This window comes from Oncorhynchus tshawytscha, linkage group LG20, assembly GCF_018296145.1.
Source record: "Oncorhynchus tshawytscha isolate Ot180627B linkage group LG20, Otsh_v2.0, whole genome shotgun sequence".
Lineage (NCBI taxonomy): Eukaryota > Metazoa > Chordata > Actinopteri > Salmoniformes > Salmonidae > Oncorhynchus > Oncorhynchus tshawytscha.
Window position 1 is genome coordinate 148,806 of NC_056448.1, and position 55,968 is coordinate 204,773.

The 55,968-nt window shown below is 43.4% G+C and overlaps 2 protein-coding genes and 1 long non-coding RNA gene across 4 annotated transcripts in view; 1 reads left to right on the plus strand and 2 right to left on the minus strand.

Moving 5' to 3' along the window:
• Positions 1-17,075: 17,075 nt before the first annotated feature.
• Positions 17,076-20,739, minus strand: pdcl (phosducin-like). 2 transcript variants are annotated; one of them, XM_024381199.2, is made up of 4 exons: positions 20,583-20,739; positions 18,357-18,541; positions 17,947-18,128; positions 17,076-17,780 (listed from the first exon to the last, which is right to left on the minus strand). In XM_024381199.2, exons 2-4 carry the CDS (start codon positions 18,529-18,531, stop codon positions 17,229-17,231), a joined length of 909 nt encoding a protein of 302 aa, XP_024236967.1. In that variant the 5' UTR covers positions 18,532-18,541; positions 20,583-20,739; the 3' UTR covers positions 17,076-17,228. The 2 variants fall into 2 exon arrangements, with proteins under 2 accessions (XP_024236967.1, XP_024236966.1); XM_024381198.2 differs by having other exon boundaries at positions 18,357-18,545; positions 20,583-20,730.
• Positions 20,707-23,266, plus strand: LOC121840172. Its single transcript, XR_006079431.1, has 3 exons — positions 20,707-20,997; positions 21,119-21,193; positions 23,126-23,266. It is a non-coding gene; the product is annotated as an uncharacterized LOC121840172 (long non-coding RNA).
• Positions 23,267-54,025: 30,759 nt separating this feature from the next.
• pdxp (pyridoxal (pyridoxine, vitamin B6) phosphatase) overlaps positions 54,026-55,968 on the minus strand; it is a 5,975-nt gene continuing 4,032 nt past the window's right edge. The window contains exon 2 of the mRNA XM_024381200.2: positions 54,026-55,968. This exon is cut by the window's right edge and continues 253 nt beyond it. Within this exon, the coding sequence (XP_024236968.1) occupies positions 55,887-55,968 (82 nt within the window). The 3' untranslated portion in view covers positions 54,026-55,886.

The following is a 55,968-nucleotide window of genomic DNA, read 5'->3' on the forward strand; positions in this document are numbered from 1 at the left end:
ATACCATGAGGAATAAGCGTGATCAGAAAATGGCTGACTGCCAGACACCTGATAGATTCTGCTCTCATTCACTCCCACAACACCGTATAAGTCTCATTCAAATTTCTATGGATGGTTGACATCTAGTGGAACCCTTAGGCAGTACAACATCATTAATATCTCAAGGGCATTTCATTGGGGACTCTGGTGAATACATACAAAGCTCAGATTTCTCACTTCCTGTTTTGAGTTCTCCTCAGGATTCTGCCTGCCAAAATGTCTGTTATACTCACAGACATCATTCAAACAGTTTTAGAAACTTTAGAGTGTTTTCTATCCAATACTAATCATAATATGCATATATTAGCAACTGAGACTGAGGAGCAGGCCGTTTACTTTGGGCAACTTATTCATCCAAGCTACTCAATACTGCCCCCCAGCCATAAGAAGTTAATCAATCCTCAGATTGTTTTTAGTCATAATAATCAATAATATTTCAACCGGACAATAGCTTCGTCAATATAAAAGGAAAACAAGAAAGACGCCCTCTCAGTCGTGCGCAGGAAACAGCTCTGGGACACTGCAGGGTCCACTCATTTAGAGTGGTCTTACTCTCTCATTTTTCAGAATACAAGCCTGAAACCATTTCTAAAGACAGTTGACATCTAGTGGAAGCCATAGGAAGTGCAATTTGAGTCCTAAGTCATTGGAATCTGTATAGGCAGTTAATGGAAAACTACAAACATTTAAAAAATCCCACTTCCTGGATGGATTTTTCTCAGGTTTTTGCCTGCTATATCAGTTATGTTATACTCACAGACATTATTTTAACAGTTTTGGAAACTTTAGAGTGTTTTCTATCCAAATATACCATTATTATATGCATTATATGCATATCCTAGCTTCTGGGCCTGAGAAACCGGCAGTTTACTTTGGGCATGCTTTTCATCCGGAGGTGAAAATAGTGCCCCCTACCCTAATGAGGTTAACAAAACTACTGACCACTACTGACTAAGCCTACTCACCATAACATCACATCTACTGACCACACAACTACTGACCACAATACGACAAATACAGACCACAACCACACATCTACTGACCACCAAACTACTGAACCACAATTATTGACCACAACCACATAACTAACCACACAACGTCTTCCCTTACCACAAACATACTTGTATTCTTGCCTGTCTGTCTCTTCACAGTCCCCACTGTTCCATATGGTGTGTCTTTATCTGATTTTTAAGTCTGATTTTACTGCTTGCATGAGTTACTTGATGTGGAATAGAGTTCAATGTAGTCATGGCTGTATGTAGTACTGTGTGCCTCACATAGTCTGTTCTGGACTTGGGGACTGTGAAGAGACCTCTTGTGTCATGTCTTGTGGGGTATGCATGGATCTGTCTGAGCTGTGTGCTAGTAGTTTAAACAGACAGCTCGGTACATTTAACATGTCAATACTCCTCACAAATACAAGTAGTGATGAAGTCAATCTCTCTTCTACTTTGAGCCAGGAGAGATTGACATGCATATTACTAATATTAGCTCTCTGTGTACATTTAGGGCCAGCCATGCTGCACTGTTCTGGGCCAATTGTAATTTTCCTAAGTCCCTCTTTGTGGCACCTAACTACACAACTGGACAGTAGTCCAGGTGTGACAAAACTAGGGCCTGTAGGACCTGCCTTGTTGATAGAGTTGTTAAGAAGGCAGAGAAGCACTTTATTATGGACAGACCTCTGCCCGTCTTAGCTACTGTTGCATTAATATGTTTTGAACATGACAGTTTATAGTCCAGGGTTACACCAATCAGTTTAGTGTACTCAACTTGCTCAATGTTCATATTATTCATTACAAGATTTAGTTGAGATTTAAGGTTTAGTGAATGATTTGTCCCAAATACAATGCTTTTAGTGTTTGAATTATTTAGGAATAACTTATTTCTTGCCACCCGTTCTGAAACTGACTGCAGCTCTTTGTTAAGTGTTGCAGTTTTTTTTAACTTGCTGTGGTAGTTGACGTGTATAATGTTGAGTCATCAGCATACACAGACACACAGGCTATACTCAGAGCCAGTCGCAGGTCACTAGTAAAGATTTTTTAAAGTAAGGAGCCTAGACAGCTGCGCTGGGCAATGCCTGACTCTACCTGGATTATGTTGGAGAGGCTTCCATTAAAGAACACCCTCTGTGTTCTGTTAGACAGGTAACTCTCTATCCACAATATAGCAGGGGATGTAAAGCCATAACACCGTACGGACTCGGGAGAGGCAAAGGTCGAGAGCCATGCGTCCTCCGAAACACAGTCCAACCAAGCCGCACTGCTTCTTGACACAACACACGTCCAACCCGGAAGCCAGCCGCACCAATGTGTCAGATGAAACAAAACACCATACACCTAGCGACCTGGTCAGCGTGCACTTTGCCCGGCCCGCCACAGGAGTCGCTAGTGCACGATGAGACAAGGATATCCCTGCCGGCCAAACCCTCCCTAACCCGGACGACGCTGGGCCAATTGTGCGTCGTAGCTGGCTGCGGCAGAGCCTGGGTTCGAACCCAGAATCTCTGGTGGCACAGCTAGCACTGCGATGCAGTGCCTTAGACCACTGTGCCACCCGGGAGGCCCAATTGTGCTATTTTGTGTTTTCTCCCATTGTTTGGAACTTATTTTGTACATAATGTTGATGCTACCATCTCTTATGACCGAAAAGAGCTTCTGGATATCGGAACAGCGATAACTGACCTCGAACTGTACAAAGATGTATTATTTATTTAATGACTAAGACGCGAAGGATATAATGTTGCTCCCAGACATGTCCCAAATCTATTGAACGCCGTATTGGTCTAAAAACGTCTTATGGCTGCAGGGGCAGTATTGAGTAGCTTGGATGAAAAGGTGCCCAAAGTAAACTGCCTGCTCCTCAGTCCCAGTTGCTAATATATGCATATTATTATTAGTATTGGATAGAAAACACTCTGACATTTCTAAAACTGTTCGAATGATGTCGGTGAGTATAACAGAACTCATATGGCAGGCAAAAACCTGAGAAGAAATCCAAACAGGAAGTGGGAAATCTTAGGTTGGTCGATTTTCAACTCAGCCCCTATTGAATAAACAGTGGGATATTGGTTATGTTGCACTTCCTAAGGCTTCCACTATATGTCAACCATCTTTAGAAAAGTTTGAGGATTCTACTGTGAAGGGGGAGAGAATGAGAGAAGATTGAGTCAGAGGTCTGCCAGCAGTCACGCGCTGGTCACGCGCATTTCACATGGGAGGTAGCTCGCGCTCCTTTGCTTTTCTGAAGACAAAGGAATTCTCCGGTTGGAATATTATTGAAGTTTTATGTTAAAAACATCCTAAAGATTGATTCCATATATTGTTTGACATGTTTCTACGGACAGTAACGGAACTTTTTGACATTTCATCTGCAACTAGTGAACGCACTTTGTGACTTTGGATTTGTTTACCAAACACGCTAACAAAAGTAGCTATTTGGACATAAATGATGGACATTATCGAACAAATCAAACATTTCATTTGGAACTGGGATTCCTGGGAGTGCATTCTGATGAAGATCATCAAAGGTAAGTGAATATTTATAATGTTATTTCTGATTTCGGTTGACTCCAACATGGTGAACATATCTATTTGTTTTCTGAGCGCCATTTTCAGATTATTGCATGGTTTGCTTTTTCCGTAAAGCTTTTTTGAAATCTGACACAGCGGTTGCATTAAGGAGACGTTTATCTATATTTCCATGTCTAACACTTGTATTTTCATCAACATTTATAATGAGTATTGATGTGGCTCTCTGCAATATCACCGGATGTTTTTGGAACTAGTGAACATAACGCGCCAATGTATACTGAGATTTTTTTATATAAATATGCACTTTATCGAACAAAACATACATGTATTGTGTAACATGAAGTCCTATGAGTGTCATCTGTTGAAGATCATCAAAGGTTAGTGATTCATTTTATCTCCATTTGTGCTTTTTGTGACTCCTCTTTGGCTGGAAAAATGGCTGAAATTTTCTGTGACTTGGCAGTGACCTAACATAATCATTTGTGGTGCTTTCGCTGTAAAACCTATTTGAAATCGGACACTTTGGTGGGATTAACAACAAGATTACGTTTAAAATGGTATAAAATACATGTATATTTCAAGAATTTTAACTATGAGATTTCTGTTGTTTGAATTTGGCGCTCTGCACTTTCACTGGCTGTCATATCAAGCCCGTTAACGGGATTGCAGCCCTAAAAGGTTTTAAAGCACGTGGTCAAAACGCAATCTTTTTAATGCTATGTGTGTGAAGTAAACAGGTGCAGGCATTAAATTAACATCTTCACACGCTAAATTAACACCTACACGTGTCAAATAAGCATGTGCAAATGTGTTTGCAGGCGGTCAACATGTGCTAAATAAATGTCTGCAAGCGGTCCTGCACATGTCAAGTTAATGCCTACAGCAGCTAAATATACACCTACACATGCTAATTTAACACATTCTTTAATATTCTAATTTTACTAGCCAATTTCCCTAGCTCCTCCTTTCAACCAGATTTCATAGTTTGAAGGAACTTCCTTTTCCACTGACCTTTACAAGGTAATGGTTTTGTCTTTGAAATTTGTTGTTACTGAATCGTAAAGTTTATCAGCTAGTTTACAGTGGAAGGATCTGTTTCTCATCACTGGCTTTAAAATGCAGCTAACATTAATCTAGCACCAGGATCAGCAGTGGTTAGCATAAGCTAAGTCAGACACTTGCTAGCTAATTTAGCTAACGTCGGTAGCCTCGAACCCCAGCCATATTATATCATATAGTTAGCCTCAAACTTTTCCCGGTCATACTGCTAGGCGCAGTGAACGGCACCGTCTTGTGTTTTATTTAAAGCCCTGCTGAAAAAACATGTAAACTATAACAGCCACGGAAACACATTGGACTGTGTTAATACTATCAAGGTAAACTCCATACTAGCAAGATTGTTGCTTGAATACAGGACCAGGCATACATAGATTAGACAACGGAGATGCTCAAAATCCTGGTACAGTGCCTTGCGAAAGTATTCGGCCCCCTTGAACTTTGCGACCTTTTGCCACATTTCAGGCTGATGGACAATCCTGTTGGAAACATTATTAATATCAATTCTTTTGGGACGCATCACCAATTAACATTGGCTGCATTATTCCGAATTTACTAGTTAGTCATGCAATAAACATTTAGGATAATTCCCCTTACAATTGGATTTGATTTAAATAATTTTATGTGTCACATGCGCCAAATACAACAGTGAAATGCTTATTTACAAACCCTTAACCAACAATGCAGTTTTTTTTTTAACTACAAAAAAAAGTACATAATTAAAGAGCATCAGTAAAATAACAATAGTGAGGCTATATACTGTACAGGTATACCGGTACAGAGAATGTGCGGGGGCACCGGTTAGTCAAGTTAATATATACATGTAGGTAGAGAGAGAGTGACTATGCATAGATAGTAGCAGCAAATAGTGTGGGTAGCCATTTGATTAGATGATCAGTAGTCTTATGGCTTGGGGGTAGAATCTGTTTAGAAGCCTCTTGGACCTAGACTTGGCACTCCAGTACCGCTTGCCATGCGGTAGCAGAGAGAACTGTAGCTGTGGCTCCACTGACAATCCCAGCCTAGGAATGCTGAAGCCCTTGAAGTGAAAATGAAAACCTTCTCCATGGTTAAAGGGTATGTGTTCCCCGTGAAAAAAGGGAAGGGGGGGACATTAAAGTCTATAAGTAACACTTGTTGGAGAACTGTCACGCCCTGACTTTAGAGATCCTTTTTATGTCTCTATTTTGGTTTGGTCAGGGTGTGAGCATTCTATGTTTTGTGTTCTATGTTTTCTATTTCTTTGTGTTTGGCCGGGTGTGGTTCTCAATCAGAGGCAGCTGTCTATCGTTGTCTCTGATTGAGAAACATACTTAGGTAGCCTTTTCCCACCTGTGTTTTGTGGGTATTTGTTTTCTGTTCTTTTGTGTGTCTGCACCAGACAGAACTGTTTCGTTTGTGCCGCTTTGTTATTTTTTGTTCTAGTGTTCAGTTTTATTAAATATCATGAACACGTACCACGCTGCACCTTGGTCCAGTCATTCACAGGAAAATGTGTCCAAACTTTTGACTGGTGCTGTGTGTGTGTATATATATATATATATATATATTGTCTCCAACAATGATTCAAAATCCTGACCAGCTAATTGGTGCTCCATCTATATTTTGACTAAAAGTGTGCCACTTTGGTATTTCAAAACGTTGGGTGGTGATAAATACAAACAATTCAACTGTTCTCCATTTTTATGTAGCTACTACAGTGTTCGAGGGAGGAATGCTTTCTAACTTCCTTTTGATGACGTTTGATTTTTTGGCTTCTTCTGTGAGGGTTTAAGAGTTGCCGCCACCTACTGTAGGTAGTGTGAATTTCTCTTTTGGCAGGTTGTAGGAGCGTATGAAAAATAAACTGCTACAGTCTATTTTATCTAATACAAATAACATTACTTGCCGAAAAGGGGGTAGTTCAAAAGGCTGACATCTCCCCCCCCCCCAATTAAATTACTATGGGTCATGAAGTTTAGCAGTGCATGCTATTCATTGAGATTTACATTGCTAGTTGCAACAGTAGCTGTGGCTTCGATTTGAACATAGTTTGAAGTAATAAACAGGCCATGGAATGAAATTTACATTGGAACGTAGGCTGTGTATTAATGGCCTCAATACAATAGACTAAAATTGGCTTCATGATAATTTCACCCTTAATGACACCGATCAACACTTTTATCAGGGAACAAGGTGAGACCCTGATGCAGATGGTTAGAGTCCAAGATTATTAACAATCCAAAAGGGATAGGCAAAAGGTCAAAACCAGTTCAGAGTTCCAGAGGTACAGAATGGCAGGCAGGCTCGAGGTCAGGGTAGGCAGAATGGTCAGGCAGGCGGGAATGGAGTCCAGAAATACAGGCAAAGGTCAAAACCGGGAGGACTAGTAAAAGAGAATAGAAAAGCAGGAGCACAGGAAAAACACACTGGTTGACTTGAACATACAAGACGAACTGGCAGAGAGACAGGAAACACAGGGATAAATACACCAGGGAAGATACGCAACACTTGGAGGGGGTGGAGACAATCACAAGGACAGGTGTAACAGATCAGGCCGTGACAACTTTGTGTGAAGCGGTTTAGGGAGTGGCATCTCATTAACAAAGCAACTGGAATGGTTGCTAGGAACTGTTGGTATTGCCTCCAAAATATAGCCTAGTATACAGTATAAAACAAATGAAACAAATTATGGCTATAAATAGTAAACTATTAGGTGCATCACTTTTGTGTCATCCTCCCAAAAAATGATGCATTGTGTCCTTCTGTGTGGTTGTTTTGTTTAAAAATGTGCAAATAAATCCAACTAAATTGAAATCACAAAAAATATAGGCTAAGCTTTATAGAGCACAACAAAAACATCTTGCAGCCTGTGGCTTGCTGTGGTTAGCTGGAAGGTGGAAGGCCGAATTTGAGATTAGAGAAATTCATGACTATTGTCCTTCAAATGAACTCTTGGCTAGATGGCTTGCCTAGAGCGTATAGCTGTCCTCTGAGTGGGGGCTACCCGCCAGAGATGCAAATCACGTCTTGAGTGGCAAACTCCACTCGCCCGCTGGAGGTAGGAGTTTACAGCCTTTACAGGAGTTTACAGGAAATGGCATGTGAGGAGACATTTTTTGCTATCTGGGTATAAGTGTGCTGAAAGTTCGTTGTCAATTTGTTTACTGTAAAATAGCATTGTATCTGGTCAAACACTATTTCTTCTGAAAGTTTAATAAGGGTTGGTAACAGGCTGATTGGTTAGCTATTTGAGCCAGTAAAGGGGGCTTTACTATTCATGGGTAGCAGAATGACTTTTGCTTCCCTCCAGGCATGAGGGCACACACTTTATTGTAGGCTTAGATTGAAGATAGGGCAAACAGGAGTGGCAATATCGTCTTATATTATCCTCAGTAATTTTCAAATCCAGACACACAGACAAATCCAGGTGGCTTGTCATTATTAATAGACAACAATGTTTTTTTTTAACCTCTTCCACACTCACTGAGTTTGCCTTTTTGCCCAAAATTTCATTTAACGTGCTCCAAAAGCTTTTTACTATTATGCTTTATATAATTAACCTTTGTTTCATAGAATAGTTTATTCTGCTTTTTATTCAGTTTAGTCACAGGACTTCTCAATTTGCAGGACGTTTGCCAATCGGTTGTTCAGCCAGACTTATGTGCCATTCCTTTTGCCTCATCCCTCCCAACCATACATTTTTCAATTCATCATCAATCCACGGGGATTTAACAGTTTTTACAGTAATTGACTTTATGGGTTGATGCTTATTAGTAACTGGAATAAGCATTTTCATAAATGTGTCAAGTGCAGTGTCTGGTTGCTCCTCATTACACACCACAGACCAGCAAATATTCTTTGCATCCTCAACAAAGGAAAACCAAACTTTGGTACTTTGGTTTTCCTAGATATGGCTACTATATTGTGATCACTACATCTGATAGATTTGGATACTGCTTTAAAGCATTACTAAATATGTGATCAATACATGTTGATGATTTCATTCCTGTGCTGTTTGTAACTACCCTGGTAGGTTGACTGATAACCTAAACCAGGTTCCAGGCACTGTTTAGTTTGAAGCTTTCTCTTGATTGTGCAGCTTGACGAAAGCCAGTCAATATTAAGGTCACCCAGAAAATATACCTCTCTGTTGATATCACATACATTATCAAGAATTTCATACATATTATCCAAATACTGACTGTTAGCACTTGGTCTATAGCAGCTTCCCACAAGAATAGGCTTCAGGTGAGGCAGGTGAACCTGTAGCCATATTACTTCAACAGCATTTAACATGAGATCCGCTCTAACCCTAACCCTAACCCTCTAACCCTAACCCTAACCCTAACTCTAACCCTAACCCTAACCCTCTAACACTAACCCTAACCCTAACCCTCTAACCCTAACCCTAACCCTCTAACACTAACCCTAACCCTTTACAGGAATGTGCCTCTGGATACACGTCATGTAAAGCATATTACTGTACAGCCACTGTGCTGCAATTAAGGTGTTTATCAGTGCCCAAATCTGGCATTTTCAACCCGTATATGGGTATGAATGTAAAGGGTGACATTTCAGTCATGGGATTCTTTGCTTTATCCCATGGAGCTATAACAACACTGTACAGCATGTGTTTGATGGGGTTCCTAGAAACACTTTTATTTTATCCTAATGGTGCTGATTAGACTGGCATCTGGTGGGTGTAATTGGTTTGTTTGGGCTGACCTAATTTAAATGGAGCTGTGCAACATCCCCTGTTCTGGAGAAGCTTGTGTTTCTGATTCATTCCATCTGGTTCAAACCCACAGCCCAGGTCCTGTCCCTTGACTCGAACGGCTGCTGTTCACCAGAGCATGTAACCAAATGGGTTGCACCTAATTAAAAATCAAATTGTGGCCATCCCCATGTGTATTGCTATTGATTACCTATAGTCCCATGCAAATAAATATGTTTTGACACTCCTATGATGTAAATCTTGCTTTTCATGAACAGGACGTCTGACTTGATTGGTAGCATGTGAAGGAGGTTAAAATGTAACATTGTTTGCAGTTTGGCGTTTCCTTTCCTAATGGAGAGCAGCAGAGCCCAGTTGTTGGAAACTCAGGCACTGCTGTCACTAGCTCTAATCAACAGCGTGGAAACATTGGATTGATTTATTTGAAAGTAGTTCAGCTGAGTTTCCACCTCCGGCTTTGTGAAAAAAAGTTTTGTCACCTCCCCTCGCTATAAGATAAAAGTATCCAAAGTTAAAGGATGTTTCAGTGGTGAAGTGAGATACATAGCTTCTATGGGATTTGGATGTTACAGAATGTTACATTTTTGCTGAGGATGAAGCTCCAATGGTTTGTGTGTATTGGGGAAATAACTGTGTGGTCGGTATGAGGATGAGGGGACCCAGGCTAGTGCTGTTTCTGCCCCTGGCACTACTGATCCTGCAGGGCCGGGGCTTTGAGCTGCAGGACACCATCCATGCTCTCATCGAGGAGAACATCCATCTCCACGACCAGCTGGAGAACCTCACTCAGGCCCTCAGAGAGCTCAAACAGCTGCTGTGGCACCATTCCAACGGTCAGCTCTCTCCTTTACACAATGCCGTTTCTAGCTCTACCTCCTTCTCTTTCCGGTTGCCTCAGTTTTCTCATATTTTGTGTTCCATGCCTATTTTCCTCTTACTCTGTACTTATTTAACCTCATGTTACATTTTTGGTTCAGGTGTTCATCTCCTTTTCTATTCTCCTCTTGACAGTTACAGAATGTATTTGTACCCTCTCCGACACTGAAATAGAGTTTCTGAAGTATTTGTGCTGGTCATACATTAGAACATGATTAAATATGGGAAATTGAATTTCATGTAGATGATCAAAGTAGGATTTTGGAGATTAGGGAATTTAACACTATATACTGCACAGTTAATAGAGTTATTAATTGACGTTACATCTGTTTCCAGAGTGTATTTTAACTTGGTATAATAAGCATAATTATTGTGTGTTTTGGATACAGACCCTAACCATGAGCATGACGTGGATATTCAGCATCTCTGGGATGAATGGTCAGAACATGGTCAGTAACCAATCTGATTTCTCCTTCCCCCTCTCCTCTGCAAATCTAACAATTGCACAGTGGATATCCAGCCATATCATATATCTGATGTGAATACATGAACAGATCTAGAGCAAGGGCACTGCATTCAAAGAACAGGGGAAAGAGATGGCATAGACCGTTAGTCCACATTAATCATATGCCTAAATGAAGCAGCTGGGTCACAGTGGTGGTGTTACCACCATTGGGCCAATACCACAGGCAAATGTTTTTTGTACATCAACTCTTCTACCTAACACCAACAGTACTGTAAAATATAATTGTCTTGTGACAAGATAGCCATAAAAATACATATAAGCCCATGATTTCAGTGGTTTGTTTGATGTAATGCAGTCCTAAATATGCAGAGATATACAGTACCAGGCAAAGGTTTGGACACCTACTCATTCCAGGGTTTTTCTTTACCTTTACTATTTTCTACATTGTAGAATAGAGAAGACATGAAAACTATGAAATAACACATATGGAATCATGTAGTAACCAAAAAAGTGTTTAATCAAAATATTTTATATGTGAGATTCTTCAAAGTAGCCACCCTTTGCCTTGATGACAGTTTTGCACACACTTGGCATTCTCTCAACCAGCTTCACGTGGTAGTCACCTGGAATGGCAATCACAGCTCAAATAAGCAAAGAGAAATGACAAGGTAGGAGTGGAATAGAGATAATAGCCCTATTTGGTAAAAGACCAAGTCCATATTATGGCAAGAACAGCTCAAATAAGCAAAGAGAAATGACAGTCCATCATTACTTTATGACATGAAGGTCAGTCAATTCGGAACATTTGAAGAACTTTGAAAGTTTCTTCAAGTGCAGTCGCAAAAACCATCAAGAGCGATGATGAAACTGGCTCTCATGAGGACCGCCACAGGAAAGGAAGACCCAGAGTTACCTCTGCTGCAGTGGATAAGTTCATTAGAGTTACCAGCCTCAGAAATTGCAGCCCAAATAAATGCTTCACAGAGTTCAAGTAACAGTAACATCTCAACTACAACTGTTCAAAGGATACTGTGTGAATTAGGCCTTCATGGTCGAATTACTGCAAAGAAACCACTACTAAAGGACACCAATAATAAGAAGAGACTTGATTGGGCCAAGAAACACAAGCAATGGACATTCAACCAGTGGAAATCTGTCCTTTGGTCTGATGAGTCCAAATATGAGATTTTTGGTTCCAACCACTGTGTCTTTGTGAGACGCAGAGAAGGTGAACGGATGATCTCCACATGTGTGGTTTCCACCGTGAAGCATGGAGGAGATGTGATGGTGACACTGTGATTTATTTAGAATTCAAGGCACACAACCAGCGTGGCTACCACAGCATTCTGCAGTAATACACCATCCCATCTGGTTTGCGCTTAGTGGGACTATCATTTGTTTTTCAACAGGACATTGGCCCAACACACTTCCAGGCTGTGTAAGGGCTATCTGCTGCATCAGATGACCTGGTCTCCACAATCACCCAATCTCAACCGAATTGAGATGGTTTGGGATGAGTTGGACAGAGTGAACAAAAAGCAGTCAAAAAGTGCTCAGCATATGTGGGAACTCCTTCAAGACTGTTGGAAAAGCATTCCAGGTGAAGCTGGTTGAGAGAATGCCAAGAGTGAGCAAAGCTGTCAAGGCAAAGGGTAGCTACTTTGAAGAATCTCAAATATATTTTGATTTGTTTAACACTTTTTTGGTTACATGATTCCATGTCTTATTTCATAGTTTGGACGTCTTGACTATTATTATTACAATGTAGAAAATAGTAAAAATAAAGAAAAACCCTTGAATGAGTAGGTGTGTCCACACTTTTGACTGGTACTGTATGTAAAAAATTAAAATTATTTTGGCTCTATACTCACATGATTTTGGATTTGAGATTGAATGATGAATACGAGGTGACAGTACCAAATGTCACCTTTCAGTTGAGGGTATTTGCAAATGTATTTTTTTTTCTCTTAAATTTGTGACTCCAAAATGACAAGACATGATATTCATAATGTTACTTTTGAGCACTGTAACTACTGTGAGGGATGTCTACCTGGTAGTAGTTGTAGGTTTTTACATTACCCAAGATCAGTCTGTGCTTTTATTTGACCATGAGGAAAAAGAGCTACTGTGTAAATACCACAACGGAAGTTTGATTGATTTGAGCCCATAGTCACTGTACAAATGATCAAGGTTGTTCTCTCTCTTGCAGGCATCAGTGCAGAGACCCATCTCCTGTTGGAGCATGCTCTGTGTGGACATGACGCCCATGGCTCAGCCAGTCCTCTCCATGTGCACCCCCCCCTCTTTTTGATAACGCTCCCCTGTATCACTGTCCTCCTGCTGGGAGCATTTTAGGCTACATTGACTGGTTGAAATTGGCTGTCATCATTGGTTGGACAATCTCTACAGGGCTTTTTGCAATCTGCAAAGGAACATATTGGTGATTAGAGAAAGCTCTTTCAGAATAATAATATGGTGCTCTTGAAACGGCAGTATTTGGGTTGCTGACTGATTGACTGATCATTTAAAATGCTTGTCTTGAAATAAGACCTTCAATCGTATTATAATTAGTAAATGTGATATATTGTTTGGTCTGCTATGAACTATATGTAGTGAAATGTATATGCACTTTTAGTGTATTTGGAAATCACAATCACCAGAGGGGCAATGTTAAGTTTTATGCATGAAAGCTGATAAATCAAGAGGCAGTCTTAAACAGACCAACGATGTGATATTGTTAGCTTAGCATAGCGTTGAGCTTTCTACTATGTGCAATCACTGTTGTGTTGGACACAATATGGTCTGCTTCCCAATTCTCCACACTTCTCCCAAAGTGTGCACACTTCAGATCATGTCTTTAAAAGCAATGGATTGGTGTAACCATTGTCTGGAGAGTTTCCATGACAAATTCAGTGAATGTGCAAACTTTGGGAAAACGGTGGAGAATCAGAAAGTAGCCTGCAGTGATTTACAAAAATGTTACTGAAAAAAAAAAAAGTGTCTGAATAAAACTTACAAACCAAACAACAGCTATAATTTTTGGACTGGTAGCCTTTGCACCAGGTTGTTCAAATGTTCACTGTCAGTAAATCAGGAGCAATTGTAAATGGTGAACAACTTCTGAGATAAAAAAAAAAAATGTAAGTGTGCATCATTGCCATCTTTATTCCTCAGAAGAAGAAGCTGCATGCTTTGTGAATGCATACTACTACCCCTTAAACAAAAATACACCATGGAAGTCAAATCAAGCTAGTTTATTTTATCCATAATATGAACAGGTATAAAACTAACAAAATGTCCCTTTGGACAGAACATTTTCTACAGGGTGAGCTAGTTTGATAAACATGCACAAATAAGAGACATTGGACCAGAAAAACAACAATGCATTGTCACAATTAAAAACAAATAAGTTAAAGCTTAAACATCAAAAAATAATGTCTGCATATCATTGTAAAACAAATAATAGGTCTCAGTCTTGGTTTATTCATGTAACTAGTTAAACTAACATGATGTGTAATGAAGCATATAACGTAGGTGAATAAATATCAGAATTAATAGGGAATGTATAGGTCTTTAGGTCCTGTCGATCATAACAACCCACTTCACTAGCTGCAGGCAAATTCAAATCTGGACCTTGAAGCCAGTTCCACTGCTGTTTTTCATTATTTCCCTCTAATCGGGCATTGATTTAGACATGGGACACCATGTGGGTGCAATTCATTTCCCAAGTAGAACAGGTCATGGCTACAGAGACAGTCTTTTCACAACACTTTGATACAAAGTTATTTTTGTAGCAGGTTAGGAAAGCATTTTCGCTAACCTTATTAACCTCAGTCTCCTAACCTGCTACGAAAAAGTCACTTCGGTATCAAAGTGCCGTGATAAGCGTTTCCCCATGGCTAGAACAGTTGCAGCTAATGTCAAAGTGAGATCAAAAGTATGTTCGAGTGGCGTTGGGGGAATTTTTGCATTTTAGCTAACCCTAACCTAATTCTCCTAACCTGCTACTTCCATTTTTATAACCTGCTGCGTAAATTCTGCTAACCTGCAAGGAAAAGTCCCTTCTGACAATCGCTGCATCCCATCTAGTCAACCGATAGAGCAGCACTACGCTGGACCTCCAGGCTCAGATTTTAATACCCCTGCATTAGGGTACTGTTTTTTGAAATTAGCATTTTGCTAATATTGCCAATATGGTGTCCAGTACCACTCTATCGCCGTTTAAAACTGAGCGACTCCACAACATGAAATTGTAACGCCCATGACAATTTCACACCATCGTCAAAGGGAGTTGCAAATTTGTCAACAAGGTATTTGCGTAAAGTAATTGCATGTTGAGTTTCTCAATTTCAAACAACTCTGGCGGTATCAAGCACTGACTAGCCCAGATATAACGTGGTAGTGGAAACCACGGTATTGAATTTGAGCGCATTCAATCTGTCTTAGTTGTAGGTCAAATCACACCTTTAAAAGTGTGTGTACGTAGGGGTTCTAGTCTGTCGACCGTGTGTGTGTGTGTGCGTAGGGGTTCTAGTCTGTCAACCGTGTATGGGGTTCTAGTCTGTCAACCGTGTGTGTGTGTGTGTGCGTGTAGGGGTTCTAGTCTGTCGACCGTGTGTGTGTGTGTGTGTACATAGGGGTTCTAGTCTGCCGACTGTGTGTGTGTGTACATAGGGGTTCTAGTCTGTCGACTGTGTGTGTGTGTACATAGGGGTTCTAGTCTGTCGACTGTGTGTGTACATAGGGGTTCTAGTCTGTCGACTGTGTGTGTACATAGGGGTTCTGTGTCTGTGTGTGTACTGTGTTCTAGTCTGTGTGTGTGTGTACATAGGGGTTCTAGTCTGTCGACTGTGTGTGTGTGTGTGTGTACATAGGGGTTCTAGTCTGTCGACTGTGTGTGTGTGTGTGTGTGTACATAGGGGTTCTAGTCTAGTCTTCTAGTCTGTCGACTGGTGTACATAGGGGTTCTAGTCTGTCGACTGTGTGTACATAGGGGTTCTAGTCTGTCGACTGTGTGTGTGTGTGTGTGTACATAGGGGTTCTAGTCTGTCGACTGTGTGTACATAGGGGTTCTAGTCTGTCGACTGTGTGTGTGTGTGTGTGTTCTAGTCTGTCGTGTGTGTACATAGGGGTTCTAGTCTGTCGACTGTGTGTGTGTGTGTACATAGGGGTTCTCTCTGTCTGTGACTGTGTGTGTGTGTGTGTACATAGGGGTTCTAGTCTGTCGACTGTGTACATAGGGGTTCTAGTCTGTGTGTACATAGGGGTTCTAGTCTGTCGACTGTGTGTGGGGTTCTAGTCTGTGACTGTGTGTGTACATAGGGGTTCTAGTCTGTCGACTGTGTGTGTGTTCTAGTCTGTCATGTGTGTGTACATAGGGGTTCTAGTCTGTCGACTGTGTGTGTGTGTTCTAGTCTGTGTGTGTGTACATAGGGGTTCTAGTCTGTCGACTGTGTGTGTGTGTGTACATAGGGGTTCTAGTCTGTGTGTGTGTGTACATAGGGGTTCTAGTCTGTCGACTGTGTGTGTGTGTACATAGGGGTTCTAGTCTGTCGACTGTGTGTGTGTGTGTGTGTTCTAGTCTGTCATAGGGGTTCTAGTCTGTCGACTGTGTGTGTGTGTGTGTACATAGGGGTTCTAGTCTGTCGACTGTGTGTGTGTGTAGGGGTTCTAGTCTGTGTGTGTGTGTGTGTACATAGGGGTTCTAGTCTGTCGACTGTGTGTGTGTGTGTACTGTGTCTGTGTGTGTGTGTGTACATAGGGGTTCTAGTCTGTCGACTGTGTGTGTGTGTGTGTGTACATAGGGGTTCTAGTCTGTCGACTGTGTGTGTGTGTGTACATAGGGGTTCTAGTCTGTCGACTGTGTGTGTGTGTACATAGGGGTTCTAGTCTGTCGACTGTGTGTGTGTGTACATAGGGGTTCTAGTCTGTCGACTGTGTGTGTGTGTACATAGGGGTTCTAGTCTGTCGACTGTGTGTGTGTGGGGTTCTAGTCTGTACATACATAGGGGTTCTAGTCTGTCGACTGTTCTAGTCTGTCGACTGTGTGTGTGTGTACATAGGGGTTCTAGTCTGTCGACTGTGTGTACATAGGGGTTCTAGTCTGTCGACTGTGTGTGTGTGTGTGTACATAGGGGTTCTAGTCTGTCGACTGTGTGTGTGTGTGTGTGTGTGTACATAGGGGTTCTAGTCTGTCGACTGTGTGTGTGTGTGTGTTTACATAGGGGTTCTAGTCTGTCGACTGTGTGTGTGTGTGTGTTTACATAGGGGTTCTAGTCTGTCGACTGTGTGTGTGTGTACATAGGGGTTCTAGTCTGTCGACTGTGTGTGTGTGTACATAGGGGTTCTAGTCTGTCGACTGTGTGTGTGTGTGTGTGTGTGTGTGTGTGTGCATAGGGGTTCTAGTCTGTCGACTGTGTACACATAGAGGTTCTAGTCTATGTCGAGTGTGTGTACACAGAGAGGTTCTAGTCTATGTCGAGTGTGTGTACACAGAGAGGTTCTAGTCTATGTTTCTATATATGTGCAGGTCTGTTCTCTAGTCTATGTCAAGGTCAGAGTCATCGCTCTGTGTGATGGCACCGTTGCGGATGGTCTTAGCGACAAGGACAGGTTTGTCCGGCAGCAGCCCATACTCTTGCAGCAGCGCCTCCACATCCACAGCATAGAAGTCCTCTCCTAGCTGGTCTGTGATGCGCACAAAGTTCCCAATCAGGTCTCCTCCTTTGTACACCAGCAGGGCTGGCAAGGCGCTGCCCCTGAACTGGGCACTGGTGCCGATAACCGACCCACGCACGCTACAGAACTTTACCAGGGGGTATTCCTGTGCCAGGCACAGCAGGCTGCCCATCATTGCCTCGCAGGCAGGCACCTCGCCCTCGTAGATGTGGATCATAACCAGGCAGGCCTTGTCCTCCTTGTCCACAGCCTCCAGGAACTCCTCGCCACTGTTGAGCTCGTAGACCTGCTCGAAGCGCTTACCACGCAACACCTTCTGGCGCATCTCCTCGATGCGCTGCTTCCTGTACTGCTGGAGGAAGTCCTCGTCATCCTCGTCTTCCTGGAGCATGTTGTACTCCTGCATGGTCATCTGAGGGATGGGGAGGACACACTAAATAACAACTTTTCTGAAAAACTCAATTCCATTTTAGATCTTTTATTTGTGTGTTGGCGTCCTCAACTCAAATGTATGACATATCGGTATACGGAACTATTATGCTGCAAAGCGTTCAGTATCCCCTCTCCCCTTCACTCACCTTGTGTTGGATCTTGTCCTGCATCTCTTTCCGTTTAATGGCGTCGGCTTCGTCATCCAGGTCGGAGCGGCAGGTCATGGACAGCTTCTTGATGAGTCTCTCCATCTCCTCCTTCTGCTCCTGCTTCTGCTCCACCTTCAGCTGTTTGTACTTCCTCCAGTCATTAATCACCCCCTTGGGCCCTGCACACGTACCATCATCATCACTTTGGTACCACTGTGTCAATGCAGCTGCCTACAACAACACTTCTTCATAGTCATGGTTGCTAGACGACTGGGGCATCTTCAACAAAATGTTCAAATTGAAAACATAGTGTCGAACAGAGATGTTTCTCAATCTCGGTCATGCAAAATAGAGAAGTTTTCATAAATGTATGCACCGCAACAATGTAAACCCCAGGCGTGTGTTACCTGTGTTGATGGCACTACCGTCAGCGCTGTATTCTAGCTCAGGCTCCAGTACATCTGGGTTGCGGATGGTCTTGTGCTCCCCCTCGTCATCCTCCTTGTCACTTTCCTCATCCTCACTGCTGCTGTAGTAGTACTGCAGCTTCTCCCCCAGGATCTTGTCATCCAACGTTGTCATGACTACACACCTAACTGGGGAAGAGTTCAGTTGTGAGAGAAAGAGGACTGGGGGCAGACAATCCCTGCAGAAAATAAATACTTGAATTGGCAAACTAATGTGGTAAGCATGATGGTGTAATGTTTCAGTGCGAGTGAACCGAGGGCAACTTTGTCAGGTCATTATTGACATTGTGCATGCTCACTAGTCATTACACACACAGTCATTCTGAAGAGTTGCATAGAATACCACTTAAAAATGTCCATTGTGAACATACTCACAGGCTACCTGGGCATTGTCATGATAGTGCACCTTGGGGAATGTTTTTGTGAGTGTGGGGACTGAACTGAAACGGGATAACTTCTCAAATAACAAATAGCCTAGCTTAACTAACTAGACTAATCAAATAGCCTATATTTTGGAGAAAAATCTAAGTATGACACCATAACAATGCATACACAAATTGTCAATTATGTTCTGACAAGCTAATCTATAAGGCTACATCATTTACAGGTAGAATAATAACTAGAAGGACGAGTTGCTTCCGGCAATGTAGCAATGCTCCAGCTTGGTCATGCCTAGATGGGATACCGTTTATCTCAACCTACCTAAAAAAAAGTCAGTTCTGACCAACTGTACAGCATCTAGTCAAACCCCATCTTAAAAGTCAGCCGGGACAGAGGACGGTGGGAAATGGGTGCTTCTTGCCCTAGCCTAGCCAAACATCAGCACAATTCCCAGCCGCATTTTAAGCCCACCCCACCCAAACGAGTTGTCCTTCTCCCACACAGTCCTTACCTTCCTAACAGTACTAAGCATGTGTTTGTAGGAGTTATAGTTATAAAACCGAAATGGACTTTGAAAGTAGTAACCAATATTTATGCCTCGTTTAGAAAATGCCACCAGAGGGCGTCAGAGTTTGAGGTTTTAAAACTTAGCCTAGCACACTAAGACTTTGCACTAAACACATTAGGGCATCACTTAAGCCTTTTGGCAGTAGAACATGGGGCAATGAGACCATTAGGTCTACCACCTGTATTCAGAAGACAGTAATCTGCTAGGTTAACAGAAATGTAATCTCTGTGGATTAGTTTTCAGAGCCCACACATGAAGCAATATTGTTGATCCGAGAGGTCTGACCTCAACCGCACTCAAGCTAACTGGCTAGTTTTCGAGATACTTCCAGACACAAATGAGAGAACACCTCACTCCGAACATTAGCAGAGCTGTCTAGGTTGTTTTCATGTTATCTAGGGCGTTGATGTTGGTAACTGTGCTGCTGCAACAATTTAATGACGTTTTTTTGCCAACGTTTACTGACACCGGTCATATTCAACGGGTGTTGAGCGTTCCTTAATTCATCAGTTATTCTGCGCTCTGGTACCCACAGATGAGAGTGCTCTGAAATCGGAGTAGATAGCCAGAGTGATTTTACGGGGACAGAAAAAGCACCGCATTGTAGGATGGCCCAGCTAAGGTAAATGGTAGCTACCGAACTACTACTGACTACTTGGGCGAACTGTGAAAAATAAAGATACCCTGGGGACGATAACCAACCAACGTTAGCTGGTGTTCCCTATATGATGTACATGTATTTTCACCCTGGGTCTGTGATATCGGCTTTTTGCATGGATTTTCTACTGTAACTCAAAACCAAGCAGAGATTGCCAGCTAGGAATGACAAAAAGATAGCTAGAGAGCTAACGCTGAATAACTCGTTCAGTGCTAACGTTACTTAGCTATAGCGCCCTTACTGTCATTCCTTACTGGCATTCATTGGACCTTAACCACCAAACGAAACGAGCTGTATTGCTAATCAAGCAAATACGGTAAACTAGTGGAAATTGGCAGTCCAATTAAAGCTGGATTTCCACCAACTAGCCTAGTACTAGGCCGCCTTGACGTCTCCAACCTTTGTAGCTAGCTAGGTCAATTGAATTGATTGTTAGCTAGCTACAAGCTAGCCTGCTAACGCTCAGTGATTCTTGAATTTCTACGTCGACATATAATTGCAGTCAAATAGTTAATTTTATATGACGCTAGATTGACAAATAATATTATAGCGACCTTACCTCGATTATATCAACAACTGTTTCGAAACCTACTTCCCTAGCGCAGCGTTGACAGAAAAACATTATCCGTTTCTTCTTCAAATGTGTGTTGCCGAATCGCAACCAACGTCAAGGTGCACCGCCACCTACTGTAATGGAGGGTAGGCCGGACATTGCTCCTATCAGGCCCTTTTCCGGTTCCTGCTTTGAAGAATGAATTCATTACATTTTGTGACAACAAAGTACGGGGAAAAGGGAAGAACAATTGTCCTACCAGCTACCCCTACACCCATTAAAACCAGCAGCCACCACAATATCTATTTCCTGTGATTTATGTTTCATTTCTGCGGTACAGTTGATAACCATGGCAATGAACGCTAAGAAACCAACCTTGGTGAAACACGTTATTTCGATCACTCGGCCCAGCGTCGTTCGGGTAAGGGTTTGGCTGGGGTAGTTAACTGACTTGCCTAGTTAAAGGTTACATATTTTTTATATATATAAAAAACTCATTCCCTCCCAAACTAAAAGGAGAAATCAATCTTTTTTTCTGGTAGGCACAATCTACCTGGCACCTCTACAAGCAAGTCAAAACCGTTACACCCAACCCTACCTGATTGCTTCAATCAAATGTAAGGCCTGGCCGAAACCGGAAATCAGAAATAGCTTCCTTTGTTAGTAAATCCATTAGCTGCTCCTCTCTGTCTGTCATTCGATCACTCCCTGTGTACAGGCAGCTCCCTCTGCATAGACTCTATAGTTTTTTCCCTCATCAATCTACAAACAATACTCCATACTGACAAAGCAAAAACAGTTTTCTTCAAAATTTTAGCAAATGTATTAAAAATAAAAATGTCACATTTACAGAAGTATTCAGACCCTTTACTCCGTACTTTATTGAAGCACCTTTGGCAGCGATTACCGCCTCAACTCTTCTTGGATGTGACGCTACAAGCCTGGCACACCTGTATTTGGGGAGTTTCTTACATTCTTCTCTGCAGATCCTCTCAAGCTCTGTCAGGTTAGATGGTGGATTGTTGCTGCAGAGCTATTTTCAGGTCTCCAGAGGTATTAGATCGGGTTCAAGTCCAGGCTCTGGCTGTGCCACTCAAGGATATTCAGAGACTTGTCCCCAAAGCCACTCCTGCATTGTCTTGGCTGTATGCTTAGGGTCATTGTGCTGTTGGAAGGTGAACCTTCGCCCCAGTCTGAGGTCCTGAGCACTCTGGAGCAGGTTTTCATCAAGGATCTCTCTGCACTTTGCTCCGTTCATCTTTCCCTTGATCCTGTCTAGCCTTCCAGTCCCTGCCGCTGAAAAACATCCCCACAGCATGATGCTGCCACCCCCATGCTTCACCGTATTTTTTATTTAACCTTTATTTAACTAGGCAAGTTAAGAAAAAATTCTTATTTACAATGACAGCATACCATGGCCAAACCCTAACCTGGACGACTCTGGGCCAATTGAGCACCACTCTATGGGACTCCCAATCACGGCCGGTTATGATACAGCCTGGAATCGAACCAGGCTGTGGTGACGCCTCTAACACTGAAATGCAGTGCCTTAGACCGCTGCGCCACTCTGGAGCCCCCGACGGTGCCACGTTTCCCCCAGATGTGACGCTTGACATTCAGGCCAAAGAGGTCAATTTTGGTTTCATCAGACCAGAGAATCTTGTTTCTCATGGTCCGAGAGTCTTTTAGGTGCCCTTTGGCAAATTCCAAGCAGGCTGTCATGTGCCTTTTACTGAAGAGTGGCTTCCATCTGGCCAAAAAGGCCTGATTGGTGGTGTGCTGAGAGATGGTTGTCCTTTTAGGAGGTTCTCCCATCTCCACAGAGGAACTCTGGAGCTCTGTCAGTGACCATCGGGTTCTTGGTCACCTCCCTGACCAAGGCCCTTCTTCCATTTAAGAATGATGGAGTCCACTGTGTTCTTGGGGACCTTCAATGCTGCAGAAAGGTTTAGGTACCCTACCCCAGATCTGTGCCTCGACACTATCCTGTCTCGGCATTCTAGGGACAATTCATTCGACCTCATGGCTTGGTTTTTGCTCTGGCATGTACTGTCAACTGTGGGACCTTATATAGCAAGGTGTGTGCCATTCCAAATCATGTCCAATCAATTGAATTTACCACAGATGGACTCCAATGAAGTTATAGAAACATCTCAAGGATGATCAATGGAAATTTAGAGTCTGAATACTTATGGAAATTAGGTATTTCTGTTTAATACATTTGCAAAAATGTCCAAAAATCTGTTTTCATTTTGTCATGGGGTATTTTGTGTCGATTGGTGAGGGGGAGAAAAAAAAATCATCAATTTTAGAATAAGGCTGTCACTTAACATAATGTGTAAAAGGTAAAGGGGTCTGAATACTTTCCCAATGCACTGTGTGTGTGTGTATATATATATATATATAAGGCCTGATAACACATAACAATAACACATACTTTATAGTTACCTTCCAATTGAAGAGCTTGGCTGAGAGTCCCCAGATGGTGGCTCCTCAACTTCCTCTGGCTCCTTGATCTCATTCTCTTCATCCTCATCTTCTCTTTGTAGCTCAGCAGTAAGGGCATCTCCCTCTATGAAGGCCATGCCTTTGTAGTCCTCCTCATCCTGCAGGCCTTCTGCAGCAATGACCTGCTCATCTGCTGTCATTGTCCTGCCTTTCCAAATCATGTCCAATGAATTGAATTTACCACAGGAGGACTCCAATCAAGTTGTAGAAACATCTCAAGGATGATGAATGGAAACAGGGTGCACCTGAGCTCAATTTCGAGTCTCATAGCAAAGGATCTGAATACTTATGTAAATAAGGTATTTCAGTTCTTTATGTTTAATACATTTGCAAAAATTTCTAAAAACCTGTTTTCGTGGACAGGGACTGCATTATCAGCTGGCAATGGTTTCCTCTGTCTATTTCTAAAACTCAAACATAAGGACAAACAATGAAAATTAACATTTCAAATGTAAATCAGTGACAACCTCTCCAAAGAATAGCCTAAGATTGACAAAATGTATATTCAGAATACACTTCAGTATATAAAAAAGGGAATCAATGAAAGTGAAAAGTTATCAATTGCAAGGTGACAAAGTTAAATTTTATTATCCAAAGGTTTTCACCATAAAATTTGAGAAAGCATGTCATATAGTTGCCTGTCTGATAGCAATGAATAATATGATAATGTCTGCGTGTAAGTCACATCTGCTAGAAGAGGAGAATATTTAGTTACCAAGCTGAGCACCACAAAGTCATTATTTATAAACCATTATCACAAGGTTTAGGCTAAAACTTTACATTCATTCTTGCAATCAACAGCCAGAAGGCTTAATATTTTATAGGAATCATATCACAGATAAACAGACACCTATAATGAGATATAGCCATGTAGTCATCAAGGGATGATTTGCAATCGAGGACAGCCATTTTGTGAGCTTGTGTGGCCTACCGCCTTACGGCTGAGCCATTGTTGCTCCTAAACGTTCCCATTTCACAAAAACAGCTGTCATGACTCTACTCGCTGAGGATCCTGGCATGACCAAACTCCTCTCACCCACAGAAGAGGAGAGGGGGGAGAGTGGAGTTGGGCCAGTTTTGACACCTCCCTCCTGCTCTTCAGTATCAACCAAAGGAATGCCTTTGTCCCCCAGAAGATGTTTGCCGCAAAAACTATAACACCCAAAAAGTGAATATGGAATAATATTTCTAAGATAGGAAGGGTCAGTGTAGTTATGATAGGAAGGGTCTAAAGAAGAGTTGTCATATTTTTTTCATTTTGTGATGTTATAAATTAAAAACTGCATGAACCAAATACTGTAACTTAGGAAGGAAACCCCCTTCGGTTTTCAAGTTTCCATCCAATATGATGTTAATACAATGTGAATAACTTTTTTTTGTTGTTAAGATAGGAATGTGACTTTGGTTTTCGAATGAGATAATGGTTTTTCATGTCTTTGCACATTTACTAAGCCACACCCCGAATGAGGTCAGAAAAGTGTGTCAGTGTGATTGAACCGCCCTTTTCGACCAGAGTGCTTAAAAGGACTCGCTAAGAATTAACATGCAGACCAGCAGATGTGAAGTGTGTGCTAAACGTTTAAAATGTTTGAAACTCTGAGACCAGAAAGCGTGCAGCTGGCTACACGTTGAAATGGTTGGAAACCCTGAAACTCAACAGAAGAAGATAAAGACTAGACCTGAACACTGCCAGTCTGCAGCTGGGCATGTAAAAGTGGTCCTAGAACTTAACTAAAGACACGCAGGAGGAAGGCACACAATCCCCTCTGATACAACCGTTGGTGCATCTGAAGATCTGTTATATATGAACACTCCACTACAGATCAAATCAAATTAAATCAAATGTATTTATATAGCCCTTCGTACATCAGCTGATATCTCAAAGTGCTGTACAGAAACACAGCCTAAAACCCCAAACAGCAAGCAATGCAGGTGTAGAAGCACGGTGGCTAGGAAAAACTCCCTAGAAAGGCCAAAACCTAGGAAGAAACCTAGAGAGGAACCAGGCTGTGTGGGGTGGCCAGTCCTCTTCTGGCTGTGCCGAGTGGAGATAACAGAGCATGGCCAAGATGTTCAAATGTTCATAAATGACCAGCATGGTCAAATAATAATAAGGCAGAACAGTTGAAACTGGAGCAGCAGCACGGCCAGGTGGACTGGGGACAGCAAGGAGTCATCATGTCAGGTAGTCCTGGGGTATGGTCCTAGGGCTCAGGTCCTCCGAGAGAGAGAAAGAGAGAAAAAGAGAATTAGAGAGAGCACACTTAAATTCACACAGGACACCGAATAGGACAGGAGAAGTACTCCAGATATAACAAACTGACCCTAGCCCCCGACACATAAACTACTGCAGCATAAATACTGGAGGCTGAGACAGGAGGGGTCAGGAGACACTGTGGCCCCTTTCGAGGACACCCCCGGACAGGGCCAAACAGGAAGGATATAACCCCACCCACTTTGCCAAAGCACAGCCCCCACACCACTAGAGGGATATCTTCAACCACTAACTTACCATCCTGAGACAAGGCCGAGTACAGCCCACAAAGATCTCCGCCACGGCACAACCCAAGGGGGGGCGCCAACCCAGACAGGAAGATCACATGAGTGACTCAACCCACTCAAGTGATGCACCCCTCCTAGGGACGGTATGAAAGAGCCCCAGTAAGCCAGTGACTCAGCCCCTGTAATAGGGTTAGAGGCAGAGAATCCCAGTGTAAAGAGGGGAACCGGCCAGGCAGAGACAGCAAGGGCGGTTCGTTGCTCCAGAGCCTTTCCGTTCACCTTCCCACTCCTGGGCCAGACTACACTCAATCATATGACCCACTGAAGAGATGAGTCATCAGTAAAGACTTAAAGGTTGAGACCGAGGTTGCGTCTCTTACATGGGTAGGCAGACCATTCCATAAAAATGGAGCTCTATAGGAGAAAGCCCTGCCTCCAGCTGTTTGCTTAAAAATAGGGACAATTAGGAGGCCTGCGTATTGTGACCGTAGCGTACGTGTAGGTATGTACGGCAGGACCAAATCAGAGAGATAGGTAGGAGCAAGCCCATGTAATGCTTTGTAGGTTAGCAGTAAAACCTTGAAATCAGCCCTTGCCTTGACAGGAAGCCAGTGTAGGGAGGCTAGCACTTGAGTAATATGATAAATTTTTTTGGTTCTAGTCAGGATTCTAGCAGCCGTATTTAGCACTAACTGAAGTTTATTTAGTGCTTTATCCGGGTAGCCGGAAAGTAGAGCATTGCAGTAGTCTAACCTAGAAGTGACAAAAGCATGGATACATTTTTCTGCATCATTTTTGGACAGAAAGTTTCGGATTTTTCCAATGTTACGTAGATGGAAAAAAGCTGTCCTTGAAATGGTCTTGATATGTTCTTCCAAAAAGAGATCAGGGTCTAGAGTAACGCCGAGGTCCTTCACAGTTTTATTTGAGACGACTGTACAACCATTAAGATTAATTGTCAGATTCAACAGAAGATCTCTTTGTTTCTTGGGACTGTTAAGGGAATTTTTATCAATGATGACTAATTATGTATACATTTCAATCAGGACTGACTAATCAGAATACTATTATGTTACTGTATACAGTGCCTAGCGAAAGTATTCGGCCCCCTTGAACTTTGCAACATTTTGCCACATTTCAGGCTTCAAACATAAAGATATAAAACTGTATTTTTTTGTGAAGAATCAACAACAAGTGGGACACAATCATGAAGTGGAACAACATTCATTGGATATTTCAAACTTTTTTAACAAATCAAAAACTGAAAAATTGGGCGTGCAAAATTATTCAGCCCCTTTACTTTCAGTGCAGCAAACTCTCTCCAGAAGTTCAGTGACAATCTCTGAATGATCCAATGTTGACCTAAATGACTAATGATAAATACAATCCACCTGTGTGTAATCAAGTCTCCGTATAAATGCACCTGCACTGTAATAGTCTCAGAGGTCCGTTAAAAGCGCAGAGAGCATCATGAAGAACAAGGAACACACCAGGCAGGTCCGAGATACTGTTGTGAAGAAGTTTAAAGCCGGATTTGGATACAAAAAGATTTCCCAAGCTTTAAACATCCCAAGGAGCACTGTGCAAGCGATAATATTGAAATGGAAGGAGTATCAGACCACTGCAAATCTACCAAGGCCTGGCCATCCCTCTAAACTTTCAGCTCATACAAGGAGAAGACTGATCAGAGATGCAGCCAAGAGGCCCATGATCACTCTGGATGAACTGCAGAGATCTACAGCTGAGGTGGGAGACTCTGTCCATAGGACAACAATCAGTCGTATATTGCACAAATCTGGCCTTTATGGAAGTGTGGCAAGAAGAAAGCCATTTCTTAAAGATATCCATAAAAAGTGTGGTTTAAAGTTTACCACAAGCCACCTGGGAGACACACCAAACATGTGGAAGAAGGTGCTCTGGTCAGATGAAACCAAAATTGAACATTTTGGCAACAATGCAAAACGTTTTGTTTGGCGTAAAAGCAACACAGCTCATCACCCTGAACACATCATCCCCACTGTCAAACATGGTGGTGGCAGCATCATGGTTTTGGCCTGCTTTTCTTCAGCAGGGACAGGGAAGATGGTTAAAATTGATGGGAAGATGGATGGAGCCAAATACAGGACCATTCTGGAAGAAAACCTGATGGAGTCTGCAAAAGACCTGAGACTGGGACGGAGATTTGTCTTCCAACAAGACAATGATCCAAAACATAAAGCAAAATCTACAATGGAATGGTTCAAAAATAAACATATCCAGGTGTTAGAATGGCCAAGTCAAAGTCCAGACCTGAATCCAATCGAGAATCTGTGGAAAGAACTGAAAACTGCTGTTCACAAATGCTCTCCATCCAACCTCACTGAGCTCGAGCTGTTTTGCAAGGAGGAATGGGAAAAAATGTCAGTCTCTCGATGTGCAAAACTGATGGAGACATACCCCAAGCGATATGTCAATCCTTTTATAATCAATCCTCAGGTTGTTTTTAAAATATATAATCGATAATATATCAACCGCAAATGTCTTTATCAGTAGGAGAGAGAAAAACAATAGCTGTCCAAACTCTGTTGCGCGAGCAAAACTCATGTGACCACCTGACGCGATGTTATCTTTCTGACTAATTTTTCAGAATAAAAGCCTGAAACTATGTCCGAAGACTGTTGACACCTTGAGGAAGCGATAGGAAAAGGAATCTGGTTGATATCCCTTTAAATGGAGCAATGGGAGGCTATGGAACATGGAGTTTTCAAAATAGAGGCCACTTCCATTTTTCTCAGAGCTTCGCCTGCAATATCAGTTCTGTTATACTCACAGACAATATTTTGACAGTTTTGGAAACTTTAGAGTGTTTTCTATCCTAATCTGTCAATTATATGCATATTCTAGCATCTGGTCCTGAGAAATAGGCCGTTTACTTTGGGAACGATATTTTTCCAAACATAAAAATAGTGCCCCCTAGCTTCAAGAGGTTTTAAACTCCAAAGGGAATTGGAGTTTCCTTCATTAAACAGTCCAAAATCACATTACACAATTTCACAAACAGTTCCATCCTTACTCATTAATTTTATACAACAATTAGATGTAAGCCTCATAACTGAGGCTATTGTATAAACAGCGTTATGGTAATGTGGCCGTATTGTCTCTCATGAGTTTCACAAAATTGTACCAAATGGACCAGTTCGTAGCTGGATTCTTCACCGAACTTTTATACGTTCTCCAGAACATAAATACTGTTCGAACCTCCAGTTCTGTGAGGTGGAAGAAATTTCTTTGTTCTCTCTATGAAAACTCACTCTCTCCATACTGTCTGGCCATGAGGCAGGATCTTCTCTAGGAATTTACTGACCACAGCAGCCTGAGTGTAACAGAGAGGGAGGTAGGGGATTGTGCATAGAAAAGGGCTGGTGCAGAGGGAGGGGGTAGTGCTCGCTGTACCCAAAGAGGGCAACATCATGACAGTGGGTTAGGTGGTTAACAGTCCAAAATTGCTATCAATGTAGCAATAAATTAACTATAACTGGTTTTAGCTACATATGGCAAATTTAGAGTTAGATTTTGTCAAGTTGATTGGGCAGAACACGACAGGAAGACGACATAGCCAAGTCTCACAGAAGATGGCAGGCATGCTAGATAGCAACGACGAGAGCCAGAGCAGCATGGACAAACAGGATGCCGCGAGCTCAAGCAAGAAAAAGAACAGAAAATGACAAGATCCTTGCAACCCCTTTACCTCAGACCAAGCCAAAGTTCACCGGCTCCAGCCGCAGGACGCTGATCAGAAGGACGGCTCTGTGGGCGAGGAGCGGACTGGGCCGGTCCAGGCGCCGGAGATGGAAATCCCGGATGATGTTGGGGTCCAGGATGACCGCCACTGGTACCCAAGTGCGCTCCTCAGGACCATACCCCTCCCAGTCCACCAGGTACTGGAGCCAACCCCACGACGTCGGGAGTCCAGAAGGAACCTAACAGCATAGGCGGGGTCCCCTCGATGTCCAGGGGAGGCAGAGAGGTGTTGTGGTGGATGGCATCAGCAAGGGGACCAGGAACCACCGACCTGAAGGAAACATAAAAGCAGGGTGAGATCCGGTACTTGGTGTGGAGTATTAAACAATAGGTTACCTCATTGACCCTCCGGAGGACTTTGAAGGGCCTCATTAACCAGGGGCTCAGCTTCCGGCAGGGCAGGTGGAAGGGGAGGTTCCTGGTGGAGAGCCAGATGTGATCACCAGGATGGAACACGGGAGCCTCACTGTGGTGGTGGTCCACCTGATGCTTCTGACGTCAGACGGCACACTGGAGCCTCACATGGTCAGCATTTCACCTCTGCACGCCGGAATAACTTGTCCACTGCAGGAGCCTCGGTCTGGCTCGGAGTCCACGGAGCCAGGACCAGCTGATATCCCAGGACACACTGGAAGGGAGTCAGCCCGGTGGAGGAGTGATGAGGTGAGTTCTGGGCCTATTCCGCCCAGGGAAGTAACCAGGCCCACTCCCCCTTCCGGTACTGGCAGTGACTCCTTAGGAACCTCCCCAGCTCCTGGTTGAGGCCAGTACCCGGATGTGAAGCTAACCGTGGCCCCCAGCTTCTGCATAAAGGCATTTCAGACCCGCAACGTGAATTGGGGACCAAGGTCAGAAACGATGTCCTCCGGAAGCGTTAGGTAGAACAGAGAGAGGGATAAAACAGCAGGATTTAGAGAATCTGTCAATAACAACCATAATAGTGGTTAAAACCCATCAGAAAGAGGGAGATCAGTTACAAAGTCTATGTGACCAAGATGTGGCCAAGGCCGCTGAGGCACGGGAAGTAGTTTCCCTGCTGGAGCGTTCCGGGAGATTTGGATTGGGTACATACGGAGCATGAGTTGACATAGTGGGCGATGTCCTGTGCCAAGGTGGGGCACCAATGCTTATCGGAGAGGGATTGGATGGTGCGAGTGATGTGTGTACCCGGGTCAACAGCCGATCTCTCACCCCCGTGGGTACGTACACTACCGTTCAAAAGTTTGGGGTCACTTAGATGTCTTTTTTCCCATGAAAACATACATGAAATGAGTTGCAAAAAGAATGGGAAATATAGTCAAGACGTTGACAAGGCTATAAATAATGATTTTTAATTGAAATAATTGTGTCCTTCAAAATTTGCTTTTGTCAAAGAATCCTCCATTTGCAGAAATTACAGCCTTGCAGACGTTTGACATTCTAGTTGTCCATTTTTTGAGGTAATCTGAAGAGATTTCACCCCATGCTTCCTGAAGCACCTCCCACAAGTTGATTGGCTTGATGGGCACTTCTTACGTACCATACGGTCAAGCTGCTCCCACAACAGCTCAATAGGGTGAGATCTGGTGACTGCTGGCCACTCCATTATAGACAGAATAGCAGCTGACTGCTTCTTCCCTAAATAGAAGCATAGTTTGGAGCTGTGCTTTGGGTCATTGTCCTGTTGTAGGAGAAAATTGGCTCCAATTAAGCGGCGTCCACAGGGTATGGCATGGCGTTGCAAAATGGATAGCTTTCCTTCAAGATCCCTTTTACCCTGTCACCTCTCTCACTTTAGCACTACCAAAGCACTCCCAGACCATCACATTGCCTCCACCATGCTTGACAGATGGTGCCAGAGACTCCTCCAGCATCTTTTCTGTGTCTCACAAATGTTCTTCTTCTTAGAATAGTCTGTCCATAACACTTTTTTCCAATTTTCCTCTGTCCAGTGTCTGTGTTCTTTTGCCCATCTTAATCTTTTATTGGCAGGCTGAGATATGGCTTTTTCTTTGCAACTCTGCCTAGAAGGCCAGCATCCTGGAGTCGTCTCTTCAGTGTTGACGTTGAGACTGGTGTTTTGCGGGTACTATATAATGAAGCAGCCAGTTGAGGATTTGCGAGGCGTCTAATTCTCAAACTAGACACTCTAATGTACTTGTACTCTTGCTCAGTTGTGCATAGGGGCCTCCCACTCCTCTTTCTATTCTGGTTAGGGCCAGTTTGCACTGTTCTATGAAGGGAGAAGTACACAGCATTGTACGAGATCTTCAGTTTCTTGGCAATTTCTTGCATGGAATAGCCTTCATTTCTCAGAACAAGAATAGACTGATGAATTTCAGAAGAAAGTTCTTTGTTTCTGGCCATTTTGAGCCTGTAATGGAACCCACAAATGCTGAAGCTCCAGATGCTCAACTAGTCTAAATGTTTGACATGTTTCTGTGGACATTACGGATATTATTTGGAATTTGTCTGCGTTGTCGTGACTGCTCTTTCCTGTGGATTTCTGAACATAACGCGCCAAACAAACGGAGGTATTTTGGATATAAAAATAATCTTTATGGAACAAAAGGAACATTTGTTGTGTAACTGGGAGTCTCGTGAGTGAAAATATCCAAAGATCAAAGATAAACAATCAATTTGATTGCTTTTCTGATTTTTGTGACCAAGCTACCTGATGCTAAGTGTACTTAATGTTTTGTCATGCGACTGATAAACTTACACAAATGCTTGGATTGCTTTCGCTGTAAAGCATCATTTCAAAATCTGAGATGACAGGTGGATTAACAAAAGGCTAAACTGTGTGTTGCAATATTGCACTTGTGATTTCATGAATATGAATATTTTTAGTAATATTATTTGACTGTGGCGCTATGCTATTCAGCGGTTGCTGATGACAATTATCCCGCTTAAGGGATGGGTAGAGTCAAGAAGTTAACTTAATCAGAGAACCGCCCATGAGCACAGGTATGGTCTGGCAACATGGGACAGGCCCTTTTCCCCCACCCGGGTTTTCTATCACGAGACCAGCTTACCTCGATAACGAGAGGACCAAGGTTTGAGAGGAGACCGAGCTTACCTCAATTACGAGATGGCTAAAGGTTGCGGACCAGCTTCCCACGAGAGGGCCAAGGTTTGAGTAGATGGCTGAATCTTTTAACCATACCACGTGATTAATCTCTTAGACTGTCCATTCCGACAGAATAAGAACAAGTCTTTGATATTAATTACTAGTCTGCAGCTAGGAATTCGGTATCATTGAACGCGAAGACAGACAACCGCCAAAACATCTCTTCTATAACGACATGAATGAATGTCACTCTGAACTATCCATACTAACCATGACAGAGAGAGAGCGGACAAACTCTCCAACAGAAACTTTTCAACAGAGATCCCAATGACACACTGAGCTTAAATATACAGTGCCTTGCGAAAGTATTCGGCCCCCTTGAACTTTGCGACCTTTTGCCACATTTCAGGCTTCAAACATAAAGATATAAAACTGTATTTTTTGTGAAGAATCAACAACAAGTGGGACACAATCATGAAGTGGAACAACATTTATTGGATATTTCACACTTTTTAACAAATCAAAAACTGAAAAATTGGGCGTGCAAAATTATTCAGCCCTTTACTTTCAGTGCAGCAAACTCTCTAGAAGTTCAGTGAGGATCTCTGAATGATCCAATGTTGACCTAAATGACTAATGATGATAAATACAATCCACCAGTGTGTAATCACGTCTCCGTATAAATTCACCTGCACTGTGATAGTCTCAGAGGTCCGTTAAAAGCGCAGAGAGCATCATGAAGAACAAGGAACACACCAGGCAGGTCCGAGATACTGTTGTGAAGAAGTTTAAAGCTGGATTTGGATACAAAAAGATTTCCCAAGCTTTAAACATCCCAAGGAGCACTGTGCAAGCGATAATATTGAAATGGAAGGAGTATCAGACCACTGCAAATCTACCAAGACCTGGCCGTCCCTCTAAACTTTCAGCTCATACAAGGAGAAGACTGATCAGAGATGCAGCCAAGAGGCCCATGATCACTCTGGATGAACTGCAGAGATCTACAGCTGAGGTGGGAGACTCTGTCCATAGGACAACAATCAGTCGTATATTGCACAAATCTGGCCTTTATGGAAGAGTGGCAAGAAGAAAGCCATTTCTTAAAGATATCCATAAAAAGTGTCGTTTAAAGTTTGCCACAAGCCACCTGGGAGACACACCAAACATGTGGAAGAAGGTGCTCTGGTCAGATGAAACCAAAATTGAACTTTTTGGCAACAATGCAAAACGGGAGACTCCGGCAGCGCTGGAGAGGAGGAAGGCTCTGGCAGCGCTAAACAGGCGGGAGACTCCGGCAGCGCTGGAGAGGAGGAAGGCTCTGATAGCGCTAGACAGGCGGGAGACTCCGGCAGCGCTGGAGAGGAGGAAGGCTTTGGCAGCGCTAAACAGGCGGGAGACTCCGGCAGCGCTGGAGAGGAGGGAGGCTCCGGCAGCGCTAAACAGGCGGGAGACTCCGACAGCGCTAAACAGGCGGGAGACTCCGACAGCGCTAAACAGGCGGGAGACTCCGACAGCGCTAAACAGGCGGGAGACTCCGACAGCGCTAAACAGGCGGGAGACTCCGACAGCGCTAAACAGGCGGGAGACTCCGACAGCGCTAAACAGGCGGGAGACTCCGACAGCGCTAAACAGGCGGGAGACTCCGACAGCGCTAAACAGGCGGGAGACTCCGACAGCGCTAAACAGGCGGGAGACTCCGACAGCGCTAAACAGGCGGGAGACTCCGACAGCGCTAAACAGGCGGGAGACTCCGACAGCGCTAAACAGGCGGGAGACTCCGACAGCGCTAAACAGGCGGGAGACTCCGACAGCGCTAAACAGGCGGGAGACTCCGACAGCGCTAAACAGGCGGGAGACTCCGACAGCGCTAAACAGGCGGGAGACTCCGACAGCGCTAAACAGGCGGGAGACTCCGACAGCGCTAAACAGGCGGGAGACTCCGACAGCGCTAAACAGGCGGGAGACTCCGACAGCGCTAAACAGGCGGGAGACTCCGACAGCGCTAAACAGGCGGGAGACTCCGACAGCGCTAAACAGGCGGGAGACTCCGACAGCGCTAAACAGGCGGGAGACTCCGACAGCGCTAAACAGGCGGGAGACTCCGACAGCGCTAAACAGGCGGGAGACTCCGACAGCGCTGGAGAGGAGAAAGGCTCTGGCAGCACTGAACAGGCGAGGCGCACTGAAGGCCTGGTGCGTGGGGCTGGCACTGGTGGTACTGGGCCGAGGACACGCACAGGAAGCCTGGTGCGGGGAGCTGCCACCGGAGGACTGGTGTGTGAAGGTGGCACAGGATGGACCGGACTGTGAAGGTGTACTGGAGAGCCTGAGAGCAGGGCTGGCACAGGACGTGTAAGGCTAGGTAGGTACACAGGAGGCCTAGTGCGTGAGGCTGGCACAATCTTCACCGGCCGACTAACACGCACCTCAGGACGAGTATGGAGCGCTGACCCAGGTGCCATCAAATCCCAGACACGCTCCGTCGGGCGAATATCGTATCTAAAGCACCAACCTAGCAACTCCCTCATAACTCTCTCCTCCACTTTCCCCATTAACTCCTTCACAGTCTCTGCTTCACTTACCTCCAACACCGGCTCTGGTTCTGGTCTCCTCCTTGGCTCCTCACGATAAACAGGGGGAGTTGGCTCAGGTCTGAACCCTGACTCTGCCACACTCTCCCTGAGCCCCCCAATAACTTTTTGGGGCTGACTCTCGGGCTTCCATCCGCGTCGCCGTGCTGCCTCTTCATACCTGCGCCTTTCCGCTTTCGCCGCCTCCAGTTCTTCTTTGGGGCGGCGATATTCTCCAGGCTGTGTCCAGGGTCCTTTTCCGTCCAATATCTCCTCCCACGTCCAGAAGTCCTGTGATCGCTGCTCCTCACAATAAACAGGGAGAGTTGGCTCAGGTTTGAACCCTGACTCTGCCACAATCTCCCTGAGCCACCCCCAAGAAATTTTTGGGGCTGACTCTCGGGCTTCCTTCTGCGCCGCCGTGCTTTTCTCTTAAACTCCATTCTCCTATAGCCCTCCTCGCACTGCTCCAGCGAATCCCAGGCGGGCTCCGGCACTCTCTCTGTCTCTCTGTTCAATACCATTCATTCTTTACAACTCATAATTTTCATACATACTCAAATAATGGTATTTTAATTTAACTAATTTAACTGAACAAAAACCCCAAACAAAACCTCAGGGGAGCATCTTCCCTCCCCGTCACCCTACAAACTACCTTTCCCTATCTCCCCATCCCTAATCTATCCCCTTACAAATCTAAATATCTAAATGACACCCAGCCCTAAACCCCCCTTCCACCTCTCCCGAGCAGCATGCTGCCCCCACTTCCTCTCCTCCCTCTTCATCCTCCCCCTCAAATCTCCTTCCACCCTCCTCACTATCCCTTCCACCCCCCAATCTCTCACTGTCTTCACCATGTTCTGCCTGGCTTCCCACAGCCCCCGTTTAAAGAGACTCATGAGAAGCCAGAGCAGAAACCTGTCCCTATCCGTCCCTCTCGCTCTCCCTACACCTCTCTCTAACCTGGCCCACGTCAATACAAAATCCCCCCTTACCAAACCTAACAACACCCGTGCCCTAGCCCATACTACTCCGGCAAAAACATAGTCCCAAAAGACATGGCGCACAGTCTCCTCCCTGCCACAAGAGGATCTTGGACAGGTGGGGGATTGCACCAAACTATACCGGTACATGATGGAACGTACCGGCAAGCACTCATGGAGGCTCAACCAATTCAGGTCCTTGAGCCTGTTGTCCAGACCCCGCGCCTGCACTCCCTCCCAGACCACTTCCGAGATGCCCACTATAGGCGCCGGACTCCCTGCCTTTCTGACCTCCTCGTACAGGTGCCTGTGATCTAAACCTACTCGGGCAACTTCAACCTCAGGGTGCGCACGCAGCCACTTGGCCGCATGACCAAAGTGCCACGGCAGCTGTTCCGCCCGAGGACCCATGTTAGACCACACCATTACGCTTCTCGCCTGATACGAGAAGAACACCCGCAGGAGGTAACCGGACGGGTGTATCACTGGATGAGCAAGCTCCGTTAACAAGAAAGAAGCAAAAATTGCGTCCAGCTTGAGGGGGAAATGTGGTACCCCCTACCTCCCTCCCCGATGGGACAGAGCATGCGTGCCCTGGCGACCCACTCGCACCTGCCACTCCACATGAACTGAAACACAAGCCTCACTAGAGGCCTCCTCAGACAAGCCGGCAATGGGTAGATGTACGCCAAATACAAAAGAGACGGCAACACATCCACCTTTAGGACCAGGACTTTGCCCATAAAAGACAAATACCTAGCCTTACACATTGCTAGCTTCCTCTGTACCACTGCGATACGCATGTTCCAGTTTAGCGTCGCTGAGCCGGAGGTCTCAAAATGGACCCCGAGAATCCTCAGGGCCCCCTCACAGAGAGATAACCCCCCGGGCACATCCGTTCTACCGCGCCATCTTCCGAAAAACTTGACGGAAGACTTTGCATGGTTCAGAACCACTCCCGACGCTCGGGTGAAATCCCCAAAGATGGCAAGGGACCTTGTCAGGCACGAGTCCTTGCACAGCAGCAAGGAAGTGTCGTCGGCGTACTGCGTCATCTTAACACGCAGCCCACCACTTCCAGGGATCAACAAGCCTTCCACCCCTGTGTCTGCCCTAATGGCAGCCCCCAGAGGCTCCATGTACAGAACGAAGAGGAGAGCCGAGAGTGGGCACCCCTGCCTGACCCCAGACGAGAGGTCAAAAACGTCACCCAAGTGACTATTTACACTAACTCGGCACCCCGCTCCGACATATAATGTACGAATCCATCCTATGAACTTCTCCCCAAATCCTAATCGACCTAACACTCTGAATAAAAAGGATCTATTCACGCGATCAAAGGCTTTCGCCTGATCTAGCGCTGCTACCATTAAAGGCAGTCCTCTATCTTCAACCCAAGCGATGGAGTCCCTGATTAACTGTAGGTTCCATCTAATAGAGCGGCCCTCTACCCCGCACGTCTGATCCTCATGGACGACGTAGGGAAGGGCTGTGCGCAACCGGTCTGCTAAAACCTTTGCAAGTAGCTTGTAATCTACACACAGCATGGTCAACGGCCGCCAGTTGCCAAGGTCTGTTACTTCCCCTTCTTATATAAAAGTGACAGCACACCAACAGCCATTGATCCCCCCCGGGACCCCCGTCTCAAGGATGGCCTTCAAGACTTCGAGGACCACTGGTCCATGTATACCCCAAAACTTGAGATAAAACTCAGCCGGCAGCCCATCCATCCCAGGCACCTTCCCTTTTCCCATCCTCCTAAGAGCTCTCTCAACCTCTTCTAGTGAGATCTGGGCCTCCATCACTTCTCTAATATCCTCCGGCAACCGCCTGGACAAGTGTTCTAAAAACACATTTCCCTGCTCTACATCTATTTCCCTTTCCTTAAATAAACCTTGGAAAAGATCAGTTGTCACCCTGACCATTTCCTCTGGTTTTCTAACTATACTACCATTTTCTTCCTTAACGCCATGCATTACCTTCCTACTCTGTCTGGCCCTAACCGACTTAAAGAACATAGCAGAACAAGTCTCATTGTGTTCTAGAAAGCCACTATGCGCACGCTCCAGGAAAGCTCGAGCCTTCCGCTCCTGCAACTCCCTGAGCTGCGCCTTTAGGGTTGCGGATCTCTCCCAGTCAAACGACCCGCCGAGGTTGCCTGCCTCGTACTCGAGTTCAATTAACCTTTGGATACGATCCACCTCCCTCCTCTCCTCCCTTTTTTTCCTCTTGCAATACCCTATTATAAAAGCCATAATCCTCACCTTAACTAATTCCCACCACTCTAACACCCCCTCGCACAAGGACTGGAGGCCTTCAAGCCTCCAAAAGAAACCATAAAACCCGTCAACAAAAGCCTGCTCCTCCAGCACATCCCGATCTAACTTCCAGTACCCCCTACCAAAGAGGCAGACTGGCGACCCCACCTGCAGGAGCACCCCGTCGTGATCCGAAAAGAAAACAGGCAACAGCCGCCCAGACAACTTACCCAAAGACCTGGGTACAAAAATACAGTCGAGCCTCCGCTCAACCCCCCTGGAGTTGCGCCATGTAGGACCGGCCATTTTCGGAGTAGTGTGCAGACCACCATCAACCAGACCATGGCAAGCCATTAGCCCGGTAATGGCGCCTGCACTGCTATCCCCCTATTCCTAAATCTGTATTAAAATCCCCCTATCACTAATTTCCTATTTGTGACACACAGGGGCGTCAGACAGTCCACCATCTCCCTCCTGTCTGCCACCACCTGTGGCCCATACACCACCACTAATCTAAATTTACAATCCCTTATCGTGACATCCACCCCTATAACCCTCCCCTGCATTACCACAAAAGAATCCTCCACTTTTACCTCCCTGTGCCCACACAAAATCCCTACTCCCGATGAGTGCACCCCCCCCAATACCCCAAACCGACTCCCCCTTGTCCCACTCCCTCTTAAACTTACTAACATCCCCTCCATCCCTCAGGTGAACCTCCTGTAAAAAACAAAAATCAAACCCCACACCCTCCAAATAACTAAAAACCACCCTCCTCTTAACAAAATCCCTTAAACCTCTTACATTTAAACTAACAAAAGTAAAATTAGACCCCATGAAAGAATAAAATAAAAACATGTTATACACTCAAATTCTAAACCCAGACAGAAAAAAAAAAAAAAACAGGAGACTCACCCGATGCTCCCCTGCTCCATATCTGCGGGTGAAAACACCATCCGTACTCCCGACATCCCCCTCTTCTTCCATCTCACCAACCCAGGATGCAGGAATAGTGTTAGGCTCCGGGGTGCCCTGCACCCTGGGTCCCCCCACACTCCTCCCCTCCCCAGTGCTGCAGCTGGTTTGGAAAAAAATCGGGGAGGCTGAGTCCCCAAACAAAAAACTCCCCACCTCCTCCTGTACCCAGTCCTGAGTCTTGTTAGGTGTGTCCCCACCCAACAGAAGTTGAGGGCCTGGGGAAACCAGCAGCAACCCAGAGTTTTCTCCCACCCCCATCACTCTCTTGACCATCCCCTCCCTCTCACTGTCGGCCAATCACACCCTCCTCTTCATTCTCTTCTTTGGTGATGGCGGCAGTGGAGAGATACCACCTCCCCAGATCCACAAAATCTGCATTTTCTTGTGCTGCACGAGGCGAATATGTGGCCGTAGGCCATACAGCGCCTGCAAAATGGGGGCTGACGTGCATAAAACAACGTCCCCCTGTCAGCCCCTAGGGACATAGCAGGAGGATGGAGGTAGCCACCATGTCCCTTTGGGTCCTCCCTGAGGAGGGCATGGAAGCCTCTCCTCCCATTCCAAAACCCAAGGGAGTCTTTGAGGTGCCTTGCTGAGGAGACGTTATCCATGTATCTCCCCAGAAAGGCCCTCACCTCTTCTGCTCCTCCCCCACGTAAGGGTTGTAAATGTTGACAGTTACAACCCTAAAGTTGTTCTTCGCCAGGCTTGTTATTTCATAGTGGCTCATCGGCCTCTCACCTCCCACTGCTCTTGCCCTTCTCAGGATATCATCGTGTTTCTCCTCTGTATATAGTGCCACGTCGTATGCTCCCTCCAACGAGTTGCCTTGGAAACAAAACACGTCCTTCACCGTCAGCTTTAGAATCCCCATCAATATTATCCTTCCAAAACCATTTCCCTTTGTCCTAAAGGCTCCAACTCCTTTTCCTTCCAAAAACCGAATCGTGTTGGCCAGCCCAATCCCAGGGACCGACCGTGTTGATGGATTTAGCACCATCTCCGCAAGGAGAATGGCGCTCACTTTTCTCTTCCAAAACAATGAAAAAGAAAAACCAAAGTGACTGAGCCTATTCTTGTGCAAACAAACACAGAGACAGGAACAATCACCCCCACTGCTCTTGCACTTCAAAGAATATGGCTGCCTAAATATAGTTCCCAATCAGAGACAACGAGAATCATCTGCCTCTGATTGAGAACCGCCTCAGGCAACCATAGACTTTGCTAGAACACCACACTAAGCCACAATCCCAAAACCTACGAAAAAACCCCAATACACAAACACACCACAATATAAACCCATGTCACACCCTGGCCTGACCAAATAAATAAAGAAAACACAAAATACTAAGACCAGGGCGTGACACTGGCCATAGAGAGGCTTTTTATTCTCTATTTTGGTTAGGCCAGGGTGTGACTAGGGTGGGCATTCTAGTTTCTTTATTTCTATGTTTTTTCCCGGGTGTGGTTCCCAATCAGAGACAACGAGAATCATCTGCCTCTGATTGAGAACCGCCTCAGGCAACCATAGACTTTCCTAGAACACCACACTAAGCCACAATCCCAAAACCTACGAAAAACCCCAATACACAAACACACCACAAAATAAACCCATGTCACACCCTGGCCTGACCAAATAAATAAAGAAAACACAAAATACTAAGACCAGGGCGTGACACTGGCCATAGAGAGGCTTTTTATTCTCTATTTTGGTTAGGCCAGGGTGTGACTAGGGTGGGCATTCTAGTTTCTTTATTTCTATGTTTTTTCCCGGGTGTGGTTCTCAATCAGAGCCAGCTGTCTATCGTTGTCTCTGATTGAGAACCATTCTTAGGTAGCCCTTTTTTCCACCTGTCTTTGTGGGAACTTGACTTTGGTTATGGCACATAGCCTTTAGCGGCACAGTTTGTTTTGTAGTGTTTTGTAGTGTTTTGTAGTGTTTTGTAGTGTTTTGTAGTGTTTATTGTTTTGTTCGGCATCATTTCTCAAATAAAAGAACATGTACGCTCACCACGCTGCACCTTGTTCCTCCTCCTTCAACAGCCGTTACACTATTTGGTCAAGTTCCAAACAGCCCACCCAGTGAAGGAAAGACACTGTATGAAATCCTATTTCCTACATTTTTTAATGCGTTTTCTTAGGAGATTTTTCAGATTTTCACACTCAAAGAATGTGGTGGTCTAAGTCCCCAAAAATGCTTAAACAACATCAACCTGATTGGGTGGGCCTGTCAGGGCCTGGCTCCACAGTGGGTGGGCCCATCCATGTATGTATACGCCACTGATGCAAACAGTTCATGATGTTAATTGCGCATCACAAATAGCCTACTAACCAACACTTCGGACTAAACGTTTTCAATACCTGGTTTGCATACCAATTGTTGCCTTGGTTAGCATTTACTGGTAGACATAAGTTGATACAGTATGTCTTTCTTACCCTACCGGCTACCGATGTCATTCTTCTGTGAGCTGCTCCATGCCAAAACCAGTAGAGCGCTACACACTCTTGCTGCCTGCAGATGATAGTCAGCTGAAACTAGGCTATGTGTGCTGCATGCATGTGAATATATTTCACGGTCGTTGCAATCGTGTAGGCTACTTTGTGTTTTATTTAACTTTTATTTAACTAGGCAAGTCAGTAGATAAGTCATATACCTCCACTTCACTACTTTGAAACGCACATATTAAGAAGTGAGTATATGCAATGCCCACTGAAAAAAGTGGGTTTACAGCATACACCTGCATATACCCTCCACTACACCACTGGCCCTTTGTGTTCTACTATGTGTTCTATTATGGTTGCTGTCCTTTCAGATTTTCCAACCTGTGACTCTCCTACATGAGTGCTGGTATTACCGTTGCTGTCCTTTCAGAAATCACGAACCTGTCACACACTGAAGGCCTATAAGTTCAAACATGTCTATAATAGACGTAAATATTGTTAAGATATTAATGTTTCAAGAAAGGAGTGTATATATTTGGCTTGGACAAGCGGTTTTATAGCTGATTGAATGGAAGCTGATAATTATGAGTTTTTTACTCAGCTGGTCTCAGGAAGAAATTGCATGTTCTCACTGTCCGAAACCAAGTCAAGAACAGTACAAATGTATCCGAGACACTCAATATGTGGTCTCGAGTACTACAACACTGCGCACTACCTTCTGTAGCGTTTTGCAGTCGGATGCCTAGCAGTTGCCATACCAAGTGGTGATGCAGCCAGTCAAGATACTCTCAATGGTGCAGTTGTAGAGTTTTTTGAGGATATGACGGCCCATGCTGAATCGTTTCAGCCTCCTGAGGAAGAGGCCTTGTCATGCTTTCTTCACAACTGTGTTGGTGTGTGTGGACCACGATAATTCCTTAGTGTTGTGGACACAGAGAAACTTGAAGCTCTCGACCAGTTCCACTACAGCCCCGGTCAAGTGGATGGGGGTTCGCTCGGCCCTCCGTTTACTGTAGTCAACAATCAGATCCTTTGTCTTGCTGACGTTGAGGGAGAGGTTGTTATGCTGGCACAACACTCCAGGTCACTGACCTCCTCCCTATAGCTGTTTCATCGGTGATCAGCACAACCACATTGTGTCGTCAGCAAACTTAATGATGATGTTGGATGGTGTTGGAGTCTTGCACGGCCATGCAGTCGAGGGGTGAATAGGGAGTGCAGGCGGGAATAAGCACTCACTCCTGAGCAGCCCCCGTGTTGATGGTCAGAGTGGCTGATGTGTTGTTGCCTACCCTCACCACCTGGGGGCATCCATCAGGAATCCAGGATCCAGTTGCAGAGGGAGGTGTTCAGTCCCAGGGTCCTGAGCTTGGAGGGCATGATGGTGTTGAACGCTGAGCTATAGTCAATAAACAGGATTCTCACCTGGGTGTTCCTCTTGTCCAGGTGGGAGAGGGCAGTGTGTGCAAAAGAGATTGTGTCATCTGTGGATCAGTTGGGGCAGTATGTGAATTGGAGTGGGTCCAGGGCATCTGGGATGATGGCGTTGATGTGAGCCATGACCAGCCTTTCAAAGCGTTTCATGGCTACAGATATGAGTGCTATGAGACGATAGTCATTTAGACAGGTTACAATGGCATTTTTGGGCACAGAGACCATGGTGGTCTTGTTTGAAATATGAAGGTATTACAGACTGTGTCAGGGAGAGCTTGAAAATGTCTTTGAAGATACTTGCCAACACATGCTCTGAGTACGCGTCCTGGTAATCCGTCTGGTCCCGCGGCCTTGTGAATGTTAATCTGTTTAAAGGTTTTACTCACATCGGCAAAGGAGAGTGAGATCACACAGTCGTTCAAAACAGCTGGTGCTCTTATGCTTGATTCAGTGTTGCTTGCCTCTGTAAAGGATGTGAAACGGCTAGCTTAGTTAGCGGTCGTGCACGCTAAATAGAGTTTCAATCAGTGACGTCACTTGCTCTGAGACCTTGAAGTAGTGGTTCCCCTTGCTCTGCAAGGGCCGCGGCTTTTGTGGAGCCATGGGTAACAATGCTTTGAGGGTGACTGTTGTTGATGTGTGCAGAGGGTCCCTGGGTCGCGCCCGGGTATGGCTGAGGGGACGGTATAAAGTTATACTGTTACATTGATGCTGTTGTCCCGGATCACTGGTTGCTGCGGAAAAGACAAAAGGGGGTGTTGGATTGATGTGTGCAGAGGGTCCCTGCTCTGTTCAAGGGCGCCCGGTTGACTGGGGTGTGCAGAGGGTCCCTGGGGGTTACGGTCTAAAGTTATACTGTTACACCTCGAAGCAACCATAGAAGAAATTTAGCTTGTCTGGTAGGCTAATGTCACTGGGCAGCTCACGGCTGGCTCTCAGCAATAATATTTTTTCTGATAATTCATACAAAATACAAGATTTCATGTTGTTGTGAATAAATTCATTAATGTTATTTCCAAATAAGACTGCTTTGGTGAACAAACACACATAGGGACCACAACTGCTTCCATCAATCTGAGCTTTGAAATTCCCACAACAATGACACAATTCATATTTCAGAACACAATATCCACAAACTTTCCAAGTATTCATTTAATGACAGATATTTCTGTAGTGAGTGAAGAATTCCCGCCAGTTCCTTCTCATACTGCTTTAAGGAGTCCATTATTTCAACACTCAATGTAATACTATTGCGAGCACGTACTTTGATTTTCATGTTGTGAGGGAAATGTTATCCTGTGAAGACACAGCCTTGAAAATGGTAATCTTGTCTTTCATAAATAATCAATGGTTCCTGCCTGTGCTGGTCATCTGTCAGAATGCCCAGAATATGTTCTAAAAGTTAAGATAGGATACGGTGCCAGACACATGCAGGAACTAGATTTATATACAGTTGGAGTCGGAAGTTTACATACACTTAGGTTGGAGTCATTAAAACTAGTTTTTCAACCACTCCACAAATTTCTTGTTAAAAAACGATAGTTTTAGCAAGTCGGTTACGACATCTACTTCGTGCATGACACAAGTCATTTTTCCAACAATTGTTTACAGACAGATTATTTCACTTAGAATTCACTGTAATCACAATTCGATATGATTACACTAGGCCTACAAGCCGAAGAACACCATCCCAACCGTGAAGCACAGGGGTGGCAGCATCATGTTGTGGGGGTGCTTTGCTGCAGGAGGGACTGGTGCACTTCACAAAATAGATGGCAACATGAGGATGGAAAATTATGTGGACATATTGAAGCAACATCTCAAGACAAAGTCAGGAAGTTGAAGCTTGGTCGCAAATGGGTCTTCCAAATGGACAATGACCCCAAGCATACTTCCAAAGTTGTGACAAAATGGCTTAAGGACAACAATGTCAAGGTATTGGAGTGCCCATCACAAAGCCCTGACCACAACCCTATAGAAAATTTGTGGGCAGAACTGAAAAAGCGTGTGCGAGCAAGGAGGCCTACAAACCTGACTCCATTACACCAGCTCTATCAGGAGGAATGGGCCAAAATTCAACCAACTTATTGTGGGAAGCTTGTGGAAGGCTACCCGAAACTTTTGACCCAAGTTAAACAATTTAAAGGCAATGCTACCAAATACTAATTGAGTGTATGTAAACTTTTGACCCACTGGGAATGTGATGAAAGAAATAAAAGCTGAAATAAATCCTTCTCTACTATTATTCTGACATTGCATTCTTAAAATAAAGTGGTGTTCCTAACTGACCCAAGACAGGGAATTTTTACTTGAATTAAATGTCAGGAATTGTGAAAAACTGAGTTTAAATGTATTTGGCTAAGGTGTATGTAAACTTCCGACTTCAACTATATACTGAGATCATGTGACACTTAGGCTGTGGACTTTATTTAACTAATTATGTGACTTCTGAAGGTAATTGGTTGCACCAGATCTTATTTAGGGGCTTCATAGCAAAGGGGTTGAAAACATATGAATGCACCACTTCTCAGTTTTTTTATTTTTATTTTTTGAAACAAGTAATTTTTGTAATTTCACTTTAACAATTTGGACTATTTTGTGTATGTCCATTATATGAAATCCAAATAAAAATACATTTAAATTACAGGTTGTAATGCAACAAAATAGGAAGAATGCCAAAGGGGGTGAATACTTTTGCAAGGCATTGTACATCGAAACTCAAAGCCAGTGGCATGTCATTAGTAAATATTGAAAAAAGTAAGGGGCCTAGACAGTTGCCCTTGGGAATTCCTGATTCTTCTTGGATTATGTTGGAGAGGCTTTTGTTAAAGAACTGCCTCTGTGTTCTGTTAGACAGGTAACTCTTTATCCACAACACATAAGTTTTTCCATCAGCAGACTATGATTGATAATTTCAAAAGCCGCACTGAAGTCTAACAAAACAGCTCTTACAATCTTTTTCTCGTCAATTACTCTCAGCCAATTATCAATCACTTGTTGAAAGTCCTTCCCAAAAGTGTGCTGAAAGTCTGTTAATTTGTTTATAGTAAAATAGGATTGTCAAACACAATTTTTCCCAAAAGTTTACTAAGGTTTGGTAACAGGCTGATTGGTTGGCTATTTGAGCCAGTAAACGGGACTTTACTATTCAAGGGTAGCGGGATTACTTTTACGTCCCTCCAGGCCTGAGGGCACACACTTTCTAGTAGGCTTAGAATGAAGATATGGCAAATAGGATTGGCAATATCGTCCTCTATTATACTCAGAAATTTTCCATCCAATTGGCTTGTCATATTTTTTTCATGTCTTCAACACTCACTTTACGGAATTCAAAATTACAATGCTTGTCTTTCATAACTTGATCAGCTATACTTGGATGTGTAGTGTCAGTGTTTGTTGTTGGCATGTCATGCCTAAATTTGATAATCTTGCCAATGAAAAAAATCATTAAAATAGTGCTGTGTAGGGGCTTTGCTGGCATGCATGGTTGAGTTTTCTCCACCACGATTTACATGCTAAAATCGCAACTGAGCTAGATGTAGTAGGCTAATGTTAATTAGCGTGCTCATCCTTGCCTGTAGTAGACTAACCATAGGTGATTTGATGATGTTGAAATGTTGAAGTTGAAATGGTGCTGGAATAGTGGAGGCAGCTCCTATTTTCTTTGTGACTTATGAGAACTCTCCGTGGTTCTAAATCAATATGCTAGTTGTTTAGTTGTGCAAAAAAGTTGGAAACATTAACTTGCTTGACCATGCTGTAGGTCATGTAACTGTTTGTTACATGCAATATGTTTTGTGAACTTCACTGGACAGAGGTTGCTCTCCAGTTTTGTGATGAAACAAAGGAATGGTTGAATTTATTATTTCATTTATTTATTTTATTTAACCTTGATTTGACGAAGCATGTCAGTTAAGAACAAATTCTTATTTACAACGACGGCCTACCAAAAGGCCTCCTGCGGGGACGGGGTCTGGGATTAAAAATAATCACGACAAGAGAGGCAACACAACGCTACATAAAGAGAAACCTATAAGACAACAACATAGCAAGGCAGCAACACATGACAACACAGCATGGTAGCAACACAACATGACAACAACATAGTAGCAACACAACATGGTAGCAACAACATGATAGTAGCACAAAACATGGTACAAACATTATTGGGCACAGACAACAGCACAATGGGCAAGAAGGTAGAGACAACAATACATCACTTAAAGCAGTCAACTGTCAGTAAGAGTGTCCATGATTGAGCCTTTGAATGAAGAGATTGAGATAAGACTGTCCAGTTTGAGTGTTTGTTGCAGCTTGTTCCAGTCGCTGGCTGCAGCGAACTGAAAAGACGAGCGACCCAGGGATGTGCGCTTTGGGGACCTTTAACAGAATGTGACTGGCAGAACGGGTGTTGTATGTGGAGGATGAGGAGTGTATGTGGAGGATGGGGGCTGCAGTAGATATCTCACATAGGGTTTTATAAAGGGTTTTATAAATAAGCATCAACCAGTGGGTCTTGCGACGGGTATACAGAGATGACCAGTTTACAGAGGAGTATAGAGTGCAGTGATGTGTCCTATAAGGAGCATTGGTGACATATCTGATGGCCGAATGGTAAAGAACATCTAGCTGCTCGATAGCATCCTTATCTGTCGATATATAAATTATGTCTCTGTAATCTAGCATGGGTAGGATGGTCATCTGAATCAGGGTTAGTTTGGCAGCTGGGGTGAAGCGATTACGATAGAGGAAACCAAGTCTAGATTTAACTTGAGCCTGCAGCTTTGATATGTGCTGAGAGAAGGACAGTGTACCTTCTAGCCATACTCCCAAGTACTTGTATGAGGTGACTCCCTCAAGCTCTAAACACTCAGAAGTAGTAATCACACCTGTGGGGAGAGGGGCATTCTTCTTACCAAACCACATTACCTTTGTTTTGGAGGTGTTCAGAACAAGGTTAAGGGCAGAGAAAGCGTGTTGGACACTAAGAAAGCTTTGTTGTAGAGCGTTTAACACAACATCCGGGGAGGGGCCAGCTGAGTATAAGACTGTATCATCTGCATATAAATGGATGAGAGCTTCCTACTGCCTGAGCTATGTTGTTGATGTAAATTGAGAAGAGCGTGGGGCCTAGGATTGAGCCTTGGGGTACTCCCTTGGTGACAGGCAGTGGCTGAGACAGCAGATGTTCTGACATTATGCACTGCCCTCTTTGAGAGAGGTAGTTAGCAAACCAGGCCAAAGACCCCTCAGAGACACCAATACTCCTTAGAATGGAATGGTCTACCGTATCAAAAGCTTTGGCCAAGTCAATAAAAATAGCAGCACAACATTAGTTAGAATCAAGGGCAATGGTGACATCATTGAGGACCTTTAAGGTTACAGTGACACATCCATAACCTGAGCGGAAATCAGATTGCATACCAGAGAGAATATTTTAGACATCAAGATTGCCAGTCAGTTGATTATTGACAAGTTTTTCCAACACTTTTGATAAACAGGGCAAAATAGAAATAGGCATATAACATTTAGGATCAGCTTGATCTCCCCCTTTAAATAAAGGACAAATCGTGGCTAACTTCCAAGCAATGGGAACCTCCCCATTTCTTGGAAACCACAGGCCCCACACCACTAGAGGGATATCTTCAACCAACAACTTACCATCCGGAGACAAGGCCGAGTATAGCCCACGAAGATCTCCGCCACGGCACAACCCAAGGGGGGTGCCAGTACTGAATGAAGAAGTTCCCCCCTTCCAGGTTCCTGAGCCTGTGTAGGGATCTGAATAGTGCCGTTTTTGTTTGAAATTCAGGGTAGGAGAATGAATTTGGTTTGTGTTTATTTTTTATAATAAAAAAATATAAAAAAGTAATTAGTATGATTTGTTCATCCAAGACATGTTTAGTTTTTGGTGTATTTTTTATTATCCCGTACTGTAGGTGGCGACATTACACCTTATGAGTGTATTCGGCCAATAAAACTCAGAGAAGAAGAAGATTACGTGAGGAACTTTTATTTGGAAAATGTCGGAAATTCCGTGACCCGGAAGTACTGTTTTGCTGACGATACGATGATGATGCTGGTGAAGAAAGATGGCAGCAGCTGGAAGAGCAATTGTGCAGGTATACAATATTTAACAATAGAAAAACATAGATTTGTTGCTTCATTTAAGGTATAGCTTGTGTATCCCACATTCTGTAACCTATCCATATTGCCAACGCGCTATTTTATGCGTTAATGTTCGTTCTAGTTCCGTGCATGTCGGTAGACTGTTTGAAAGGGTAGTGCTAGCTAGTTTCATTCACTCATTTCTTACTCGCTCATCATTAATTCATATGATATAATTTCAAGAAAATGTAAAAGCAATATATGAGTAGCCTAACTATGATTTTAATCCACCAGGCTGTGCGCCTTCACTCGCCACTTATAAAGTTTCCTCATCGCCTTAGTGACCCAAGTATATGACCCAAGTATACTGTATATGACATGTGACAGGCATCTTGCCTATACTGGAACAAATAGTGTGTAAAAACACTGGTCACGTGCAGATTTTTGTCCAAGTCCAGCACTAGCACACATAATATAGCTAATCAACTGCTCATCAAGATTAGTAGAACCAGGTATTAATGCTGGACTGGAACAAAAGCTTCTATGCTAAGTACGTAGGGAGAATCTCAATTGGACAAAAGTCCGTCCTCGACTCCTCCCTGACCTGGAGAGTGTCAATGCCAAAAGGCGAATGGAGGACTGTCCTCCGCCTCGAAACCCCCTTTGAATCAGCTGTTGAATACTCAAGGAGAAAAGCATGCACATATTTTTAAATGATATGCTACTTATCCTTTTATCTATACTACTTTACACTTATTTTGGATTTCATCACTGTATACATAATTTGCATGATGACACGCAAGTTAAGGAGAGTCTCATTTAATACAAAAACATTTGTTTCCACATTCTCTCCTCCCCTGTTACTTTTGATGTTTTTCAAAAGGAAGAGAGGATGGAAGAGTAGAGCAAACCAATTGAGAATGTCCCATAGCCAACCTCAGGGATCAGGGTGACCACCTATACCTATTGTAGCCTGGTGGTTCTAGACAGAGATTGGGTCTCCGTCTAGCAATATAACTCTAGCCCCCGTGCAACTTATTTACCAACCTGTGTCTATGCTTTTCCCACTTCGTTAGGCATATCTGTGGTCGGTGGACTGTACTGATAAAGAATGCGTTGTTTGCACGCTGAGCGGTGCCCAGGAAACAATTCAATCCAATTGTTAGATGCTACCACCCTCTCTCCTAATCAAAACCAAACATGGATGTCAATGTTTGCATGCACAAGCTTCATTCTACTTATTGTCTGCTTCCTGTCTGCGGTAGCATGGTGCTCGTATTACAAGGCTGATTTAGCTAGGACAAACGGGTGTGAAACACAGACCGCTTCGCGCGCACAGCTAAAACATAACATGAAATCCATGTTTTGATTTGGAGGGGGGATGGTAGCATCTAACAATTGGATGTCATTATTTCCTGGGCACCGCTGGACGATCTCCTAATCAGAACTGATTACCCATATTCATTTTGTTGTTACAGCCTGAATTTAAAATGTATTAAATGGAGATGTTTTCACAGATCTACACAATACCCCATAATGTGAAAGTAGAATTATGTTTGTAGGAATGGTTACAAATGAAAAGCTTAATTGTCTCGAGTCAAGAAGGAGTCAACCCTTTTGTTATGGCAAGCCTAAAATTCAGGAGTAAATATGTGCTCAACAATCCACATAAGTTGCATGGACTCAACTTGTGTGCAATTATAATGTTTAACATGATTTTTAAATGACTACCCCATCTCTGTACCCCACACATACAATTATCTGTAAGGTCCCTAAGTTGAGCAGTGAATTTCAAGCACAGATTCCACTTTGCAAACCAAGGTTTTCCTATGGTCCGCAAAGAAGAGCACCTATTGGTAGAGGGTGCAGTTATTAATTTTACACTTTGGATGGCGTATCAATACCCCCCTAACTCAGTTGCCGCAGAGGAAGGAAACCGCTCAGGGATTTCACCATGAGGCCAATGGTGATTTTAAAACGGTTACAGAGTTTAATGGCTAATATGAGAGAATAACTGAGGATGGACAAACAACATTGTACTTACTCCAAAATACTAACAAATGACAGTGTGAAAAGAAGGAAGCCTCTACCGAATAAAAAATATTCCAAAACATGCATCATGTTTGCAATAAGGCACTAAAGTAATACTGCAAAAAATGTGGCAATGAAATTTGTTTTTTTTGTCCTGAATACAAGTTTTAATGTCATGTGCACAACTACAGTGAAATGCCATTCCTGCAAGCTCCAAATGCAAAAATGCAGTAATCTACAAAGCATTATGATGGGACAAATCCAACACATTGCTGAGTACCTCTCTTCATATTTTCAAGAATGGTGGTGGCTGCATCATGTTATGGATATGCTTGTCATCTGCAAGGGAGTTTTTTTTATAAATAAGAAACAGAATAGAGCTAAGCACAGACAAAATCCTATAGGAAAACTTGGTTCAGCCTGCTTTCCACCAGACACTGGGAGATTAATTCACCTTTCAGCAGGACAATAACCTAAAACACAAGGCCAAATCTACACTGGAGTTGCTTACCGACATCTATTTTTTTGTCTTTCCTATATATAGCTCTTTTATTTTTTATTTAATGTAATATCTTATGTTGTTCTTGTGTATTACTGTTCTGTACTTTCATGTATTTGTATGTTTTGTGTGGACCCCAGGCAGAGTAGCTGCTGCATTTGCAGTAGCTAATGGGGATCATAATAATCTAAACCAAGAAGACAGTGAATTTTCCTGAGTGGCCGAGTTAATGTTTTGACATAAATCTACTTGAAAATCTATGGTTGTCTAGCAATGATCAACAACCAACTTGACTGAGCTTGTACAAAGTTAACTCAGGGAGTGTGAATATTTATAATTTCATTTTCCAAAAAATGTCAAATATTTCTAAAAACATGTTTTCACTCATTATGGGGAATTGCGTGTAGATGGGTAATAAAAAAATCATATTTAATACATTTTAAATTCAGGCTGTAACACAACAAAATGCGGAATAAGTCAAGGGGTGTCAATACTTTCTGAAGGCACTGGAGTTGCTTACCAGTGAATGTTTCTGAGTGGCCTGGTTTCAGTTTTGACTTCAATCGGCTTGAAAATCTATGGTAAGACTTGGAATTGGCTTTCGAGCAATGATCAACAACCAACTAGACAGAGCCTGACATTTTTTAAAAGAATAATGGGCAAACATTTTTCATCACCGGTGCGCAAAGCTTTTGGAGACTTACCCAGAAAGACTCAGCTGTAATCGCTGCCAAAGGTGATTCTAACATGTATTGACTCAGGGGGTTGAATACTTATCTAATCAATATACAGGTATATTAGTGCAATATTTTGGAGGGTGGAGGTACTTTTTCTTCCACTTTGACAGAGTATTTTGTGTAGATCATTTGCAAAAAATGACATCCATTTGAATCCCAATTTGTAATACAACAAAATGTTAAAGTTAAGAGGTGTGAATCCTTTCTGAAGGCACTGTATATATATACTCCCTTCCATATGTGTTTGGACAGTGAAGCAAAATTGTTGTATTTGGCTCTATACTCCAACATTTTGGATTTGAGATCAAATGTTTCATATGAGGCAACAATACAGAATGTCACCTATTTATTTGAGGGTATTTTCATACATATCTGTTAAACCATTTAGAAATGAAAACACTATGTATCTAGTCCCCCAAGTGAATAAGTTGTGTATTTGGACAAATTTGCTTATAGGGTGTTAAAGTAATCAAAAGTTTAGTATTTAGTCTCATATTCCTTGCACACAATGACTTCATCAAACTTGTAACTCTAAAAATGCATTTGCAGTTTGTTTTGGTTGTTTTTTGGCCTAATCTCGTTCCCAGACACTTCTGCCCAAATGCGCGAAGTCTTGTGGACCAACGCTCAAACTTGGCCTTCATTAGAAAATACAGGGAGGCTTAATCTACCAACCAATCAATCATCTCCCACAACACCTTTCCCGTAACGCTCCCCTGTACGTGTCTTGTCCAGCTTTGTTAACAGAGCAACGGCTCGACAAATACTTTACTCAGTAAGGTCACTCCCATAGAATTCTAATGTCACTCTTTGAATCATTGATGTCACAGGTTTATATGTACTGTGAGTAATAGCCTGGAGACGAGGTGATGTTTTGCCCAATAGTAACTGAATGGTGTATGCTGACTCGAGTAATTTCCTTTTAAGTGTTTCTGAACACTTTTTAATTCATGTTGATGCTGCCGTGATTAAAAATCATTGAACTGCGGTCCTCAACTTTGGTCTAATAATTTTGACATAATCTCCAATTGCTACCATGCTTATATTTTTATATTTCTTCTGTAAGAAAGTTCAATTTAGTCCTATCCCTGTAGGCCAATTCCCACGAGTGTAAAGGGTTAATATACTATGTGAATTTGTCCAAATACTTATGACTACTTCAAATGGGGGGATACTAGATACATAAAGTGATTTCAGTTCTAAATGGTAAAACAGTTACAGTATGTATGAAAATACCTTCATAAAAGCAGACATTTCGCTACACTCACATTAACATCTGCTAACCAACCATGTGACCAATCAAATTTGATGTTGCCCAATATGAAATGTTCTCTCTCCTCTAAAATGCTGGAGTATAGAGCTAAATGTAACAGCTGCACTGGCCAAATACATACGGAGGAGTGTATTAGTAATTTCCAGGTGTGTCATTTCAGTCTAACCTTGACCGGCTTCAACTTCAGCCTAAACTTAATTTACTGACTTGATTCATTGAGGAACATTTTGTCCTCAAGGGCTTTCTCTATCATAACAAATTTGGAGATGACCTGGTAGAGAACAAGTGTGACAGAAATTATACAAAGCAAGAGTTTTAATTAAAAAACTAAATGCAATTGTACACTACATTAAGTAATGTACAAACCTAATTCACAATATGCAGAATGTCTATGAAGTTCATACAAAACAGGTTGGCATTCCATTGAAATAGGTACTTCATCTACAGTATGAAAATGTGTCTTAAGTCTTACAATAAAATTCTAGCACAACCTCCAGCTAAGTAAAAAGACTGATAAAAAAATGGTGATACCCTCAATTAAAATAATGTTTGTCTGCCATTCTTGTTATTACCCTGACTGAAATCCACACACCCTTCTTCAGGTTAATAACCACCTGTCAATAAAAAAAACATTTAAAATCCAGTTCCCAAATACACCTAATAGTTAACATTTCAGCAACTTAACATTCTACAGTGGTATGGTTAAGGAACATACTAGTTCCTTTTTGACTTTCAAATACCAAACTACTGTAGAATATTTTCCACAGCAAATTCACATTTCAGTTCATTGAACATTGGTATCACTTGAAGTTCTATCCAAATATTATTACTTGTAGAATAGATCAGTAGAAGGCTTATCAAAAGGTAATTAGATCTACATACAGTCCTACACATTTCATTGTTGGTAATGATCAATTCAGGACCACTCGTATGCTCTGTTCTTTAGAAAGGTGAAAAGTGAGAACAATTTCCATGTCATATTTGTCAGTCAAGGATTCATTGACCAAAGGATCCAAAACTACAGCAAGGCTGCTGGCACAAATGAACAAAGGTTTGACTTGGTGGGAAAACTAACCAATATCAAACCAAGTATTTTATCCATATTTCCATCAAACCAATTCTCCAGCCCTATTTCCATATATCCAGAGCTAAATGTTGGACAGTTGGCTCCAAAAACAACATTTGGTTTGGTATACCAGTTGTTGGATTCAAACCTAACACAGTATTTGGTTTGGTATACTAAAGATGAAGGTGCTGCAAGGGAAGCTTTCAGCTTACGTTATCTTACGTTATCTTATGTTTTGACTGTGGAACAGCACAGTTGGTTCTGTGGGTTTAGATGACTTCAGTCCATTTACGTTGGGTGTTATGATTCGCTTTGATGGATCCCTATCCAGTTCAACACTGGATGGTCTCAAGGAAAATAGAACAGCTTGTATATTGGGCTCATATGGTGACGTCTATGATATACTACAGTACAACCAAAGACATTCCTACTACACCAATAAATGTCCCAAATAATGAACACTAGGAACTACAACCAGGTGGAGTCTCACACTGCATTATTGGTGTCAGTATATAATGTTCCAGGTGGTCTTATGCCACCATTCATAAAGCTTTCCAAAATACTACACAATAGCCTGGACTCAATCAAAGACATGTTGTATACAAGTGCACAGTGCTTGACATTTAAAAGATAATTTCCTCATGAGTCGACATCTTCAGCGTTTTACCGTGAACGCGATCTTCATTGTAGTGAAATGGGCTCGTCTACAACGCATCTCTGATTGCATCCTGGTCAATGTCATTATCACTTGCCATAAGCATGTAAATTGCAAAAACATTTCCAAAATGTTATGCCACATCTTTACATGCCTCATGACAAAGATTATCGGCATAAAAAGCACAGCATGCCTGTCGCAAGCACTATTAACACATCACAGGCTTTACAAATGACTGCTTATAACACCACCAAACTAATCACTTTTCTGATATATCCAGGGTCGTGTTCATTAGGCACCAAATGGATTGAAACAGGGAGGGGATTTTCACTTTCCGTTGCAAAGCGGTTTAAAACGCTTTCCGTTGCGTACTCTAATGAACATGACCCAGGTCTCTCAGGCACAGCTTCAGGGGTCTCCTCTTTCTATAGTCCTCCTCAGCCTTCCTCCTCTTCATACGCTTCAATGAAATCGGCAATGGTCTCCACCACGTAATCTGGCACGAAGTCCTTCCGCTCG

Excerpts from the sequence above, each read along its gene's own strand:
- pdcl (XM_024381199.2), bottom strand. The coding sequence starts at position 18,531 with ATGACAACGTTGGATGACAAGATCCTGGGGGAGAAGCTGCAGTACTAC. Across the intron at positions 18,129-18,356 it reads CGGTAGTGCCATCAACACAG|GGCCCAAGGGGGTGATTAAT; the intron begins GTAACACACGCC and ends GTACGTGTGCAG. Across the intron at positions 17,781-17,946 it reads AGGACAAGATCCAACACAAG|ATGACCATGCAGGAGTACAA; the intron begins GTGAGTGAAGGG and ends CCCATCCCTCAG.